Source organism: Eubalaena glacialis, chromosome 15 (assembly GCF_028564815.1).
Source record: "Eubalaena glacialis isolate mEubGla1 chromosome 15, mEubGla1.1.hap2.+ XY, whole genome shotgun sequence".
NCBI lineage: Eukaryota > Metazoa > Chordata > Mammalia > Artiodactyla > Balaenidae > Eubalaena > Eubalaena glacialis.
The window spans coordinates 92,369,583-92,439,671 of NC_083730.1; the positions used below are offsets into that span (position 1 = coordinate 92,369,583).

At 54.3% G+C, this 70,089-nt stretch overlaps 1 protein-coding gene across 1 annotated transcript; it reads left to right on the top strand.

The window, feature by feature from the left end:
* Positions 1 to 1,517: 1,517 nt before the first annotated feature.
* On the top strand, positions 1,518 to 53,058 carry LOC133075456 (adhesion G-protein coupled receptor D1). Its single transcript, XM_061169707.1, has 12 exons — positions 1,518 to 1,621; positions 5,494 to 5,617; positions 23,023 to 23,126; positions 24,592 to 24,703; positions 27,239 to 27,392; positions 32,738 to 32,804; positions 35,228 to 35,294; positions 45,064 to 45,155; positions 48,682 to 48,808; positions 50,062 to 50,103; positions 51,421 to 51,513; positions 52,867 to 53,058. Exons 1-12 carry the CDS (start codon positions 1,518 to 1,520, stop codon positions 52,960 to 52,962), a joined length of 1,182 nt encoding a protein of 393 aa, XP_061025690.1. The 3' UTR covers positions 52,963 to 53,058.
* Positions 53,059 to 70,089: the final 17,031 nt, after the last annotated feature.

Here is a 70,089-nt window from a genome sequence, read left to right on the forward strand (position 1 = left end):
AAAAGCAGCACATAGCAGTGTCCTGGAGGGTCTGGTCCTGCCCGGGGCCAAGGAAGCCTCGCTGAGACTGGGCGGGGGTCACCAGCAGGTTCTTATTTGTATTTTCGATTTTGTGGGGTTTGCACATTGCACACTGCAGTTCCCCTGCTAATGACCTTCTGTGGTTCTAAATGGCTGCAGCCACAGGGCTGTCTGGGACTGAGCATGAAGGTCACAGCAGGCTGAGACATGAGGAGGGGACAGAATAGGCAGCCTCTGTCTAGCTGTTAGTGGTTCTCAGGTTCATGTGCATCGCCTGAAGGACTTGTGAAAATCCAGAGGCCGTCCGCACCCCCAGAGTTTCTGATTCTGTGGTGGGGCCCTGGGATGGCCTGGGATGATGCCGAGGCTGCTGTGAGGACCACTCTTTGAAAGCCGTCCTCAGCATTGGACGTGGGATGGGGTGCCAGCCGGGGTGGCCCAGGTGGCATGTGGATGAGGTCAGGCATCTCGGACGCAGCCTGAAAAACAGGGTGAGAGAAAGGAAGGCTTAACCTTTTTAGGGTTTTTCCCGTGGACTTTCTTGAGCCTTTGGTTGTGTTGCCCCCTGAGTGTCCTTATAGGGTTTGAGGCTCAGGTAAGCTCATCTCCCTGAGGACCGGGCCCCTCTCTCCTGAACCAGTGTGTGCTCAGAGAGAGGATGCCCCTATCGGTTTCTGACCCACACGTTCTCCTGCAGCCCAAACTGGTGGTTGGGTGCCCGGGGACATCAAGTAAGAGGTTCTTGACCTATTGATTGGGAGTCAATTAGATACCATTGATCCCGCTTCTCTGTGCTGCTGCTGGCTTCCCAAGCTCCCTGGCAAGATTCCTGGACGAGTCTCTGCATCTCGTTGAGGGCAGAGCAGCTGCTGCCAGGTGCCCTGAGCTGGCATCCAGGAAAAGCCCAGGGACGAGACTTTCTCTCTTGGGAGAGCGAGAATCCTAGGAACAGAGTCATTGATGGAACTGTTCACTTATTCGTTCTTTTGTCCATGGGTTCAATAAATATTCAGTAAGCGCCTGCTGTGTGCCAGACACTAGGATGGGCGCCAGGGATACAGCAGGAAACGAGATAGCCCACTGTGTGCACGTTCTAGAGAGGAAGACAGCAGACAAATGAATAAGTAAATACATGATGTGCTGCGTGGACATCAGTGCTATGAAAAAACGCAGTAAGAGGAATGGGCAGGTTGGTATTGTTTTGAATGAGCCGGCAGGGTCTCCTGAGGAGAAGGCCGGGAGGGAGGGAGCCACGTCGTTGTCTTGGGGGAGAGCTTTCTAGAGGGAGGACACAGCAAGTGCAAGGGCCCTGAGGCGGGAGCCCTAGCAAAGGAGAGCCAGGAGAGAGATGGGGCCGGGTGACCCGCCCTCTCTGACCACAAGGGTTGCGATGGAAGGTCAAGGGCTTTGTGTATTGCCAACCTCATGGGGTCTTGTGGCCTGTGAGGGTGCGGCTCTCACATCAGTTTTGGCAGCTCGGCTTCTCCGGCTGGATCATGAGGCGTATCCATCCTCTGTCATTTCAGACTCAAAGGCAGTACCTCGAGGCTACCAATGAGAGCAACCGAATCTTCCTGTATTGCGCCTTCCTGGACTTCAGGTACTATCTGCGTGGGAGGGTCCCGGGGCGAGGAGGCAGCAGAGGAGGGGAGGGAGGGGGCCCAGGGTGTCCATGGTCGGTCACACGCCTGTCCAGGTTATGATCTACTTTTATTTTTTGGCTTCTTATATTCTTTTTCTTACTCCAGTTGGATTTTTGTGTGTATTTTTTTTTAACATCTTTATTGGAGTGTAATTGCTTTACAATGATGTGTTAGTTTCTGCTGTATAACAAAGTGAATCAGCTATACATATACATATATCCCCATATCTCCTCCCTCTTGCGTCTCCCTCCCACCCTCCCTATCCCACCCCCCTAGGTGGTCTTTTTGTGTGTATTTTTGATGCCACTTTATCTCTGTTATTGACTTCTGGTGTATACTTCCTTTTAATTTTTTTGTAGTGGTCGCCCTGGGGCTTAGAGTATATATATCTTTAATTCATCTGTGTCTCCCTTCCAATAATATTTTATACCACCACACATGTATTCTGAGACATTACAACAATCTTTTCACAATTCTTCTTGCCCATCCTTTGCACTATTCTTGTTGTACGTTTTACCTTTACAGATGCCAGAAATGCACAATACATCGCTAGGATTTTTGCTTTAGAAAGTTAGTTATCCTCTAAAGCAATTCAAATTAAGAAAATAATAATTGCATATTTCCCTTCATCTTTTTCCATCTCCAGCTATTTCATTTCTTTGTGTAGATTCACAGTTTCCGTCTGGTATATTCCTGTAACTTTTCTTGTAGTGTGAGTCTGCTGACAGTAAGTTTAGCAGACTTTTATTTTTGAAAGATATTCTCACTGAGCTTAGAATTCTGGGTCACGTTTTTTCCCCAGACTTACACTTTAACAAATGATAGAAGCAATATATCAAAACGTTATTCTTTTAAAAAAGAAAACATTATAAAAAAAGCACATGTCCCGTTGGACCTTTAGATCTTATCCTGATCTCTCCTCTTGCCTATAGTAGCCACAGTGGGGAGATTTTTTGGTGTATTTTTTGATAATTTATGCATGTTTTATATTTATGTTTCTGGGACATATATGGTGTTGTTTAGTTCCATGTTTCTTGCATCATTCCACCATCCTTATTTTGTGTTCTGCCCACATCTCTTTTCACCGACATGTAGTATTTTTTCATATTTATACACACACATTCCATTCATGCATGTGAAAGAGCAGTTTTCTGCTCAGATGCCAACTTCCTAGGTCACAGGGTAAGACACATATTTTCCTGTTATTTGATGTCTCTTGACCTGGCTGCCGTGGCAGATCTATTTATTCACAAGTCGGGGAACCAGGCTCCTTTTCTCCGCGGGTTCCCTGGGACGCGGACCTTCCCATGCACACAGAGGTGGTGCCACGCGGGGCTCAGCTCCCCTGGTTAGTGAAGACATCGTCATGGCTTCGTGGCTCCATTTGGGAAAATGTGACTTGCACGGTTTTTAATTCGCAGTCACTCTTGGCGCCAGCAGAGGGGACACGTTCCATCCTAGGACCACGCTCCCCGAATTCGTGCCCGCTAGTTCTCAGGTCACCCTCTAGTTCAAGTGTGGCGTTCATACATTCCATGGACAAAGGTCACATACAACCCAGCAGCCGGTGTCGCTGGTTCTCCTCAAGGACCAGGGACAGGTTAGCCCTAACAGGTGGCAGGGTGGGGCAGGACGTGCCCATCTTTAAGGCCCTTTTATCCTGACGTTATTGGGGGGTTGCTCCTGAAAACTGGTAGGTTCGAGTGATCCTGGCTGTGCTCTCTGGTCTCTGCTAAATGCTCCCCACCTCACTCATCACAAACACTGCCTCTGAAGCCGCTGTCCCCGAGCCTCGGCCATCAGGCTCAGTGCCACCCCTGAGCCACCTCCAGACGAGCCTTCCCACCTCACCCTCGGGTTCCACGCTGCCCAAGCTCACCGAGAGTTACAATCACACAGCATCCTCGCAGGGACACCCTCTGCCTCAGGGATGAAAATAAAGATGCCGCTAGTGTGTGCTTTGTTCACAGAACACCGCAGGAGCGGGGCAGGACTGTCTTTATCCATCACCCCTCTGGGACGGCCACATTTCTCATCCACGGCTGACATTGCCGTGAAAACTGAATGTGCAGCAAAGAGAAGCTAGAGCCTTTAAATTTCTTCAGCTTTATAAAACCTTTCCCCAGGGGCCCCTGCCTTTGGCCAAAGCAAAGATTTGTCTTTGCTGATCACTCATAGTTGCAATTTCTGGGAAGAACCATTTAAGCATCCTTTTTTTTGAATTTGAAAATATAGAGAGATACAGGGAAGGAAATTGTAGTCGCTCATATTCTCACCACAAGAATGAACCACAGTTAACATTTGTGCATTTTTGCTTCAAGTCATTTTTGTCTTGGTTTATACTTTAAGAAATAAAGCAAGTAATACGTCAAAACATTATCCTTTAAAAATTTATAAAAAAGCAAACATGTAAAAGACTTTTACATCTTATCCTGGTCTCTTGCCCTCTCTGTAGGGAGTGTTCTCAATAATTTATCTATAATTTATGGTTATGTTCATAGAAAATATATGATCTTCTTTCATGTCATGCCCTTGCATCATTATTACGCATTCAACATTGTATATTAAGTTTCTGTGTTTTATCCATATGGATACATGCTGCTTTTGACTGAGGTATATACCCTACCAAATTTTATCCAGGTCCCTGAGGTGGACATTAGGTAACTTTAAAATGTTCTCTAGTATCATGCATCATTCAGTAAGTACCCCAGACGCATCCCTGTGCACAGAGCTCAGAATTCTCTAGAAGTGGGATTGCTGGGTTGTAGGGCCCGCACACTTCACGTTTTCTAGATTTTATTGAAGTACAGTTGATTTACAATGTTGTGTTAATTTCTTCTGTACAGCAAAGTGATTCAGTTATACATATATATATTCTTTTTCATATTCTTTTCCGTTATATTTTGTCACAAGATATTGAATATAGTTCCCTGTGCTATACAGTAGGGCCTTGTTGTTTATCCATTCTATATATAATAGCTTGCATTTGCTAATCCCAAACTCCCACCCCATCCTTCCCCCAACCCCCTCCCCCTTGGCAACCACAAGTCTGTTCTCTATGTCCGTGAGTCTGTTTCTGTTTCATAGATAAGTTCATTTGTGTCATATTTTAGATTCTACATCTAAGTGATATATTGGTCTCTGTCTTTCTGACTTTACTTCGCTTAGTATGATACTCTCTAGTTGCATCCATGTTGCTGCAAATGGCATTATTTCATTCTTTTTTATGGCTGAGTAGTATTCCATTGTATATATGTGCCACATCTTCTTTATCCATTCCTCTGTCGATGGACATTTCGGTTACTTCCATGTCTTGGCTATTGTGAACGATGCTGCTGTGAACATTGGGATGCATGGATCTTTCTGAATTATAGTTTTGTCTGGGTATATGCCCAGCAAACGAAACCATAAACAAAATGAAAAGACAGCCTACGGAATGGGAGAGAATATTTGCAAATGATGCAACTGACGAGGGCTTAATTTCCAAAATATACAAAGGGCCCATACAACTCAATAACAACAACAACAAAACCAACCCAATCAAAAAATGGTCAGAAAATCTAAATAGACATTTCTCCAAAGAAGACATACAGATGGCCAGTAGACACTTCATATTTATTGGACGTTGGACCAGGTGTTTTGCAAAGTGATTGGGCCAAAGTGGTTATGCCGCTTTCCCCTCCCAGAAGGAAAGAGGTGCTTGTTTCGTGGGGCCTGATCAACACCAGAAACACCCTAGTCTCATCAGCCTGGTGGTGAGAACGCTTTCTCGGCCCACGGGCCAAGGGTGGGCTTTGCTTCCCACTGACGGTTCCTCCTGTGTCCTCAGCTCCGGAGAAGGCATCTGGTCGAACCAGGGCTGCGCTCTCACCGAAGGGACCCTCAGCTACTCTGTCTGCCGCTGCACGCACCTCACCAACTTCGCCATCCTGATGCAGGTGGTCCCGCTGGAGGTAAGCGCCAGGCGGGGAGGGGCTCTTGGACCGCGAGGAGGTGCCCTCTCTCCGTCAGCCTGCGGTGGGGGCCGGGTGGCAGGTCTTCGTCGTCAGCGCCGGGGGCTTCAGCCGCAGCGGGGCAGATGGGAGCCTGTGCAGGTAGGGAGGCCCGGTGCTTGGGGACATCCATGAGGCTCCGCTTCTTTCACAAAAGCTCCTGTGCTCCAGGTTTCCTCAGCCAGCACCTGTGCAGACCCTGGGTCCCTCTCGAGGATGCACGTGCCGCCTAGGAGGTAGTCATGGCCGCGCTTTCTGTCTTTGGTCAATGGGCTGTGAAACCCTCCCTGTGCCATGGGCGTGTCCAGCAGAGCGAGGTCCTCGGCTATAAGCAGTGTGCCTGGATGTCCAGAGAAAGTGTCACCAGGGGTGGCATACAGCTGCATCTATGTCCAGGCTGGCCACGCCGTGTCCTCGGAGCATTTCTGCTGTGAGACAGGAGACCCTGGGCTGCAGACGGGGCCCTGGACCTGTTTCTGAGGGACCTGACTTCCAGCCCCAGCGGGAGTGAGCCCTGAGGTGGGGGAGGGGATTTCCGACCGCCCCCTGCGTCCTCCTCTCCAAACGGGGCCAGGATGTCTATCCTCAGGTTAAGGATGGAAGAGGCCCCTCCTGGTTGGGTTTCTCTGCTTCAGAATATTTAATCTTTATTGCCTGCTAGGCTTGGTCAGCACTAAGAACTAGAGATTAACTTCTGTGGTTCGAGGGAGGTGTAGCTTGTAAGAGAAGACAGAGTGCTCTTTAAAAATGCAGATGTGGGGCTTCCCTGGTGGCGCAGTGGTTAGGCATCCACCTGCCAGTGCAGGAGACACGGGTTTGAGCCCTGGTCCGGGAAGATCCCACATGCCGCAGAGCAACTGAGCCTGTACGCCACAACTACTGAGCCCGCGAGCTACAACTACTGAGCCTGCGTGCCACAACTACTGAAGCCTGTGCGCCTAGAGCCCGTGCTCTGCAACAAGAGAAGCTACCGCAATGAGAAGCCCGCGCACCGCAACAAAGAGTAGCCCCCGCTCGCTGCAACTAGAAAAAGCCCGTGCGCAGCAACGCAGCCCCAACGCAGCATAAATAAATAAATAACTTAAAGAAAATGCAGATGCCCTATGGTGGGATCCTCCGAACTATGACCAGTCCCTGACACCTGGGCGCGATGACTTCCTTGGCTTCTTAGGCCCACAAAGAAAACTGACTTTTCCTGGTGGGGGTGGGAGAGCAGGGAGTCGATGGGGCTTCTCCTAGGATCTCCTAAGATGCAGCGCGGGTCGGGCACCTGGAGACAACTTTGGTTTCATCCCATTCTGGTTTTGGAGATTGAAGATGTTTTACGACTGAATTTCTGGCTGCTCCTGAAGATCCGTGGCGGCGCTGGGCCAGAGCTCTCACCTGGGGCAGTGGGGCTGGAACTGGGCAGGGGCTTTCTCCTCCTACATCAGTGGAGCTGAGTCCTCCAGCCACTCGGCACACCGGCCGCTTGTCAACAGGATGCTCTGACCTCCCCACCCCCATGTGCCTGAGGGAAGGGAGGTGGCGGCTGACGGGCAATGAGATGCCCCGGCCGCTGGGTCGCCGTTGCCGCATGACCTGCTCTGGCAAACCCACCTCCCGTCATGCGGGCCGCCCTCTCGGGGTACGTCCACTCGCAGGGTCTGTGTGTTTATGAACAGGCTCTGTTCTCCTGAGTGTTGTACTCCAGGCGCTGCACACGCTGGGCGTCAGGAGGTATCTGATGAGCCTGTGATTGCGTCCGTTTTGTTAGGGAAGGTGTGGTTCTTATAGCAACACCCAGACTGCAAGCGGCGTTTACTAAGGGTTGGCTCTTTATCCACCATCATTCGACAAATACCTATCGGGTATTGCCAGGCCCAGAGGTTCATTTGTAAACAAGAAAAACCATGCGTTTCTGCTTGGGAGTAGTTTATATTCTAGTGGGAAAGACAGAGCATAAACAAATTAGCGGGTAAATCAGTAAGCTCGAAGAGCAATAAGTGTAGGAAGAGCCTTGGAGGGAGCGATGGAGGAGACGGCAGGTGGGGAGGGAGCGATGGAGGAGACGGCAGGTGGGGAGGGAGGGCGCCTTCTGGGAGTGTGGTCTGGGCGGTTGTCTCCGAGGAAGTGACATTTGAATGGCCAGCAGAGTCTTGTCTCTAGGAGGCCTGGGAGAGGAATATTCCAGGCTGAGAAGGCGAGTGCAGAGGGCAGGAGGACTGATGGGGTTGGCGTATCGCGGGTGGAAGGTGGTGAGCAGGGCGGCCTTTCCATCGCAAAGCGTATCATGGATTTCACAAGCAGGCTGTGAATTACTTATGGAGACTCCGAGAGGAGTTCCTGGCGATCCCTAGGAGGACATGGGGGCTGCTCCGCCCCGCACCCCGCAAACTCCCCGCATGGACACACGCAACACTGTCGATCTGAACAGATGACCCCCTTTGCTCTGCTCGTGATGAAGCTTCAAGCGAGGGTGGGGCGAGCAGACTTCTCAGCGGCCCCATCAGACAGAGTCGCCAAGAGTTGCTAGGTTACGCCTGGGAAAACTGACGACGCGTGAAACGAAGCCCAGGCGTTGACGCATCAGCTTTTAGTTTCAGAGCGGGCAGTTCTGTCGTAGACTTGAGGGGTGCAAGCCCACCTGTCTGCCCAGCGCACCTGTTGTCCAGGCAGGTGTGACGCCCCCTCCAAACAGTCCCAGCGGGAGCGTCTTCTTGGAGGTGTGACCTTTAGGGGGCAGTTGAGTGACTGGCACCTCCTCCCTTTCCGTTTCCGTCCTTCCCACATGCTCGGTCAAACCCCTTTCTCGGGACTTCCCTGGCGGTCCAGTGGTAAAGAATCGCCTTCCAATGCGGGGGATGCGGGTTCCCTCCCCGGTCGGGGAGCTAAGATCCCACACGCCACGGAGCAACTAAGCCCGTGCACCACAACTACTGATCTTGCGCACCTCAATGAAAGAGACCGCGTGCTGCAAACTACGGAGCCCACGTGCTCTGGAGCCCGCGCGCCACAACTAGAGAGAGAAAACCCACACGCCACAACTAGAGAGAAGCCCGCGCGCCGCAATGAAAGATCCCGCATGCCTCAACGAAGATCCCGTGTGCCGAAACTAAGACCTGACGCAGCCAAAAAAACAAAAAAACAGAAAAAAAAAACACCTTTCTCTCGTTGACCTGCAGGTCTTTGATCCTAGGTCGGGGCGCACACTGGGTTGTGAACCATTGGTAGCCGGGGAGATCAGTGCGGTGGGCCGTTGCTAGTGATTTAAAGAAAAATGAAATAAGATGACAACACAGCCGAGTGCATTGGAGTCGGGAGAGTAAGTCCCTGTTCGCGAGACCCAAGCATCAGCCGCCCTGACTGCGCGAGGCTCCGGTTCTGCTGGTCCCTCCACCCAGTCGCTTCCTCTGCCGCCCTTGCTTACCCTAGTCCGCAGGTCCTGATGCCACTCGTATCTCCTGGCACATCAGGCCCTGGCAGATGAGAAGCACGGCCTCTGTGAGGCTCCCGCCTCCACCTCTGTCCTCCAGCCAGGCCCCCGGGTCCTCGCTCCTGCCAGGGCCTCGGCCCTCGTGGCTCCGTCTTCATCCTTCTGGTGTCACAGGGGAGAGTCCAGCCACTCACGTTGGCCCCCGGCAAAGGCACCGCCCTGCCGCCACGTGGCACCTGTGTCAGTAGTGCCCAGAGGGTCTGAGTGGTCCTGTGACCCAGCCCCCTCCTGGACAAGTGGAGAAAATGAAGCCCAGAGGGCGGGCTGGCCCAGCCTGTGGTCACTCATCCATTCACCAATGAATTGTTGAGCTCCAGGTGACCCCTAGGCTTTTTAGGCGTTATTCTGGAAAAATACAGCGCTCAAGATCTTGAGTGCGGACGGAGACACGGCCTGTGAGGGCAAACGTGGGAGGGTCAGGCGGGAAGACAGAGGTGGCCCCGCAGGGCCTCCTGAGTGGGAGGCGATGGGTAGAGACCCCAGGGGGGTGCGGGGGAGCCATGCAGACGCAGATGGAAGGGCGTCCAGGCAGGGGAGCCGTGGGTGTGAGGCCTGAGCATGAGCAGCAAGGAGGCTGGTGCAGCTCCCAGGAAAGGCGCCAGGGAGCTTCAGACCCAAATGTCCGGGGCGCCGAGAGGCCGCAGGAGTGACGGGAGTGGAGGCCATCACGGAGAGTGTGGGGAACTGAGAGCCCTTGCCCTGCTGACGGGGCAGCCGCTGTGCACGCGGGCTGGAGCTGCCGCCTCTTTGATTGAGAAAAGCTGGAGACGGGTTTTGTGCAAAATCTCCTGATTTTTAGATGTGTCATTAGTTATCCTTTCTAGGCCACGTGTGAGAGGTGTATCCGTGGCCTGGGCCAGTCCGATGTCTGCAAACCAGCAGCCTGAACCCCACGTGCTCAGGGACCATCGGGTCTTGTGAAAACGCTGATCTAGGTTCCTCAGGTCTGGGTGGTTCCCTGCTCACAGGGCCCAGGCGGTGCCCAGGCACTGCTGGCTCCAGACCGCTCTCTGAATAGACCCTAGAGTCAGGCACCTTGTCTGTCAAAGTCAGATCAAGCTTGTGTTCACGTCCCGTGAAAGTGGCTGGGCCGGTTGTTACAGATTTCAAGGGCGAGTTAGGGTTAGTCTGATTCTAAACGTGTGCTCTGTAGCAGGTGGAGATGGGACCTCGGTTGGGGGTCTGAAGGGAGGCAGTGGGACAGATGGCCCTCCAGGAAGTAAGATGCAGAGGAGACTGGTGAGACTGCCTCTTGGGAGAGCAGTTCCAGGGACGCAGGAAACAAGACTTGTTCTACAGTGAGCCGCAGGCAGACCGAGAGCCAGAAGAAGGGCAGGTGTTCTGTCTGCAGGCGTGGGAGCCCTGGGGTCACTGGAGGTGGGCTGTGGTCCTGGGGGTCACAGAGCAGAGTGCCTGCTGGTGACAGTGAACACAGGAAAGGCACTGTTTGGGGGTCTCTCCCCTCCTTCTGGCCTCGCCATGCGGGCCTCACAGATGAGGGTTTGGGGACTTCCCCAAGGTCACCAGAGTCTGGACTTGAGCTCTGCCCTCCTGTGCAAAGCTCAGGCTGGTGGTCACGCCCCTGGATGGACCTTTTACCCACCGAGGACTAAATCCAGTTTCCTCTGTGACATGGGTGGGTCTGTTGGGCAGTGGGAGTGGACAGAGGGGCAAACACTCAGCGGGAAGCTGTGTTTGTGCCTGTCAGTGGGAGGGGGAGAAGAGGCAGCTCGGTCTAGGAAGCTGGAAAACTGTGGTCACAGAGCATCTGTGATTACAGATCTGTCGCCACTCAGTGGCAACACCAGATTTAGACACAGTCAGTGGGTGTCTTCATGGAAGCAAATCATATCTACTCGTCTCCAGGAAAGGTCGATTTGAAAATGGTTTAAAATTAGCTGTGCTAAAAATGAACGTTTTCATGAACGTTAAAAAAAACAACAAGGCAGTTATCACAGGTAGATGCCAGATCCGTGGGGCTTTCGGAGAATTAATGAAAACAGCACAAACGCCTTTACTTCCCTGACGTTGAGCCCGTGCCTTCCTGGGCTCCTGGGCAGGCTGTCTCCTCTGAGCCCACGTTGCTTCTCCCTGCCCATCTCTCCTGGCTCCTCTCCCACCCAGCTTCCGCCTCGGGGGTCTGCCCTTGGACCCCCGCCTCCCCGAGCGAGTCAAACAAGGGTCGGGAGAGACTGGACCGAGCCCCCCGGCCTGTGTGATACGCCCCCGGTAATGCATTTGTGTGGAATGACCTCAGATGAGGGAAGAATACAATTCGCAGCTTGAGGAGGCCGTTGCTGAGGTCTGAGAGCGCATTGCTCGTGGCTCCTTCCCGGTGCCCAGCGGCTGGCATTCCGCAGGGGCCGGCTGAACAAGTGTGTGCATGAGGTAGTCAGTTCCACAGGGGAGAGCAGCTTGGAGGAACGCAGGAGCGCTCCCCCTGGATGCCGGAAAGCCCAGTGCATGCGGGTTTAGTCAGTACCCCTGACTCCCAGGCACAGGGACCAAAGGTGCACAAGAGGAGGCCGGCGGGCGCTGGAACCTCGCTTATCTCTAAGGACTGAGCAGCAGCGGCCTCCAGGGACCGAGGAACAGAGGCTCCCGCTGCCTGGATGCTCTGGTGGGCTGCCCCAGGCAGGATCCGGGGCAGGGGCCAGGCGGGCATCACCCCGGGTTGCTTGTTGAAGCAGCAGTAACCGCAGTGGCTGCCTCGTGAGTGGAATTTATAGGTAGGAAGGGAAGTCAGAACAGGCAGGATCAGGGGCTGCCCCCTGGCTCCCTCGTGGGCTCCTTGACAGCAGCCTGGGCCTGGACGTCTGTCCTGGGAGGGGGCAGGAGAACTGTGCCAGGACAGGTGCACCTGGGAAGGCTGGACCACAGGGGCCCCTTCGCCTTCCCATCAGTCAGGGAGCCTGGGGCCGGGGGCCTGGCAGCCACAGGGAAGGAGCGGTTCCCTGAGACAGAGTCACAGCCCGTGGTCTGCAGGCTGACTTTGGCCGGTGGACGTGTTTCAGTTAGCCCATTATTTTAAAATAATTTTTTAAAATTTATTTTATTGAACAAAATAACATTTTACAACGTTATGTTAATTTCTGCTATAGAGCAAAGTGATTCACATTCTTTTTCATATTCTTTTCCATTACGGTTTATCACGGGATATTAAATATAGTTCCCTGTGCTATACAGTAGGACCTTGTTGTTTATCCATTCTACATATAATAGTTTACATCTGCTAATCCCAATCTCCCACTCATGCCTCCCTCACCCCCTCCCCCTTGGCAACCACAAGTCTGTTCTCTAGGTCTCTGTTTCTGTTTCATAGATAAGTTCATTTGTATAATATTTTAGATTCCACATATGAGTGATATCACATGGTATTTGTCTTTCTCTGTCTGACTTGTCCTGGCCATTATAAATAGTGCTGCAATGAACACTGGGGTGCACGTATCTTTTCGAATTATAGTCTTCTCCAGATATATGCCCAGGAGTGGGATTGCTGGGTGGTATGGTAGTTCTATTTTTAGTTTTTTAAGGAACCTTCATACTGTTCTCCATAGTGACTATCAATTTACATTCCCACCAACAGTGTTCGAGGGTTCCTTTTTCTCCACACCCTCTCCAGCATTTGTTATTTGTAGACTTTTAAAAATGATGGCCATTTTGCCATTTGTCAACATTTCAAAACTCAGAGATATTATCTAAAATTTTGGATTTCTGGTTTTCTTAAAAAGAAGAAGAAGAAGAAGAAGATCTGGCCACACAGAGCTTCCACTCCTGACGGAGCAGCCCTGCTCCCTGCAGGCGGGGGTGTGCACTGCAGTTCTCCACAGTCCCCACCACTCCCTATCACCTCCCTCACACAGGGGCCATTCATCATCATGTTCTCATTATTCTGCTTTTAGGAAGACAGTAAAATGCTTCTTTTCTCCGGTGGGAAAGCGACATATGCACTAAGAGGAACTGTTGGAAAAGAAAGGAAGATAAAGATGTCTCTTTTTGGAAGAATAGTTTCACTTGTTTAGTATGTATACAAGCTCCCGGCTGGCCTCCTGAATTTATATAAGCTGCCTCTCTGGAGGCACTGGCGTTTGTGGTCTCTGACTCAGAGGAGTCCATGTCTTGAAGCAAACTCCAGGCTCTTCTGGGCATTTCTAAATCTAGCCGCTGGTGGGAAAGGAAGGGCACGGCTGGGGCACACCACGCCTTCCTGAGGCTGGAGCTGCAGTGTGGGGTAGGGAAGGCGGTGGTGTCCCGCCTTCATAGGAGCCCCTCCTCCATCTCTCAGGACCCATGTCCAGTCTGGGCTGATGGTTAGAGGACCCACCGGTGGCTGCCACACCCTCAGACTCTGGCTGCCAGGGAGGGGCGCCGGAGCCTAATTACAAGGCGGCCCTGTGGCTGGTGAAATGCCCCCTCTCTGAGCTGTATTTGTGGTCCTGGTGGGTGTATCGCAGACAGGCCGGGCCAGCATTTAGTCTGGTGCTGGCGGAGGGCTTGATTCACCATCGGGAAGCAGGTTCTTTCCTCCAGGGTCTCCAAGCGTGCAGGTCATGTAGGCAGCTTCTGATGAGCAGCTACTGTGTGTGGCTCTGTCCCCATCACTGGGGTGTGGCCAGCAGCGGCCCCACTCTGCTTCCTGGTCAGCTAGGCACTCGGTCCCTCCCCCAACACACCGCATGACCTTGAGCAAGGGCCCGCTCTGAGCTTTGGCTTCCTTGCCTGTGACGTGGGTGAGGACCCCCTCCTCATGGAGCTGTGGGTGGGGGGGTCAGACACCTCCCAGCCCAAGTACTGAGCTCTGAGCACCCAGCAGTGAGTACTGAGCTCTGAGCACCCAGCCCCAGGCACTCGGCCTGACCGAGGCCGCAGTAATGTCAGCACTAGCACCGGCCTGGGATGTCCTGGCAGCCGAGGAGCCGCATCAGAGAGGAGCAGGGAGGGGACTGGCACGGAGCAGGACTGAGCCTGGGCACCACACACCTCCCCGCAGGCAGCATCAGAGCTCCGGCCGGGTGTCTCTCCCGCTTCTTTCATTCTTCCGAAGGACGGCAGGGTCCTGAGCCTCTAGGTGCGGAGTCAGGACTACTGTCTTCTTGTTGACGGGGGTCCTGCGGGAGGAGGGAGCTGAAAAGTCTCTTGTTTTGTCCTTTATTCCCCCCCACCCAGGATGTAATGCCTCACCTGTGTATCTGCACACGGAGGGGCCGGTCCTAAATGCCTTCCTCTTGCAGACCCAGAAAGGCCCCCAGCGTCACTCCTCAGTTCCCTGGTCCCTGCAGTTATGTAGGAAAGGGTAGCAGACAGGCCCCCGCTGGGTCCTGGCTGGTCCTCTGGGCTCTGCCTTGCACACCTGCTCTCTCCCTTCTGCTGATTCACCAGCCAAGCCCATCCAGGCTGTGTTCGGACCAGGAGCTTCCTCTTCCGACCCCCCACCATCCATGCCCACGGGGTGAATCTCACCAGCCTCTCCGGAGAGCCTGGGACGGTGCTGAGCGGAGCACTGGAGAGATGCAGAGACTGCCTCCCTTCCCCCCTCCCCCCTCCCCTGCCCCTCCCACCTCTCTCTCTCCTCTCTCCCCCTCCCCTGCCCCTCCCATCTCTCTCCCTCCCCTGCCCCCTCCCATCTCTCTCCCTCCTGCCTCCCCCTCCTTGCCCCTCCCACCTCTCTCTCTCCTCTCTCCCCCTCCCCTGCCCCTCCCATCTCTCTCCTCCCCTGCCCCCTCCCATCTCTCTCCCTCCTACCTCCCCCTCCCCTGCCCCTCCCATCTCTCTCCCTCCTGCCTCCCTCTCCCCTGACCCTCCCATCTCTCTCCCTCCTGCCTCCCCCTCCCTTGCCCCTCCCACCTCTCTCTCTCCTCTCTCCCCCTCCCCTGCCCCTCCCATCTCTCTCCCTCCCCTGCCCCCTCCCATCTCTCTCCCTCCTACCTCCCCCTCCCCTGCCCCTCCCATCTCTCTCCCTCCTGCCTCCCTCTCCCCTGACCCTCCCATCTCTCTCCCTCCTGCCTCCCTCTCCCCTGACCCTCCCATCTCTCTCCCTCCTACCTCCCCCTCCCCTGCCCCTCCCATCTCTCTCCCTCCTGCCTCCCTCTCCCCTGACCCTCCCATCTCTCTCCCTCCTGCCTCCCCCTCCCCTGCCCCTCCCATCTCTCTCCCTCCTGCCTCCCCCTCCCCTGCCCCTCCCATCTCTCTCCCTCCTGCCTCCCCATCCCCTGCCCCTCCCATCTCTCTCCCTCCTGCCTCCCCCTCCCCTACCCCTCCCATCTCTCTCCCTCCTGCCTCCCCCTCCCCTGCCCTCCCATCTCTCTCCCTCCTGCCTCCCCCTCCCCTGCCCCTCCCATCTCTCTCCCTCCTGCCTCCCCCTCCCTGCCCCTCCCATCTCTCTCCCTCCTGCCTCCCCATCCCTTGCCCCTCCCAGCTCTCTCCCTCCTGTCTCCCTCCAGGGCTTCCTAGGGCCCTTTCCTTGAGTCCTTGCCTTGCTGCCTCTCTGGGGTGGGCATATTGGCTGAGCTCTGGGGCTGGGCCACTGCCTGCCATCCCCTCTCTCCCCGCTAGAACCCCAGGCGTGCAGGCACTGCGACCACCTGGGACTGGTGGAAACGGGCTGAGGTGGTAGGAGCAGACGTTAGGGCGCAGGAGACAGCAGCCTGGTGCCATGGGGCATCAGCTTATCCCTCGGCCCAGCCCTGCTGTCCTGGGAACAATGCCTCTCTGTGGGGTCAGGTCTCCCCCTCCCCGGCAAATTTCATTATCCCCCAGTCCTCCACCCAGACCCAGGCTGCTACTTCAGGGGAAAAGCAGCCACTGCTTCATTTATCCTAGAATCTCCTGAGAAGCATCTGCTCTGGAGCTGTGATGGGGCTTGAGCTGCAGGGGGAGCTGACAGCGGGGTCCCCGAGGGGTCCTCTCTCAGGGCTTCCCTCAGGATCGAGAGCGCCCTCCGTGGGGTTGGGGTGTGAGCATGGTGGCCAAGAGCGAGGATGCCGGGAATGAGCCAGGGTGGAGCTGGGGCGTCTCCATCCCGAGGATCCAAAGACTGATGTGCAGCCCCCCAGAGGGAGGGAGACAGGAGAGAGAGGGATAGAGGGTAGGGCAGGGAGGCCAAGGGCTCCACAGTGGTTCAGGGTGGTCAGCTCTGGGCTGGAGGACTGAGTTGGGGATTGAAGTGTGTTATGACCCAGATTGGGTAGATTCCACATTTTTTTGTCGTAAGCATTATGGATCTCTGCATGGTGGTGGAAAAAGGGGCAAAGGGGAACCATCTCTGATAAGCTGCCACCCCCTGTGTCAGGGGTGAGGAGCCCTACAGGAGCCCAAGGGCTCCTTGCCGGACTGAGGTGAAGCCAGGGCCAATTCCTTGGGGTGTGTTTGCTGTAAAGATGCTACACCACGTGGGAAAAGTGCATCAACACAGAAGGCAGGGTTGAGCACGCCGGCTCCCCCCTCCATCCCGGGTCTCCCAGGGCCCTGCCCGGAGCAGCGGCTGGCTCTGTCACCTCAGAGACAGTCTCCGTGTCACGCCCTGTTCCTTCAACACAGGGTTGCACGCTGTAAAGACTGTTGTGTGCTTCTGAAAGACGTATCCTGGTGACTGGTCCATCTCTGTGTGCGCGGATCCACCTCACTCATTTTCACCACTGCGTACCTCCCACCGCCCACCCCGTGATTCCTCTGTGGATCAACATCAGGTGACGACAGTCTTTGGCCGCTGCGAACAATACATATCTGTGTGCAGACTCCCTTCCCTTCACCGTGAGCGCGTCTGTAGGAGAACTCACCACAGTGGGCGTGCGGGGTCAAGCAGCGCGAGGCTTTAGCTTTTCATAGATGCTTGAAGCCACCATTTATGGGGGGGGGGTGTCTGCTCCAGCCCCCCTCCGTGCAGAGAGTGTTGGGGTGACGGGTGTCTTGGGCCCATGTCCTCCCGTTGTCCACACGCCTCCCCCAACAGAGGCTGTACGTGCTCTGCAGTCTCAGTGTCGAGTTACCCCTGTCCCACCCCCATGTATAAAGCTGGAGGTCACACAGCTTCCGGTTAGCGTCTTGGGGGCTGGCAGCCTCAGGGGCAGGGCCGGCGGCTCCGCGGACGCAGGAGAGATCCGTTCCCCAGGACCCCAGTCTTGTCCAGGTCCCGGGCCCTTGCTCTCAGACCCACCCCTTCCCCTGCTGGGCTCTGCATCGCAGGGCTGACCACTGCTGGCTGGCTTCCCAGGTCCTTGCCCCTTGGGGCTCTGGTAGGAGGTGGGAGGGGAAGGCGGTGAGGCCCCGTGCCCATCCTCTCTCGCGAGCCTCAGGCGGCTTTCCTGGCCTTGTCTTTGCAGCCTCCCGCTGGGCAGCTCCTCCAGCCCATGGCCCTGGCTTCCCCAGGTGACCATGGGCCAGAGCAGGTGGCTTCCTGCTGTGATTAATTAATGCCTGGGTCGTGCCATCATCCCCGTGGCATCCCTGTTCCCCTCTCCCCTTTGTGAACACTGCCCTGAATTAAGTTTCCAAATCTTTGAGAGGCTAAAGCGATTACTGTTTTCCTAGCCGGCCCTAGACCGGTACACAAGCTGTGTGGCTGGGGGGAGATGGTGAGGCATCCCCAGGAGCCTGGTCTGGGTAACAAGGGGGTGAAGGGGCTCCGTCCTCGCCCCCGCTGGCTCCTTTGATGAGGTAACTAGCCTGAGGAAGGCAAGTCACTGACATCTTTTGAAAGACATTGGAGCCAAGTCTTCATGCATCCCACAGGGAGAAATCCCACCCGATGCACCACTGCAGGGCTGTGGGTACCAGACCAGGCTCCAGCGGTCCGGTACAGATGACCTTTGGACAGAAGCTCATCTCTGCCTGTCCTTGGGGCTGTGGGCTTATTTCCACCCCTGGAATGTGAGATTCACCTGCAGCCTGGACTCAGCGCAGCGGGTGTGGCCGGCAGAGCCTGCAGCTTGTTAAGCCCAGGGACTGTCGCCACACCCCCGGCTGCCCAGGGCTGAAGGAAGGCGCGTGGCTCAGCCGCCCCGCGGAGGGCAAGCTCCACCTGGATCCCAGCAGGAGGGGAGACCAGAGGCAGGACGGAGCCGGCCTGGCGGAGAGCTGGGGGTTGGGTGGCAGAAGCAGAGGAAACGGAACACAGGGTCCAGGCGCAGCGAGGGGCTGAGAGCATCCGCACCCGGGCTGATCCAGCGAGCGGGCTGCATGCACTCAGACGTGTCCCCACTTGTCCTTCGCTCTGCTCGGCCGCAGGTTCCCTTGACAACTGGTTTCCTGCCAAGTCCAGCCAGTGAGAGCCAGGCACGAAGTGATACACCTCTGCTGTCGCTCAGAGGCTCCTGACGCTGCCTGTGTCACCTCCGTGGTCCCTGCTCCTGCTGTACCCCCCTCCGCCGCCGACCTCAGCTCATGGGACAGGCCTGTTGTGTTTCCAGCTCTGCCAGTGGCCCCAGCTCTGCTCACATCTCCCCTTCCCATTGTCCTTCCCACCCTACAAGGGCAGAGGCTCTTGCTGCGGCTGTCCTCTGGCACCCTCACCATCATCTCCTTTTTCAGGGTTTCCCACACTTTTACACCTACTTCCTATGTTCAGTCCCCTCTGCTGAATCTTTCCAGAGGTGTGGACCCTCCTGACAGAGTGACTGAGGTGGTGAGGCAGAGGTGCAGGCGGGGCTGATCACTCGGGGGCCTTGGAGACCCTGGGAAGGATGTGGATTTCATTCTAGGTGCAGGGGTGCCCAGGAGGCGGGTAAGCTGGGAGCCATGTGTGCTGAGTGGCGACTTGGCTGAAATGGGGAGCAGTGAGGGGGTCCAGGGGCTGGAGGAGGTTAAGGCAGAGGCTCGGAAACTGGGGAGAAAGAGGGATGCGTGGCTACGTGTCAGCTGAGGAACCAACAGGACTGGGTGAGGGTGGGCTCTGAGGGGAGAGGGAGGACCCAGGGTGACTCTCAGGTCTGGGCCCCCCACCCCGTCCCCAACCGATCACCTCCATCCCGGCCTCTGTGTCCATCACAGCCTGGTCAGTCTCAGAACTAGTACCCTTATTTCTTCACTCATGTATTTATCTGTTTATGCCTTTGTTCATTACCTGCTTTCCCCACTGCAGTGCAAGCCCCAGGCTTGGCACACAGTGGGTGCTTAATACATGCTTGATGCAGATGGGGGCCCAGGCCTTCTGGGGTCAGCACTGTCTTGCCAGCTGTGCAGTGCTGGGCAGTCACGTTTCCTCATCATGATGACCAGGATGCCCACAGGCTGCTCTGCGGGTTCAGTGCCTGCATGCAGCAGGTGCCCAATAAAGGCAGCTCCGTTCTTCCCCTCTTAACCATCCACTCTTCTGTGAATGCTCCACTACCCCAGACAGGCATTCTGATCTTTGGTTCATCTCTGGAGCATCTGGAGTTTGCCAGCCCTCTGTTAGATGCTGGGGGTCCCGACACGAGCAAGACAGACAACTCTCGTCTCCGCGGACCTCACCACTTAGAGTGCATGCTGCTTCCAGGCCGGGAGACCCTCTCCCGTCCTCTCCGTCCACTTCCTGCCGTGTGTCGGGGCCTGTGTGAAGCCCACACCCCCTCCCATCCAACTTCACAAGGCACAGGCTGTTTGCAGGTTACAGCGGAGCCGTGTTTAACACAGGATGCAAGTTCACTTAATACACTGACTAACCAGTGGGCTGAACGTGTGTTAAAGTTATAAAGCTCTTATATAAAAAGAGAGGGAAGTAAACCCTTCAGGCAATCAGGGTCTCTCAGATTGTCTCCCCACCAACACACACACCATTCTGCTCTGTAGATTTGACAGCTGTTTTAAACCAGAAAGGTCTGAAGACCCCGACTTCTGCAGGCAAGTTCCTCCTGGTCCCTCCTTTGGTCTGCCTCAGTGCTATTCAGACCGCTGTACAGAAGGATGATATATGAGGTTCCCTGCACAGACTGTGGGTACTCCAGTTTATGGGGGATCTTAGGGGCTTTCAAGGGTCCTTTGATCACCTCTCATTTTTACCTTATGGCCTCACTTTATAATTCAAGTGCCATGGAAAATACGACCTTCCAATCTAGCTTGCCTTATGTTCTGTATAACCATTTTAAGACGGGCTGGCCAGGATGTTATCAAGGAGGGGCCCATATCTCATTTTTTAAGTGTTCCCTATCGTGCCTGGCTTGAGGCTGGCTTTGGTTGGGTTTGGTAAAAGTTGTGATGAAGAGTTGGTTGATTGGTGGGGTTGGTTGATGGTGAGATCGGTTGATGGTTGAATTGGTTGATAATAGGGTTGGTTGATGGTTGAATTGGTTGAGAATAGGGTTGGTTGATGGTGGGGTTGACTGATGGTGGGGTTGGAAGGCATATGGTACAGGGTTGGGTAGGTGTGGGTCTGAGGCTAGGGCTGGACTCCCATTTATCAGAAGCTCTAGGCCGAGTGTGTGTGCAGAAAACAGGGAAAGATTTCAGCTAGTGTGGCTGGCCAGGTACAGCCCTCACGCCTGGAAGCTTCTACATTGTGCAGTGAACTCTCACGTGAGCCTACTGGAAGCTCCCTACAGCTCTGTGAGTGGAGGAGGTAAAGTTTTATTACCTCTCTAAGAGGTATGCAAACAGTGATGTAGATTAAATACATCTTTTATGGTGAATCAATGGGGGAGTCAGGGGAGTAGACTTGAGGGCTGTTTCTACCCTAAAACCTTCAGCAAATACCTGTGGAAAACCATCATTCTCAGTAGTACCCTGCTGTTCTCAGAGCTGTGGTTGATGAGACAGTGGAAGTTTCAGGAACGTGATCTCTGTCCTTGAAGAGCTCACCATCTCTCTGGGAGTAAGAAGACTCTCCCGTGAAACGTGACAGTAGTATCAGAGTGGGACGCATCCCACTTGGGGGATGTGAGATGTTTGGGCAGTACAGCGATGAAGAGGGATGGCAAGAGCCGCGACTTCGGGGTGCGAGGACTCATGCGGAGAACTTGGACTCAGGGCCAGACTAGGAACGGGACGTCCCAGTGGCAATGGGGTGAAGGTGTCACGGGGGCCAGGCTAGCTCTTGGATGCTGACATGTTGCTATCCTTCATTTGCTGTCATTTCCATTGGTAATTTAAGTTAATTTCAATTAGGTGAGTGCTGCAGAGGTGGACCTTAGTTTCCAAGAACAGTTGATGGTCTGTGATGCCCATATATTCTGGTAACTGATACTTCCCTACACCTCCAGGCAGAGACCATTGTAATGGTGGGACAGGACTTTTCAACTGTCTTATGAGACAGCAAAGAAAGGTGACAGAGTTGGTATAATGCTAGTGATTCCTCACCTGGCTTTAGTTCTCCGTTTCTGAAAAGTATCGCTTGAAGTAACGGCACTTCCAAAGAGGTACTCTCTTCCCCTCCCCAAAAGAGTTTGAGAAATGCCAAGTTTAACATAGCTCTCTCTATCTATATATTTACCCGAAGGAGTCTCAGAAGCCTTAAGTTGCTTGTATTCACCAAAAGTCTTTAAAGGCAGATAGAGAGTGCAGCTTTTCCGAAACTTATCTAAAACCAGAAACATCATTTCACAGAAGACCAGTGACAGCATCGCTCAGGAATTAGTGTTAAGCAATACAGTGCAGGAAAGTGGCTCTAGGAATGTATTTCCATTTGCCTTCCTCAGATATGTGATGGCTCAGAACACCGCTAGGCCTTTCTATCTTCAGATGGAGAACTTTAGGGTCCAGATCTTGGGATGTTGCTGAGAAGGCCGCTGCAGGAACGCACTGGTGGCCCCTCCTGTCTAGGAAGCTTGTTTTCCTGCATAGACAGGGGTTACTCACGAGGGCCCTCCCGCCCCCATGTCCAGGGCTGCTGGGTCCAGGCTTCTGCCTCCCCTGCCAGGGATTCAGCCAGGGACTGAAAGTGTTTCTTGACCCCTCATTAAGTTATCAGTTCTCGGAAACCGACCGGTTGGCTCCCAAATTGTTCCCTGTGACCCACTTACGTTTCCTGGTGGGGCCTCCTGGGCCCCTCGTCCTGGACAACAGCCCTTTTCCATACCTCAGAGTTGCCTCCTGTTGTTCCCAATTACGTCCCGGTGAACAGGGAAGAAGGCAGTTTAGCTGGAGGCCAAGGTCCCCAGGTGTCCTGGCCAAGGCTGGAGGGACCTTGACGTCTGGCGCTGGACGCAAATGCAGAGCAAGCTCCAGGCTGGGTCTTTGATGCTGACGGAGGAGCGGGAAGCTCCCGGGATGCTGGTCTCCTAGGCGTGTGGCTTAGGGAGCACGGAGATTCTTGGATCCCAGGGTCAAATGTATGTGACCTCGAGAGGCCAGCTCCTGGAGTTTTGGGTTGTGTTGTTAGGTGAGCTGTGGTTTCTGTCACCGTCCTTGGTGGCTTTGCATCCACTTGACTTACCGCCTATGTTTATGCTCTACTGGGCATCAGGGATACCAGCCAACTCTTACATTGCTCCGAGCACGCCACATATGAAAATTCATTCCAAGGTCGTCAGCTGGGACTTGCACCGGGGCCTACGGGTCAGGCTCTTACGAGAACCCTACATGCCGGGCGCAGAGGCAGGGGGCAGGCGGGCCGCCTGCGCGGGGAGCAGTGGGGGAAGGGAGGGGATGCAGTAGCAGCGCAGGGGCGGGGCGGGTGGAGGGATCTGAGTGATGGGTGGAGCCATTTGGAGCGTCTGAAATGCGCAGAACCAAGGGCCAACACCAAAGGACTGGCCCTCTGTGTGGCAACACCAGGGCATCAGGGGGAGAGGCAGGCACTGGCGGTCACCACCAACCCCGGACGGTCCAGTGGCTGCCTCGTGCTCAGCTGTGCATTAGCCCTGGGACCCTTTCCAGCCTGAAGCCCCCCGATCAGGCTCGGGCCACATTAACCACAGGGCCAGTCCCCCTCTAGGGCCTGGACCGGCGGCGGCTGACTGCCTCCGCTCTGCTTCCCGCACAGCTCACGCGCGGACACCAGGTGGCGCTCTCGTCCGTCAGCTACATCGGCTGCTCGCTGTCCGTGCTCTGCCTGACCATCACGCTCGTCACCTTCGCCGTGCTATCGTGAGTCACCTTCTGCTCTCCCCCGGGTCCCAAGAGGTTGGGCGGCTTTGTGCAAATGTCAGTGCCACCCCTGCCCACTTCGATTTCCCTTCTGGCACTTGCGCTCGGGAGGCGGCAAATGCCGGGCCCTATTTAGAGTCTGCACACGGTGTGTGACAGCTGGACGGCTGTTCCTCGATTACCTTTTGTTTTGAAATCTGGGGCGCAGGGAGGGGGCTCTGGGCGCTGGGAAAGAGAGAGGGGAGAGGAGGTGCCGTGGAGGGCACCCGGCTTCAGCTAACCTGGAAGGCTCTGGAAAGGTCCTCAGCCCACAAGGCTTTCTGTCCTCTGGCCAGGGGAGAGCCAGAACTGAGGACCCCCCAAATGATATCAAAACAGCCAGAGCTTTGTGGGGCTGGGCTGCAGGAGGCCCCGGGGGTGGGAACACTGGGGGGCCCCTGCCTCCCTGCTGGCTGAAGCCACATCTGGTCAGAGATTGAGGGCACCCCTGCAGCCCCCCAAGAGGAGGCCGGCAGCTCAGTCCCTCCGTGGCCCTTTCTGAACCGGGACAGAAAAATAAGACGAGAGCCGTGAGTCTGGGTGGACAGCTGACTGAGGGCTGCTTGCACACTCCCCTCCGAGCTGCTGGGCCTCAGAGAAGGGCGTTTTCCCCACACCTGGCCAGGCCCGCTCTCCGGGGATGCTCGGGAGTTTATCTGCCCCTCTTCCTCCACTCCTGGGGTTCCTCCTGGGGGTTCCCAGGTTTGGCTTGTCGGGGGGCTGCGGCAGCATCAGCAGGGGAGGCTGTCAGCTTCCCCGGCTCCCCCCGTCCCCACTCCCCGGCTCCCCCCGTCCCCACTGCTGCCCACTGGGGACCCGGCGCCCTGGGGGATCGGGGGCAGGGGTACACCCTGGACACGGGAGCTTCTGGAGGGATCCGAGCCCGGTGAGAGGAGACCGGCGCAGGTTTGGAGGGACCCCAGCGTTACGCTCAGGACGTTACTCTTTCCTCAGCTATTTGTTCAGCAAGCCCACCCCACCCAGGTGTAGTCAGCTCTGGGGACGCAGCTGCGCCCAAGACAGATAAAAACACACCTGGCTGGGGTGGGGGGGCAGACAACGAGTGAGGATGCAAAGGCTGAAGACACATCTTCACAGCCGTCCAAGCCCTGAGAGCAGTTCAGAGAGGAAGTGGGGCTCCTTCAGGCTCGGGAAGTTCTCTCTAAGGGGAGACCTGGGAAGGGACTTCACTGCAGAGGAACGGCTGGTGCAAAGGCACCGAGGCTGGAGCGGGCTGGGGGTCTGTGAGCAGGGAAAGGGAAGAGCTGAGTCAGGCAAGGCTCAGGCCCTGCAGGGCCTGTGGAAGGAGCTGGGTCGTTTCCGAGAGTGATAGGGAGCCATCGAGGGTTCACAGTCGCGAGTGGCAGCATCTGGGCGGGCTTTCAGGCCCTCTTCGGTGGCCTCACCCCTGCCTCTCTGCCCCCAGCTCGGTCAGCACGATCCGGAACCAGCGCTACCACATCCACGCCAACTTGTCCTGTGCCATCCTGGTGGCCCAGGTCCTGTTGCTCGTTAGCTTCCGATTCGAGCCGGGCACGGTGAGTGCGCCCCCTCGGCCCTGCGGGGTCCACAGCGGGCCTCCCGCCCATCCCCTCCTCCCCCGAACGTCACCAGGGCTGGCACCTTCTCCTGCTGGCTCCGTTCAGAATTCAGACCACCGGATAGCCAGGCTATGTTTCCTCTGGGAGAGACAGGGAAGATGACAGGTATGAGTGGCTTCCCCGCTCAGCATCAGTCTCGGTAATGACGACACTTACGGCCCTGACTGCGTGCTGGGCACCGTGCTGAGAGCTTACGTAGACCCACTCAGTTAATCCTCATAACAAGCCCACGAGGTGGTGCCGTCGTAACCCGCCTGCTACAGATGCCAGGTGGAGGCACGAGGGAGTTACAGCCACTTACCCAGGGTGGCCTGGTAAGCACTGACCAGGTCCTGACCTCCTGCAGTCTTGCCATAGACACTGCCCTCTATCGCTGCTCTGACCACACACACAGCCGCATCCCCTCTGCCTGCCAAGGGCCAGCGCTCTCTGCAAAGGGACCGTGAAGACCCAGACCCACCTTTTCTCTGCCCTTTGTATCAAGCGGGGGGTTCTCCGGGGACCTAGGAAGTCTTAGATCTCACAGAAAGTGAAATGCTGAGACCAGGCTGACCCAGGCTTGGGTGATGTGGGTCATAAACCTGGTTGAGGGAAGAAGCAGCACAGATATGCTTGCTCTGCACCAGGAAGGAAGGGGGACCAAGCAGTTTAAGTCAGTGGTCCTGGGGCATGATCACGAGTGGCTAATGGAAGATGAACTCTTTATCCCACGAAGTGAGGGTCAGCAGAGCGTCTTGTCCTCACTGCCCAGCAGGGTCCTCAGCCCACCTGCCTGTCCTGGGGCTGCTGCCTAAGGAGAGATCCGCCCTCCTCTGCTCACAGGTTTAGGGGTTCAGCCAAGCATCTAAGAAGTTCCTGGCTGTGCCGTGGACAGATGAGGCCTGCACCAGCCTCATTCTCTCCTACTGGGTGCTTTTCAAGCTCCACTGTGGATCATCACATGGGGTTTTCTTAAAATACAGATTTGGGTTCAGCAGGACCTGGAATTCCTGTTTCCATCAGGTTTTCAGGTGATGCTGAGGCTGCCTGTCTCAGCCACACTGTGAGGGGTGAGCTTCCACTGTGGGATGGCAGCAGGAGGGGAAGCGGTCCAGGCGTCCATCACCCAGATGGTGACCCCAGGGACCGGGAGAATCTCCTGTGTGTCTAAAATCCCAGGCAGGGCTCTGAGTGATCCGTCCATTGGATCACCTCTGTGGCAGACAGGACAGGTGACTGTGGTGGCCAGTCTCTGTGTGGGGAGGGGCCGCTCCCCACATGAAAGGGGCAGCTGGTCCTAGAAGACGCAGGGCCACTGGTGCTGGGACTACAAAAATAACAGATGTGTCCCATATTTGTATCTAACTTTAACAGATCCTGATGATCAGAAGCACAGCATTTCAGTAACTTGTTCCTTTTATTTTTTCCCTGAGAATCAACTGATCAGGGGGCCTTGGGAGGACAGGACATGGAGCCCCCATAGAGATGGTTGTTCTTGGTTTCCATATTTGTTTTCTTCCCCAGGCTCCTGGTTCCCTGGCCCTTGTATCCGAGCTTAGGGATGGGTGGCGGTGGATTCACAGAGAGCATGGGTGGGGGGATCTCTGATTGAGGCTCCGGGGTGAATCTGAGCCCACATGGCTGAGCTTGGAGTCGTGGCCAAGACGCTAGGAGCAAGAGGGCCCAGCAGACCGTTGCCGCCTTGAACAGGGGAGAGGCGCACGCAGTGCTGAGCAGGCCGCTGCCCTTGCCTGCTTGTCACAGAGAAGGCAGGTGGGCCTTCTGGATATCAGTGCCCCGGGCAGCCCGAAGGCACAGACATTACAGGTAGTTTGTGCACCTCTGTTCATTACACCTGCTGAGAGTAAAGTCCCGTGAAGCGGCCGTGTCACTCAGGCCTTTCGGCTGCAGGTAGGTAACCAACACCTTGAAATGGAGAACTGAAAATTCCTGAGTCTGGAGGTCTCAGCCACGTCACAGGCTGCTCTCTCTCTGCCCCTCAACTCCCTTCCCCTCATGCGCTCCACTCTGCAGGCCTCCCCTCCGGGCCGGGGTGGCTTCCACAGCTCCGGGCTCCTGTCCTTGGGTCCCAAGGGTCCGAAGGAAGGAGGGAAAGCTGCTCACCGGCGCCTCCGCCCACCCCGGAGCCCACGCCCGGCACCCCGGCCAGTCACGTGCCCACCCCTGAGCCAATCCTGCTGCAGGGATGGGGATGTTTACGCTGATTGGCCGGACTGAGTCCCTGCCCTCTCATGAACCAATCACTGTACCTGGGAGGGGGTGTGGTGCAGTGATTGGCTACTGCCTGAGTCGCGTGCCCCACTCAGATCACTCAGCTGGGAAAGGCGAGACGTGACTCCCCAGGAAGAAAGTGAGGCCACGTGTTTAGAAGGCTCCCCCAGAAAATGGGTGCAGGGACGTTGAGACAACAGCAAACACCCACTGCTCACACGCCGAGAGAGCTTCTCCTCTGTGCCATTGCTTTGATCCTAGACCCCGTGCCAGGTGCTGGCCATGCTCCTGCACTACTTCTTCCTGAGCGCCTTTGCGTGGATGCTGGTGGAAGGGCTGCATCTCTACAGCATGGTGATCAAGGTCTTTGGATCAGAGGACAGCAAGCACCGCTACTACTATGGGATCGGATGGGGTAGGTGGGGATGGGATGGGGCGGGTGGGGCAGAGGTGGGTTGTGATTTCATCTTCATGTGAAACACCTCTAAGAGGCCAGGTGCTCTTAGGGTTGAACTTCCCTACACTCTTTTTCAAAAAAGTCAGTTTCCATGGGGAGTGCTTTGGATTTCTCTGTTCTAATGGTCGGCTTCCCTCCTCCCTGGGAAAAATTCCAGAGGCACTGCTCTGGAGCCGGTGCGGGGACAGTGGCCTGCTTCTCTTGGATTGACACCCCGGCTTTAATGCAGGGCACCAGGCAGGGGAGGTGGCCTCTAATCTCACAGTGTATGGGTGCCCTGGGGCGAGGGCAGTCGGGGCCCTGTATTCTCAGCCAGTCACGCCTGGGATGGACCCTGTACCCTATGGGTTGTGGTTGGAGGGAGGAAAGGAATTCTGATCTCTCGGTGGCTCTTACCTGGAATAGAGTTTCTGCCCCGTGGTGCTGGGGAGAATGAGAAATGCAGGCAGCCTGCCCCAGGGAGATATTGTGGCTCTGGACTGGGTCCCGGGGGAGGGAGCCTGTCTTGTTGGCCACAGCTGCCTGGAGCAGGTTGTAGCCCAGGTGTCCCAGCGTGTCAGTTTTACCCAGACTTAGTAGGTTTTCTTGAATAAATTTTTCTTAATTTGCTGCATGCCCTTAAGAAAATTTATAGAGACTTTAAGTGGTTGTGTTTTTTTAAAGCTAACTTTCACTCGTTATGGTGGTCCTTCATCCTGGGAGTCACCTCCCCGTTGACTTGACTTTGTTTAACTTCCTTCTTGCCCATCCTGAGGAGGAGCCCCGGAGCACAGGAGACCCTGCTTCCTGCCAGAGTAATTGACACCTGGCATTCTTGCATCTGCTGTAAAGCATTAATCCAGCATAAGGGACCTGCTACTTGTGTCTAGTTTTCTTGTGATAGATTTAATTTTCACAGTCCCCATGGTGCAGGGAGCAGACAAACATTTTATTTTGTGCTTTGAGCTGGCTAACATAGTTTATTTGGGGGATGTAGTGGAGGTAAATTATGTGCCCCTCCTGGCTTTCCTGAGGAGCCCACAGAGGCTCACCGGGGCAACGTGGAGAGAGGAGGCACAGCAGCCGCCTCCCAACTGGTGTGGCCTCGCAGGGAACTCCCGGTGGTCGCCAACGATGTCCTGTGTCCCACCTGCGGGCAGGCTCGCTGTTCATGCCGCGCTCCTCCTCACCTGGATGCCTTTGCTCTGGCTGGGCTCTCAGCAGGAATGTCCTCTCCTCTCCATTTTCTTCTTGGTGAGCCCAACTCAAGCATGACCTCCTCCTTCCATCCTGCCATGACTCCCTGACAGAGGAGGGTTGCTTCTGCCTCTGACTTCTGACTTCATTTAGTAAAAGGGTTTACAGGACAAGTGACCAACCACCTGTAATGGCTAGTTTCTTTATGGAAACGGTCAAATAGTTTAGAGATATGTGCACGCACAGACACGCACACACCCCGTAGCCACAGCAAGGACAGTTGAAATGAATTAAAAGTGTGGAGTTTGTCTCTGCAGTAACAGGAGTCAGGTGTGTTGGTTCAAGATGGAGGTGGGGGTCATAATCCAATCCAGCCCTGAAGGATCTCTTCTTTGGTCTGCACAGTGTTGGAGAAAAAAAATGAATGATTTGCCAATACTTAAAAATGGAGAGATTTTGCATAAAATTATAGAGTTCTTTTGAAAGGTGAGGTGATCTGGGAACCCTGAGCTTCCGTTCCTACTTGACAGCATTGGCTGCGACTGTACGGTTTCTGATGCCAGCATCTTCCCTGCGAGTGTCTGAGTGTACAGCCTCTGTCAGACGCTCCCTGCAAATGGAGCGCTGGGCTGGGTTCCAGCAGGGCTCTGTCTCCACGTCAGCGTCCCCTTAACTGATTTCCTCAGGGCTCTGAACTGCGTCCTTCCTTCTGATTGGGTTCGACTTGGCTGTGGGCCTAAGTACAGACAGTCTGCAGGCAGCTGGCCTCTCTGTACCTGCAGTTATGAATTAAGAGGGAACTGGAGGCTGACCCAGGGCCCCAGGGGGTCACCCTGCAGGGAGGGTCCCCCAGAAAGAGGCCACTTCCCTGGAGATGTTCACCGTGCTCTTACCCTGACCTTCAAATGGTATCATTTTTTGAAACTCAAGGCCTGTGTTTTTGGCCGAGTTGGGATTGGAGGTGTCAAATTAACAACATACCTGAAGTTTAGCTGCATGTCACGTCCTGTGCTTGAACTTGAAAGGTGAGTGTAATGTAATCTTTGTCCTCAAGGAGCCCATGTGGGAACTGGGAGAGCAGGTGAGTGATAAAACAGTTGAGCCTTTACACGTCGGTGCAGCAGACATGAATCTCTGACCACAAACAGCAGACGTGAATCTCTGACCACAAACTCAGAAGTGAAAGAAATAATCATAAACTCAGAAGTGAAAAAAATGCAACTTGCTTTATTTTCCTCTGTTACGACTTCATTTCCTTTGTGAGTGCCCACTCATCGGAGGGTGAAAACGTCATCAGAGTTCATTCTGGACCCCGCCTTTCTCTGAAGTTGCGCTGGTGTCCCAGGGAGGTGACACAGTGCCAAGACCCTGGGACGTGCATCAGTCAGGGCAGGCTAGGTTATGCTGCCATAACAAGCAGCCTCCAACTCACATGGGTTGAAAACAGTCGCATTTATCTCCTGCTTACACTGCGTGTCGTCAGCGGCCGGTGGCAGTGGGAGGGGCTCTGCTCGGGGCAGTCCCTCAGGGGCCCGGGGTGATGGAGAAGTTGCTGCCTGGAGCCACTGCTGGATGCTGTGAGAGAGAAGACGACCCGGGGGGATGTCACCCGGGAGATCAAATACTTAGCCGAAAGAGGCATGGGTCAATTCTGTTCGCAACTCACTGCCCAGAAAGAGCCGACAGCTCAACAGCCCCAGGGTGCAGAAGTGCAAGCCTCCATGTGCCCAGAACGAGGCATCCAGAGTGTGGCACAGTGACTTGTACCGGAGGGCGGGCCACTTGTCTCCCAGCATTGTCATCTCTCTGTCCCTCCTCTGTCGAGACACCCCCACCCCTGTATTGGGTTTCATATTATCCATGCTCTCGGGGCTTTGCTCTGCGGGTCTGGGTTAACATTTCATAGCAATGCTCCTTATGGTCGCTTCTCACATCACCCCTCCCTCCTTCCCTGGATCTTAGGGGCCAGCAGCCAGGGAAGCACCAGCGTGGTCCCTCTGAAAGGTCACCACATTCCAAAGAGAGCACTTCTTGAGCTCCACAAAGTCAACGTCCATAGGACAGGACCAGAGGAACCCCAAACTGCGGAAGCAGGTCACGTGTCTGCATGGGTTATGGGGGTGTGAATTTCAGACGCTAGCAGCAGCGGAAAAGGCATCGGAGTTGGTTCATAAGAGTGGAGATTATCATACAGAGATGGGCTTCATACGTCAGCGCATCCTTAATCACATCCATGGCCGCAGCGCGTGTGATCCTCACCACAGCCTGATGGCACGTGCTGTCATCTCCATTTCCAGAGTGAGAACGTGGCAGCCCAGAGAGGTTCAGCCGGGTCCCTGAGGCTGCACAGCTGGTCCAGGGGCCGTGGGAATAGAGCCAGGTGTCGTGTGGCTCCGAAGCCCAGGCTTTTCCCACTCGCAGACTTCTCCATCCTGTTCCCAAGCTTCTCATCCTGCCGCTGTGAACTTATCCTTCTTAACAGCACCCTCACGCAGTGCCTGTGGCTCCTGCAGCGTGCTTCAGAGAAAGCAGAGGGTAGGGCCCACCTTCTTCTCAGACCCTTGCAGTCACTGCCCTGTGGCCTGTCCTCTGAGTGTCAGTGTTGCTTTGGGGATCGTGGGAGAAACGTGTCAGTTGTGAAGGCAGAAAAAGAATCTTCAATTCCTCCGTTTAACTTTGGGCGGCAAAGAGATGCCAGCCCCTGACTTGGGCCCCCACCGTGGCCACGATCCGGGGAGGGAAATGTGGTGCTGACTCAAAGTGAAGCCAACCTCAACCACTGAGTTTGAAAATCCGTCCTCCCAGGCACCTCGGGTTCTTACTGCACCTTCCAGAACACCCCCGGACGGGGCCCTGGGGACGCTGCAGGGTCCTGTGTGCAGCTGCTGGGCTGTCCTGTGGACCCAGATCTCCCGCAGTGCCCACTCCTCCCACACCCCAAGGCTTGAGCTTCCTCGGGAAGATGGGGTGGGTGGAATCTTGGTACTCGATGTCCCCAGGGCCCCTCACCATCTCAGGGCCCATGTGATCCTCCCAAGAGAGCCAGGCAGCGGGGTTCCCTGCAACGTCTGAGGAAACCGAGGCCCTAAGTGAGTGGGCGGCAGGGTGCGGGCCAGATCCTTGGCGTCCCCCTTGTCTCCTGTGACTCTGGGTCCATCAGGGCAGGAGGGCCGCAGCCAGAGGCTCCAACACCAAGAAGAAGGCTCTGGCTTCTATGAGGTCGTGCACGCGGGTAGAAAACCCGAGTGTGACAGCGGGTCAGCAGTGAGAGGTGCGTCCCCTCCTGACCCCTGGCCTGTCCACCTCTCCCCAGAGGCTGCTTGCTGGTCTCCTTTGAGGGCCCGGCGACTGTCTTGTCCAGATGTCCTGTGATGTAGTCAGACTATTTTGACCTCCAGACAAAGTGTTTCAGAGACAGGACCACTCTCCAGAGACTCCTTTTCAAGGAGATCATTTAACACTGCTCCTCAGAAGGGCCGGTGTGGAGCTGACCAAGCCACCAGAGGTCGCAGGAGGGCTGAGGCCTTGAGGCGCCCAGGCCTGGAGCCGGGAGCAGGCTTCCCCCTGGGTCCTGGAGCAGATCTCCCATGGGCGGGGCAGGCTCGGCCAGAGGGGCGCAAGGAGCCGCCTGTCCTAATGTATCTTCCCCCGCCCCCTTTTATCCTAGCAATCTGCAACGTGCAGTGTCCTGGTCGGGAGCCTTTCTCCTGACCACCCTCTGGAGGGGAGGGTCAGGGGGTGGAAAGGGACCCTTTGCTGTCTCTTCTTGCCCCTCCCATCCCTGCAGGGGAGCAGAGGCAGGTGCTGTGCTCAGGGCGCCGATCAGACAGAGCCTGGGCATGCCGCTTCCCCAGCAGCCGGAAGGGCGTTGTTTTCAGATACAGAATCAGATTCATAACAGATCTGCCCTAAAATGCATGTGTGTGTGTGTGTGTGTGTGTGTGTGTGTGTGTGTTACTTATCTCTTTGTTTAGACTCTAAATTCTTGGAGCCTAGGGGCTGTTCTGTGTCCTCAACACTTAGCACACATTTCTTTGTACACATCAGGTATAAAATGAATAAATGAATGAACGAGTCAGAGGAGACTGGAGCAAGCTAATAAAATATTCTGCTCTCATTTTCTGCAGGTTTTCCTCTTCTGATCTGTATCATTTCAATAGTCTTTGCCATGGACAGTTACGGAACAAGTAAGAAGTAAGTGAAGGGGTGATCCCTGTGTGGGCAGGACTCCCGTGGGGAGGGGCACGGTGAGGGTCCCCATGGCTCGTTGTCTTGCTGTGTTCTTCTCGGTGGGGGGGGGGCGTCTGTCCAAGGTGGGTATCCTCCAGCCCTGGCAGTAAAAAAAGGCCTGATAGAGTGAGAAACACCCCCAGCGGTGCTCTGGGCTTCCTCCCACCTTGGAACTAGCATCGAGGGGGTCAGAGTGCCTCCTGCACTGAGTGGCCGGGACAAGTTTCTGATGGGAGCTCTTCATCCATGTGGTTGTCCTGGACGCACAGTCTGGTCACCTGTGGAGCCCCGTTTTGTGCTGACCCTTTCTTGGGGTGGTCAGCAAGTGCCTAGGACATAAGAAGTCCCGTTAAGTTACAGCCGAGTGAATACGTGACTGTGTGAATAAGTGTGGTCTGATGTGCACCCGCAGGGGGCGTTCTCATCGCTGGGGCAGCAGCAGAGGTGACTGTGTATGTGCCAGACCTCGTGTGCCATTTTGAAACTGCAGCTGGTGGGTCCCTAGTTGGATCAGGAAGAGGCTGGGTTGGGACAGTGCGACCAGGTCAGGTGTTCACCTCCCAGAAATTAGAATTCCTTTCCTCCCAAAGAGAAAAAGGCTTTAGCTCACCTGTCTTTAGGGAGCTGCCCCTCTCCTCAGCCAAGCTGAAGAACCACTGAGTGACAATGCCATGGAGAGATTTTAAGAGGAGAGAGAGAGAGTTAAACACTGTTCCAGTGTCAGCCTGAGATAATTTCTCAGCTGAGTTGCTAAAGTGGGAGGAATCTGGCTTTTTCTACTTTAGGGCGACAATTTCCTGAAGATGAAGCACTTAAAGGAAGCGCTATCTGAGTCCATATTGAAATAAGAATGATTAAACAACCATTGTTCTGGCCCATTCCTTGCAAGGCTGCGTGGTATCCGAAGTCAAGGCACTAATTAAAAGAAGAAACTTCTTCTCAGACACATCTCATTGGCATTTGTTCCGTGTCTTTCCATCTGGGAGCGTGCAGATGCCGGGCCGCCCACGGTGCGTCTCAGCTCCGGGGTCTGTTTCTGATGTAAGCCTCTCACCCACTCATGTGCCCGAGAGCGAGGCAGCCCCAGCACAGGTCCGGAAGCTCACTGAGTGTCTGGGGAGGACGGGGGTCTGAAGATCTTCATGCACTTAACATTCTGCGCGCAAAGGGTGGAAAGCACGAGCTTCCTCTTGCAGAACCCTCGCCCTCCCAGGGAACCTGGGTTGGAGCCGCCCCTTTGCAGAGGGACCACCTGACTCGCCGTGAGTTTCCACGTTAAGTGCCACGTCCTCGGACGGGAGGCTCTTTTCTCCACGCTCTGGGTTCCAGACGGGAACGAGCCTCTTACAGGTGCTGTCACCTGTCTGGGGCATTTCGTGTCTCCTGGTCCAGGAGGTCTCGGGGGAGGACGCGGGCAGAAAGGCAGGGCGCAGGTGTGGACTTGGGTCCCCTAACATCCCTGGGCCTCAGCCTCCTCCGCTGCAGGGTGGGGTCATCACTGCGCCTGCCTCAGGGGCGCCGTGGGGTTATGGGGGGCGATGCTGTGCTGTCAGGGGGCTGCGCTGGGTGAGCAGGTGTGAGTGAGTGACCAGGCGGCCCCGCAGGGACGTCCACGTCTGCGCTGTGCGCCTCACCAGATCCTGGCGGGTGTGCCAGGCCCCCGGGGCTGCCCCCAGATCCAGGCAGGTGACGTGTCTCAGGGACCCTGGACTCTTGGCGGCTCTGATGCTCTGGAGAGAAATGAGGTAGTAAAGGGGCTGGCGGTCCTGCCTGAGTTCCTGGAATCATGTCTCGTAAGCCAGGAGCAATTTCACATCCTCAGACTGGACCCTACTTCCCAGATGAGGCTTCTCTGGAAATCAGAGCCGTGGCTGGGATCCACTGGGACCTTTCTTGTCGGTTGTGGAGCGGGGTCGGGGGATGGCACTGCCGGGAGGTGGAACTGACCGACAGCTGATGAGAAGACGAAGATGGTCCATGCTGTCACGTGATGCCTCCTCACTCCTTGAACCCCTGCAGAAGACACTAGTTAAGTCAGTATTTGAAATGCTCTGGAAGGAAGCCGGCCCCTGGCAAAAGCCTATTTATTTATTTCTCGTATAAAATTAAGACCTCCTTTGGATTTTGGCTAGACTCTTCAGAGATTGCGAGTTTTTCCACTAACCAGGTGACCTGTAAAAGCCTTCTTTTCCCTGAGCCAGTCTACAGACCTGGAACATTCTTCCCAAGAGCGGGAGGTGTGAGGTCATGGACAGGATACAGACACGTTTGTAGGGATTAACAATGTCATTGTGACTGTGCCCCACGGTGTCCCTGTACTGTCCTGGACGCAGGGCCCCTGGGACGTGGGATGATGCACTGAAGTAACCTTCTGCCCCCTTCCACAGTTGCTGGCTGTCGCTCGGGAATGGTGCCATCTGGGCCTTCGTAGCTCCTGCCCTGTTCATCATCGTGGTACGTCCTCTGCCGTGCGGGCGCGGAGCTGGGCTGGGGAGGGGCCGGAGTGGAGGAAGCCCTGGGCTTTGTGGAGGTGCAGCTGGGCCCCCTGAGAGCACGTCCTAAGCTGGGGCAGCATAGGTCCTGTTACAGCCCCTCATGGGGGTGTGACCCAGAGCCTCCTTTCCCCGAATGGTACTCAGGAAGGTTGGGCAGGTTTTCAGGTTTAATGCAGGTCTGTTTAAGGCCCTCGGTGCTTTTCATGCTGAAGCAACAGGTGTGGGTGTGTGTCCAGGAGGGGCAGTGCAGACCCAACTGGTTCTTTTCTTTCCCGATGCTCTTCCATGATTTCCTCACGTGCACATCTCCGTGGTCAAGGAGATGCAGGATCCAAGGCTATGTTAGGGAGTTTTCGTCAGAGCCTCCTGGGAACCACACAAAACAGGATTCCTGTGATAATGAGGGACCTATTCAGAGAGAGTGACAGAAATGGGGATTTCTAAGCTCACAGTCAGGAACGTTTGCCGTGGCTGTGCGTCTGGGGTTCAGACGAGGCCGTCTCCACGTGGTTCTGGCTCCCCACCTCTCAGCTCTGTTTTCCTATAAGTTGGCTCCATTCTTAGCTAGGTTGCCCCAGATGCTAGTAAGAAACTCTAGGACCACACAAAATTATAATAACTGCCATGGGAAAAAAAACCTTCCTTTGTTGTTCTTGCTATTGTTTTACCGACATGTCCCACAAAATCCTGGGATCGATTTTCATCATTTCTGATGGGCCTGGCTTGGAACTCTGCCCACCATGGGCCCCTCGCTGAGGCCAGAGGAGCAGCATGCTCTGATTGGCCAGAGGAACGGAATGTTCTGATTGGCCAGCCTTCACTGAAGCCAGTGGAAGCAGAATGTTCTGATTGGCAGCCCTTACTGTGGCCAGAAAAATGAAATGCTCTGATTGGCCAAAGGACTGGAACGCCTTGATTGGCCAGGCCTGGGTCACAGCTCTAACCGTGGGTCCTTACACTTGGTTTCCCATGAAGTTATTTAACGTTAATAATAAAGCTCAAATTTATAGAGCATCTTTTTTTTTTTTTTAAGATCTGAATGTGTTTTTACATTAAATTTCTCTCTTACTTGCCCCTAAATTAGCTGCTTGGAGAGATGGTAATTTCTTTTATTACAGAGGGGCAAATTAAGGTGCAGGGAATAAGTAGAATGATAAAATCCTGGCCCGTGATTGTAGCTGTATTAGTTTAGGTGTCCCCTTCCTCTCCTCCCCCCCATCCTTCCACTCGCCCTCTTCCTTTTATTCTCTCTCCTCCCCCTTCTCCCCAGGTGCTAGTAAACCAGCTTGAGTGCCCTTGAGTAGAAAAGGCTCAGTCCTGGGAAACAGGGGAATCAGGCATGGCTGGTTCCAGGCACTCAGTGATATCCACAGGTATCTCCTACTCAGCCCATGGTCCCATTGCCTCCTTGCTGGCTCCATCTCAGGCAGGCTTTCCTGGGGGGACATGATGCAGCTGGTACCCTGACACATCCTCCAGCTCTGCAGTTCAGGGTAAGGAGGGAGGCACTGTTCCCAGCAGTCCCAGCAGAAGTCCCAGGGCAGATTCTGATTGGCTCCCATGGGTCAGAGGTCTGTTCCAGAGCCAATCACTGAGGCTGGGGTGGAGGCAGATGATTGGTCAGGCCCGAATCACATGACTACCCAGGGGCAGGGTTTATTATTTTATCCCCCTGAACTCTCGGGGCTAGAGGTGGGGATCCCCAAGAAGCCCTAGGGAAAGGGCCTGGGAGAGGGGGGTGCCAGACCTGGGTGCTGAGCCTGGCTGGGGTCTGGTCAGAGGTGAGGCATCGCCATGCTGTCCCAGTCTGGGCCTCTCTCCCACAGGTGTTGGGGGCTGACAGCAGGGCACCCCCCATCCCTCCTGCCCGCCTTGTGCAAATCCACAAAGCACAGTCTTCACACCCTTGGCTGGGGCCCCAGAACATGCTCTCCACGCACCCCCAGGGTGGGAGCCAGGCCAGGCTCACTGCCTCTGAGGGTGCTGCCTTTGAAGGGTGTTGAGCCCCCAGGTGGGCCCGGTACTGGAGGTGACAGAAGGGACTCCAGCCAGAGACACTTGAGACTTTGGTGTCCTCATCCATCGCCTCCCCCATCGGGTGTCCCGGCTGTGGTGGCACATGAACTGTCCTCCCAGTCCTAAGGACGGATCCAACGTTCTGTGTCACCAAGGATGGCTGCCGGAGGATGGACTTATTTGGAGAGGGTCTGTGGATGGCACTGAAGCCCACCGCTCCTGCCTCCCCTCCATGTGGATCTTTCCTAAATATTGTGAAGCCAGCCCTCCTTTCACTCACCCCCCTGCTCCCTTCCCCAACGGCTGATTCGAAAGCTTCTTTTGACTTTGTTCCAAATTCGGTGGCACTGACTGAGGCCGTGGGCCCTGGTGGTTAATTAGAAACGTATCCAAGGGAAGACGCCTAAAGATGTGGCTTCTTCCTCCTTAATTTAAATTCCACTCAGACATCCTCAGGCCACACAGAGGTGCAGCAGCATCTTCTTGGTAAAGGGTTTCCAGAAGGGCAGAGTGGGGGGCATCATCGTGGTGTCATCGTCTGTTCGGGACATGAGGGAGGGTGGTGGTGCCAGCCCCACACACGCTCCCCCCGTTCAGGCTACGTTGACTCTGCTCCCCTCCACGCCGGTCTCCTGCCAGGTGACGTGTGCTCAGGGGCGTCCACGGGGACAACAGGAGATGGGGGCATTCCCTTCCTGACATGTTGGCTCTGTGAGCCTCCTGGGTCCCCCGTGGCCCCAGCCCCCGGGCCTCTGTGCCAGAGGAGAGGCGGGGCTGTGCTCCCAGCTCTGCAGGGCTCGTGGGCCCACCGGGCTCTCTGTAGGGTCCGCGCAGGGCCCTGGTGGGAGGGGTGGGTGACGGGGAGATGGGGGCCTTGCGGGCATCAGCTGGGTGCCCCTCCCATGCCACTCCCCTCCTGCTCTCAGTGTCCCCGGGGGGCCGGTCTGGATGGAAGTGGACCAGGCTCAGAGGGAGGGAGGAGCCGGGGGCCGGGAGTGCACCTCCCGATCCCTCGTGCAGGGCAGTGGGTGCACGTCTGCTCCGTCCCCCTCAGGCCACACTCCTGTCGACAGCGCCGGCCCAGCCCTGGCCGCAGGGTCCCTGACGCGGTCCCTCTGCCCTCAGCCCTTCTGTCTCACAGGAGCTGGTGTCCCCGGCGCCCCGTGAGCCCTAGCCGTCTCTCCGGTTGCTGGCTCCCTTGTGGTGCTTGGGACGTTTTCCTTCTTTGTCCATCACAGATGGTTAGAATCACACTGCTGTGTCACCTCTGTGAGGGAAGGGGGACTGCAGTCTTTGCCAGGCCAGGGCGATGGCACACCTGTTCTGTGAAGGAGACCTCCTTCCAGGAAGGGCTGCCGGGTCGGGAAAGGGACGGGACTGTGGTCTCAGGGCGTCCGTCCTTGGCGTTAACTCCGAGCTCTGTGTACAGGCCCGGGTCCCTCCATCAAGTGCTTTCAGCTGCGGGAGGTGGTGCGTTGTCGTGGTGACACGTCCCTGAGCTTTCACTCCAGGCTGTCCCCTGTCCCAGGGCTGCGTGAGGACCATCTGCAGTCACTTTACCACCCGGCCTTTCACAGGCTGACAGAGGCTCCCGTGAGCGCCCCCGCGGGTGCCTTCCCTTCCTGCTCCTGGGGTCAGGGAGGACCACTCGCCTTGTCCCCCAGATGGAGACACAGGCTCAGACCAGACTCCAGTCCCCCCGACAGTTAAACCCTCCTGGTCAGAGCACGGACAGTGGGAGAGGTGGGAGGGGAGTAAGTGAGTGTGTCAGTCCTCCGCCCTGTTCTCTCTGTGCGCTGACTTAACCCCCCAGGTCTGCAGGGCCCGGCAGCATGGCCCCCTCCCAGACTCCCCGGGTGATCTGGCTCCTTCTTCTGACTTTGGTCAGTGACGGTGGGGGATCCGAGGCGGACCTGCCTGGACCCTTCCCTACCACCCACCACAGCGAGGGGTCCAGCAGCAGGGTCCCCGCATCCCACGTCCTGCAGGCTCGCTGGAGCCCTGCTGTCCTTCCAGAGGGGGCGTTACCTCCGCCCCGCCCCACCTGCTCCCAAGGGGTTAACATCCGTCACCCGGGACAACAGCCCTGGGGTCCTCTGCAGAGGGGGCGTTACCTCCGCCCCGCACCAGCCCCTCTCCTTGACATCAGCCACGCGCCTGCGAGGACTGCAGTTCTCACACTTGTTAGTAATGGAATCCCTGGGGAGCTTGGGTACGTTTCCTGCCTGAGCCCCACCTGGGAGGTTCTGGGTTTACTGGACCTTTCAGAGCTCCCGGCGATTCCGGTGTGGAGCTGGCTTGCAGTCCGAAGTGGGCTGTGGGAAGTCCGAGAGCCCTGGGCTGGGGGGAGGGGGTGTTCGCTGAAAACGGTCAAGTGCAGGGTCAGCTGGCTGCGGCCCACGTGGTAGATCCCGCGCAGGTGCCGGGCACTTATTTACAAACTGCGGCGCCAGTCATGCTGCAGCCGTTGAGTTTAGCTGTTACAGTAGGGACTGGGAGGCCTGAAAAGCCAAAAATGTTTGCTCCCTGGACCTTGAGAGAAAAAGCATGCAGACCCCAGGCCAGGGGATGCGGCGGAGGGGTCCTGAGACCCAGCCTCTCCGACTGTCAGGGCTCAGGCTGGCCGGGGGCGGGAGTGTCCCGTGTTTCTCATTTCCTCTGAGGACCCTCGGTTGTGCCAGGCTGAGTCGTGCCCCGTTGTTCCCAGAGGCGCTCTGAAGACAGCAGGTTTCAGCATCACAAGTAGGGCCTGGCCCCATTGGGTAACGTGTGCAAAGCTCTGTTCGGGCGCATGTTCACGTGAGCACGTCCGTGGGAAAGAAATGTCTGGATGGATGCACACGGGATGGTGTTCCCCAGAGAGGGGTTTGTGTCCGGGGGGTACTTGCTTGCACATCCCATCCATTTAAAAACACCCACATGTCACGTGCATCATTTTAAACTAAAACACTTTGGAAAGGTGCATGTTCGTGTTGGGGTGTGTGGTTTCGCTGTGTCCCGGTGAGGTTGGTCCCGGAGGGGCAGGAACCTGTGGGACGGGATTATCACTGTGGCGCCTGGTGGGCCCAGTGCTGGGGGGGAAGGGCAGAACCGAGCCCCTTCCGGTTCACAGCTCACCTGTCACCCCGCTGCCAAATATGCACCCACCAACTGTCCCTTCACAAACTGTTCTCCCCGATTATGAAGGGACATGGATGTCATTCCCTGGGCAACTCCAGTGAGGCTGAGTGCAAAAGTGCCCACGGGGCAGGCAGGTCTTATAGAAGCAGGGACGCCATGGGCCACAGGGGCCACCTTAGCCTGAGCCCCCCCAGGGGGGCTTGTTCCGTGCTGGCGCCACCTGGGAAAAAGGCCTCCAAGTGAAGGAAGAGAAAGAGTCTAGAGTTTTAAAATCCTCCTCTCACCTTGGGAGAAGCCAAGCTAGTTGTGTGACTCTGCAAATACAGGTACATGAATAAAGATACATAGATACAGATCCAGTTACCAATTCCTAAGAACAGATATGGACATGGGTACAATTACAATGATAGTTACAGACATAAGGATGCAGAACCATAAATACCTATATGGACATAGAAACAGGTATAGATACACATGAAGCGTTTACTATGTCTTTATGTGTGTCTGCACGTATAACCTTTCACTGTGAAATCGTGGTACACATCCCAATGAATTTTCACAAATACCTGAGTGGCCCTGAGTCCGGTAAAGAAACAGAGCGTGGTCCCAACCCCAGAGCCCTGCCCAGCCATTCCCTCTCCCCAGCAAAGATCCCCATGGTCTTGAGTGTATGTACTCCCTCCACCCCTCCCTTCCTTTCTTTTTTTTTTTTTTTTTGCTGAAATGAAGCCTGTGAATTATTGGTTTGACATCTGTCATAAGTAGCTTGTTGGCTGTTCTAATGCGGAGATACTTAGTTGATGAAATACCCCATATTCACGTTACAAATGCCTCACCCCAGGGCCTTTCCCAATTTGCAGCCAGGCACAAGCCAGGGAGAGTGAAATGGAGTGAGGGGGCCAGGCCCGCTTCTGTTTTGTATTTTCCTGAAACGCCAGATTTGTTTCACCCTCAGCTGCTGTCTCCCACTTAATTGTGCATTAATGTTGGCTCGGAGGTTAGCCTGCACCTTCTCTCATGCTGCCGTGGCCAACGTGATTGTCTTACAAACGCGGGGGGGAAGTGTGCATGCCAAATGAAATCAGACAGGCCCCCCGCTGAAAGAGGGAGAGGGGAAATAAATAAACCCCAGCAAAAGCTTTGGAGACATGGGCATGATGATGAATTGTAACAGCCAATCACGTGGGCAGCTTAAACATTATTGAAACGCTTCCTTCCGGGTCTTCAATACAGAGGCCAAGAAATAACAAAAGACCTGAAATCGAATTAATCACTTGGAGCATTTCTGTGTCTGTGGAACAATTTGCCATAATCTGATCATCCATTCAGCGGTCACATCACAGAGCCTGTGAACAGCAGTCTGAATCGCCTGGCGTCACACCTGAGAGGTCTAGGGCAGAATCCCGGGTCAGCCTCCAGCCGGCAAAGGGAGAGATGGTTGTGATGAGACCTCTGGGGTCACGTGGGGTGTTCAGGCTCCTCCCCAGAGGCTGCCTGGCGTCCGTTTCCCGGGTCCCAGGCTCTGTGGCTTCTCCATCCCCTTCCCTGAATTATTGGGACACTTCACAGTTAAGCCTCTTTTCCTCCTGAGCCCAAGGTCATAACTGAGACATTCACAGGAAAAGGGATTGATGTTATTTCCCTTTTATAGTTTAATTAAACAATTTGATTTTTGAACATTAACACACATGGTTAAAAATTTGAAAGCAAAGCTTAATAATGTATATATCTGAGCAGTCTCTGCCCACGTCTCTCTCTTAACTCCCTGGTTTCCACCCGCCCCCCAAACAGACAACCCCTGATGCTAACTTCTTGTGTATCCTAGGGGTGCTATGAAGATATAGGCGAATATAAATATATATTCACCTCATTCTGTGCCTTTTCCACACACACAGTGTGTGCTGGACCTCTGGCTTTATCAGCACAGGGAGAGCTGCCTCGGTCCGTGATGCATCCGCAGAGTAAGCTGCCCACAGCTGCCCCCAAACCTGCCCCCTGTTGGAAACAATTCAAGTGTTTCCAGTCTTTTCTGGTTATAGACAAGCCTTCAGTTTTGGCCAGTGGGTGAGGAACCCAGGATATAAATTCCCAAAGTGAAAGAGGCAGGACTTACAGGATGGCACACGGAGGACCTCAGTAAATGTTCTCCCCCTAGAATACAAAGAAGCTACTGGAAGAATTATACCTGGGAAAAACCCCAAACATTTCAGAACTCCAGAAATCAGCCAAAGGCTGAAAAGCATTTAATCACGAACAATTGCTGAATCTTGGTGAGAGCAGCAGGGTCTGTGGCTTTTGATTGGCCACTCGGGCCCCACGTCCCAGCTCCGTGACGCAGCTGTTGTCACTGGAGGTGAGGACGAGCTTCCTTCCGGGCGCGCGCGGGTGCGGCGCCTGTCTGACCTCAGAACAAGCTGTTCGCAGACCTCACTGAACCTCAGTGTCTGGAATAGACATCCCCATTCTTAAAGCGGCGACCGGTTCGTTCCCTGGCTTTGGTCACTGACCCGGTTGAATGGAAAAGTCCCTGCGTTTTCACACCAATAGCCCGGCATCCGTGCTGGCCCGCCTCTTTCTTGTCTGCTGAGTGTGGCCTTCCTGTGGTGCTAACCCGGTCAGCCAGCGTGGGGCGGGGAGGCGTGGAGGGCACGGTGTTGATGACTGTTCCCATCTGCCAGCGTCTCCCGTGTGCCGGGACCTCGGGAGACTTCCATCGTTATCCCCACTTTACAGGCGAGAAAACGAGGGCGAATGAGGCGGCCTGTCGGGAGCCAAGCTGCTGGGTGTGGAGATGGTCAATTAAGACGAGGGCCCCACTGACAGCACCTGTTCTTTGTTTGCTCTAAAGACTAATGATTAAAGCTTTACTCGCTTAGAGTGATGGTGTAAGCAAGGGGCTAAGCGGGCAGAGGTGCCAGCTTCCCAGGGCTCCGTCCCACGGAGCAGCGCGGGCAGGGATGCCTCACTGCTGAGCGGGTTCTGCAGGAGCCGCCGCTGCTGAGTCCTGGACCCGCGAGCTGGGAGGGGGAAGCGGGAGCTGGGCCGGGAGTGGGGAAAGCGCTGGGAACTGAGGCAGAGCGCGGAGAAGTGTCTGCAAGGCCCCTGAGATAAGGGGTATCAGCAGAGATGCTTTGGAAAGGCCTCAGGCTGGGCCCCCAGAAGGAGGCCTCTAATGAGGGCGTTCAGGCCAGGCACGCAGATGTGTGTGTGGGTGGCGTGGCCGGCCAGGGCAGGAGGGGCCTGAGTCCCCTTCAGAGCCCGGGATGCTCTGCTGGGCCCCAGGTCTTGTGTGGGGAGGGCCACTTTCCCTGTGTGGCCTGCCAGGAAAGCCTTTGTCCTTGCCTGTGGTCAGGCCTGAACGTTCACACATGGCCGGGAGCGGGACTCCTCACCGACTCTGTAAATGACCTCAGAAGTTTTCAGATACAAGGGAGAGGTCCCGTCACAGCACAGCCCCGAATCCAGCTGTGGACCCTGTAGTGGAAGGAAATGGTGGGGCCTCACTTCCCCTGCTGTCACCTGCCTGGTCCGGCTCCTGTTCAGGACCCTGGGGAGCTGCCCACGGGAGGGGACACTGTGCTAGAGCCTCTGCCAGAGACCCTCACAGCCCCCGCCCAGCTCCCAGCCCCCAAGGGGAGCCTCCCAGCCCCCGGCCCCCAAGGGGAGTCTCCCAGCCCCTGGCCCCCAAGGGGAGCCTCCCAGCCCCCAGCCCCCAAGGGGAGCCTCCCAGCCCTCAGACCCCCCAAGGGGAGTCTCCCAGCCCCCAGACCCCCAAGGGGAGCCTCCCAGCCCCCAGACCCCCAAGGGGAGCCTCCCAGCCCCCAGCCCCCCAAGGGGAGTCTCCCAGCCCCCAGCCCCCCAAGGGGAGCCTCCCAGCCCCCAGCCCCCCAAGGGGAGTCTCCCAGCCCCCAGACCCCCAAGGGGAACCTCCCAGCCCCCAGACCCCCAAGGGGAGCCTCCCAGCCCCCAGCCCCCCAAGGGGAGCCTCCCAGCCCCCAGCCCCCCAAGGGGAGCTTTCCTAGCAAGGAGGAAGCATTGGGAAGAAGATGAAGAATCCTGTGCTGCGGCCTCCGGGGAGCCCATGCTGTGGCCTCTGTGGACGCACAGCCGTGGGCCTGGGCTGCGGGGCAGGAGCGGAGAGCCAGGCTGGGCCCCAGTGCTCAGACTGCGCTGCCGGCGTCCTGCTCCTTCTCATTAAGTGGAAAACTGAGGCTGGGAGGACTTCAGTACGTTACCCAGGGCCACACCCGGGCAGCACATGGCGAAAGGAGGCTGGAAGCAGCTCTGTCTGATTCTGAGGTTCACAGCCTCCTTGCCCTGGCGGTGCGCAGACGGGTGCTTTCCTCGGCGTGCTCCTGGGGACTCGACCTGGGGTGTTTGGCCGTCTTTTCTCAGGAGCACAGATGTGGGCTCCCAGAAGGCAGTCTTGCGGGTGACCTGTGCAGGTAAAAGTTCAAGGACACGGCTTCGATTTCTCCCGGAGACGCCCCCTGTTTGCCTGGGAAGGCTGGCTGGGGAGTGGGCCAGGTGGGCTCGGAGGTCCTGGAGGTGCGGCTGCAGCCCTCACCTTGTCTCCCGTGCTCCTCATGCAGGTCAACATGGGCATCCTCGTTGCGGTGACCAGGGTCATTTCACAGATCAGCGCCGACAACTACAAGATACATGGAGATCCCGGCGCCTTCAAGTAAGCGGGACCCTGGGCTGTCAGCCATGCCCCTGCCCACAGAGGCTGCTCGGGGGTAGCAGGAGGCGGGTCACACTCTTGGGCTTGCTTGGTGTCCTCATGACGTCACGGGGAGCACGGAGCGTGCGTCCTCATGGGTCTCTGTGACCAGCACCAGCTTGCTGCCCCCGTTTGTGAAAGAAGGGGGTTTATGAGATGCTCTCCCGGAGACTGCTTCACCCCTAGGGTGAGAGGAGCTGGCGGTGGGGTCCAGAGGAGGGTTCTGGAGCCCGACCGCCCTGCCCGGGTCGGTCCTGCCTCAGCCCTACCATCTGCGGGGACCTTGTGAGCTATTCAACCCCTCAACGCCCTGATTTCCTCGTCTGTGCGGTGAGGGTGGTGGCGGCCGTCTTACAGGTTGTCCTGAGGAGGGTGGAACTTCCTGACCTGCTCTGGGGCTGGTTCATCCTCAGAAGGTTCAGGTGTCTCTGAATGGGGGGGGGGGTTCCACCCACACACTCGCTGCCTTCTGGGGTTTCTTCGCCCCATTGTCGGGGCTCTGCCAATTGCAAGTGACAGAAAACCCAACACAAGCTGACTAAAGCACAAGGCGTACCTATCGACACAGGCAACCATAAGTCCAGGAATGAGTCTAGAATGGCTTGGTCCAGCGGATCAGATAATATCACCAGGACCCAGCTCCTCCTGCACTTCTCAGCTCCACGCCCTCTGTCAGCTTCACTCTGAGACGGACTCTGCCTCCTGGTGACAAAATGGCTGCACAGGAGGTTCAAGTCCATGGGAAAGTGTGTCTCTTTCCCCAGTGATCAGAAGTCCTGAGCCTGGAGACCGAGACTCAGACCAGACCACATGCCCATCCACAAATCAGTCCCAGTGGATGGAAATCACCAGTTAACTCTGGCCTGAGTCACATGGTCCATCCTGGCTCTGGGGTGCAGTCAGCACCCCTGAACCACCGGGCCAGGAAGTTGGGGCAGTGGCCCCTCAAAGGGAATTTAGGGGCTGTTATAGAAACAGGGTACAGTTACTAGGCAGCTGACATTCTGTAAGTTACTTTATCTACACTATATCTCTTCCGATCTGAAAGGGAAAACAGTAGACATAGCAGCAGCAAATCGATAAGACAATTATTCTGTAATGAATTCCAGACACTGTAAATTAACCTGACAAGTGGCTCCGGCCCCCTCGGGCTTTTTTAGCCCCTGGAAACCTTCGGGATGCTCCTGGGTCAGGGTCACTCCCCTTCCTCTTGCATCAGCGAGAACAGGCAGCGCTGCCCTGTGAGGCCGTCAGTCCCCCGGCCCCGGGGGCCTGGCTGGGGAGGAGCCTGACCCTCCCTCACCCCAACCTCAGCCCCCAGGCCCTCCCCTCGGTGCGCAGGGCCCCGTCTGACCTGGCACCCGCAGGACCACTGGCCTCGCTGCGCCCAGAGCAGCCCGGATCTCACCCCATGCCCGCGCCCCCGTCTCTGCCCCCGCCCCCTCTTCACGCACCGCGGCCCCGAAAGGCAGCTGAGCCCACGACCCATCTGCCCTCCGTGGGGACCTGGTCCCCAAGTGGAGGCTGACACGGGGGAGGTCGGGGCCGTGCATCGCGAGGGCGTTTCCGCGTCTCTGCGGAACCAGGGCCGGGGCGCAGCCGCTGTGCCCTCCCGTGTCCTGTGTCCTGCACGTGACATGGCGCCCAGGACCGACCTCCTGGAGAGAGTCCGGCCCGTCCCTCTGGACAGACCCCCGACTCTCCCCGCCCAGCACGCTCCCTGCCCCGCCTCCTCTTCTTCACGTGGCCGAGCGGGACCCTGGGTCACTGCCTCACTCCCTTCTTAGTGTCCCCTCCCTGGGCTGGTGAAGCAGGAGTCCCGGGAGCCGGGCGGAAGACGCAACACAGCCTCCTCGGAGCACTTCTGGCTTCTTGTCTCCTGGTTTCAATCTAGTCCTTTTCTTCCTGCCCAGCGGCTCAACGCCCAGTGACTTAACGCAATGAGATGCTTCCTCAGGAGCCCTAACAGGGCTGCCTTCCACCTGCTTTCTCACCTCTATTTATTGGTCATGATTCCAGACTCCCCAGAAAGCAGCAGAGAACATTCAGTTTTCCCAAGTGAGATCCGGGTCCTGGGGGCGGGAGGGAGGTGGATGCCGGCTGCCGGGGAGCAGGGGGGCAGGCATCGGGGAGACTCACGCGTCCGGACCGCGTCCCCCACCTGCCCAGGCCTCCTCTCCTGCAGGGACCCCGGTCCTTCTGCCTTTGACAAGGGACCTGGCTGCTCTGGCCGTGTTAACAAGTCCTCAGAGAGCCTCAACTAGAGGAGTTTCCTCCAAGATTTTATCATTTATTGCTTTATTTTTGAAGTAAAAATGAACCATCCCTTTAAAAGTAACACATTGATACCGACTTTTCAGCAGCTGCTCCTTTCAATTATGGATTTTCCAGGATATAAAGATCGAATCTAAATCATTCATGATAGTTTGTTCCCCAGATTCAGGTCTTATTTTAACTGTATTGACTTTATGAAAACACGCAGCTGCAGCTTCCCTGAGAGATGACGTGTGGGAACACATCTTTGGTTTTCTAGGGATTTGCTGCTAGGAGCTATCCATGCCGGGACCTCGGGCTTCTGACCAGGAAGCTCCTTAGGGCCATCGCACCTCCTCCTGGGAGGGGCTGGATCCCTGAGCGGCACTTCTGCATGTTCATCCATTTGCTCGTCCTTCATCAATTCTGTGGCCACTTCCTCATCTTGCCCGCTGGTCCTGGTGCTGTGCTGGCTTTGGGGCTGCAGAGATGCAGAGCCCAGCCTTTAGAGGACTCACCGTCTAGTGAGGGAGACCGTGTGGGTCGCAGCGCCAAGGGACGAGGGCCTTGGAGGTTGCTTAGCTGGGCAGCATGGCACCCATCAGTCTCTGGACTTCTCTCTCATGCTTACGTGCAGAAACCACCCTGTGGAGAGATGAGCTGTCTGAGGAGTCAGGGTAGGCTGGGCCCCAGTTAGCGTACGATGATTTGCAGGGCGTATCAGAGGCAGCCAGGACTCAGACAGCCCCTGGGGCATTGCCTCCACACCAGCTCTGTTCTGGGCTCTGCAGACACTGGGGGACCCAGGTCCTTCTCCTCACGGAACTCGCTTTCCAAGGGAGAGCCTCAAGGCTGACGCTGCAGGTGCCGCGGTGCTGGGTGTGTCTCCTGCCCCCTGGGCTCCTCGGCTGTGCTCCGCTCTGTGGGCACCTGGCATCAGCATTTCTCTCAGCATCACCACCTGTTGGATTGGGGCGGTCAGCCTGAATGCCCAGAGGATGCGCTGGCTCCCGGAAGCCCAGTGCCAGCTGCAGTCCAACAGAGCTGTCTGCTTGGCCCAGAGCTGGCCTTGCAGGGACCCTGTCTTACTCGTCCGGGGTAGTCAGCTCCTGACCCAAGGTCTCTTGCAGGGAGGAATCAGGTCTCACTCCCAGCAGGGCCCGTGTCTGCTCCCAACTGGAAGCCTCGCATCTGGACCCACCCTGCCTGCCCACCCTCCCTGTTTCTCTTGCAGGTTGACAGCAAAAGCTGTGGCCGTGCTGCTGCCCATCCTGGGAACCTCGTGGGTCTTTGGCGTGCTTGCTGTCAACAACCAGGCTGTGGTCTTTCAGTACATGTTTGCCGTACTCAACTCCTTACAGGTAAGGGCCCGATGGGACTATCAGCTTTGTGAGTGGACGTGCGGAGCAGGTTCCCTCTGAGGCAGGAGGGAGACCCTGTGCTCTGTCCCCTCCACACACACGCACCTCGTGGACCCCGAGTGTGGAGGGTCCCCAAGGCCTGAGGACACGGGCATGGGTGGGGCGTGCACCAGGGTCTCTGAGCAAATGGGCTATGCAGGACCCCATTCACAGCAGGGCTGCCTCGTCCTCCTGGACAGTATCTGTGGAGGCGCATCCAGGCCTGAAAGGAAGACGGTCAGCACGTGGGCAGCTCCTGAAAGGGAGCCAGGCGTGGAGAGGTGGTGATGGGGGTACCTTGCGTTCTGAGTTCTCATCTGCCCTCTGCATGGAAGGATGGCAAGGGTAACAGCCTGGAAACCAGAGACTTGGGATGCCCAGAGTCTTGAGTCCCCAGAGCCACAAGCCCCCAAAGGAAGGGTGGAGGTGGGTGCCCATGGCCATACACAGCCTACGCAACCGAGCCCAAGGCTTAATCCACCCCGGCCCCCACCATGATGTCCTTGCTGCATCTGGGTCTTCACAACCAGTGACTGTGTCAGGCTTCTAATTTGTAATAAGCGCCCATGCATAGTTTCCTTCTGGCTGTTTATAATGAAAGGGGATAGGTTGTCCTGGCTGCAGCCCTACATACCCCAGGTCCGGGGCTCCTCATTTATCCTCTGTGTCCCATAAAGTTTCCTCTTCCGTAAAGTGGGAACAATAACAGGACCCACTTTGCGGGGGGCTGCTTTTCAGCACTAAATGAGATGACGCACGCGAAGTGTTTGTCTAGTGAGGACCCAGAGGGGCCTCTGGTGTTTGGTGTTTGGGGAGATCCTCACCTTGTGCCTGTTTTCACTGTCATCGTCCTCCTCAGTTTGCAGGTGAGGACGCCAGGGCTCGGTTTAGGTGATGCGCTCGTGCCCTCCCATTTGTCCGCGCCAGCATGTTTGCTCCTCTCCGAGGTTAAGCCTGTCTGGGCGTCCACCTGTCTTTGTATCTTGGTCATGGCGGCTGCCTGCGTTTAGGTTAGATTATAGGATGCCCTTCCACCCTTATGGACTCCAGACCGTAGGGTCCAGCATCACAGCTCACTCCCATGCTCCCCAACACCAAGCCATGCCAATGCCACTCTCAGAGCCCATGGGTGGCATTGGAAAGCACCCTCAGAAAGTGTTTGTAACAAAACGCAAGTGGCTCTAATTCTGTGTTTTCCTCCCCTTCCTTCCCAGGGATTTTTCATCTTCCTTTTTCACTGTCTCCTGAATTCAGAGGTATGTCTGCTCCACTTCGTGACAATGTGAAGCTGGTTTTTCATTTCTGAAAGGGCACAGAGCGCAGGAACCATGTTGCCGCATCAGGCTGGTGTCCGGAAATGTAACCCTGAATAAGCCTTGGTATTGCTGACAGGTTGTGTGTGGGGGGGCTGCTTTCCGTCAGCTCTCTCTCCCTCATCCCGGTTGCTAAGCAACACACACACATCCTCCTTCACTGCTGTCACACGGGCACGGCTGGCTGTGTGGAGGACCAGGGGAGATGGTGACAGTGTGAAATAGCTGAGCTGGAGATTCAGGACCTTGCTTGGCATCTGGCATATTAGGGAGAGTAAGATGCAGATGTGCTCCCAGCAGATCCTCCCCAAAGGCATTCAGGAAGCTGGCCTGGGGTGTAAGGAGGACTCCTGACTGCAGGGCTTAGAGAGGGGACTTTTATGATGTGGCCTCCAAGGGCATTGGGGTACCTGGAGTGGGCTCATTCCTCTTGGTGCAGTCTGGGGCATTGCACCTGCTGTGTACTTGGCCGTGGGGATGATGGAAGCTGCTCTAGATCCTGTCCCTCGGGACCCATAGTCCGTGGGAGAAGTTTTACCTGTAAATTGTGGGAGTGGCATTGTGTTCCTTGGCATCTGAGTCCCTTCCAGGCTGTGGTCCTGGGGAAATGCCTCTGGAGCGGTGACTGAGAACAGGGCAGAAGCGCCACCCGCCTCTGTGCTTTTCCAGGAGAGTCCATCCATTTGCACAAGGATAGGTCAGGCGGGGAGGGAGGAGATGGGGGGAGGGGCAGGCAGGATGAGTGGCCCAGGACGATGGCGGCCAGTGGAGGAGAGGTCACGTGTTTGCAAAGACCAGGTAGCAGCCCAAGCAGGGCCTGAGACTGATCCACGTGGCAGAGGGGGCAGGAGGGAGAGGCAGCCTCGGAACCACACACGGCCCGCCCCACGCGTGCCTTTCTTCATTTACTTCTTTGTGTGGTTTCTGTGCCGGCCACACGCTCGGCCCCCAGGCTGTTCACCGTCAAGTGTGTCCCGTCTCCCCACCCAGCACTGTGAGGGCGGCAAAGGGCAGGCCAGGTCCAGCTTTCTCCCCGTGCGGGGCTGGGAATGGCGGGGGGACACAGCCTGTATCTGTCACACGAATCAGTGACACGTCCGTAGCGCAGCTCCGGAACCACTGGCTCTGTTTGGATCTGATGCCTCCGAGTCCTGTCCTCACCCTGCAGCACAAATTCCTCGGGACCTTTTAGAATGACCTCTTGTTGCTTTTTCAACTTCTGAAATTGCTTCTAATGAGCCTTCCATTCTGCCTTTGAAGGTGAGAGCTGCTTTCAAGCATAAAACCAAGGTCTGGTCCCTCACGAGCAGCTCCACCCGCCAGGCCAACGCGAAGCCCTTCAACTCGGACATCGTGAGTGCATGTGGTGTCTCGTGTACGCCCCTCCTGCGCTGGCCGATCCTGCTCTGAGTGCCTTCCATCCCCAGCCCACACTGACCCAGGCCTCTTGTTCTCTGTCCTCATCAGCCGGAACTTGCTTTCCAGCTTCACTGAGCTGCACGCAGCCTCTGCCTTACAGAGGACCGCGTGGTCCTGAGGCTGCGTCTCTTAAAGCCCGAGCCCCAGGCCCTCCGCTCACTCCTTCCCCGAGCTCTATCGTCTGCACCATCAGTGTCGGGCAGACGGCTGCCCAGGTCGGGGTGATGGAGGCTCGGCTCGGGTGCTGGTCCTTTCACACCTGACATAGGCCTGCAGGCGGCACGAGCTGATGTCACACCCACAACAGGGGCCCCCTCCTCACGAAATCACCTGGCCCTCTCTCCTGCCCCATTTCCCAGGGCCAGTACTTCTTATGTTGACTTAGGGGGATGGAAGGATCAATTGACCAGGAGGCAGACACTGGCCATGCTGATGATGTCCTATAAGAGGCACAAAAGTCACTGGACACAGCCCGGCCTCTGCATCAGGTCTCCTCCTCCTACAGATGCCTGAGAAATTGGGTGTGGATGGTCGGGGTTCTGAACAAGCCGCTCACCTTCCAGCACTGGGCTTGGTTCACCTTTCTCCTGCGGGAAGTGGTCCCTCATCCCTCCGCCCCGCAGACCCCCAGGCAGGGCCCCCGGGCAGCCTGGAGCAGGCGATATCCTGGGTTCTCACTGCACCGCAGCCTCCCACCCGTCAGTTAGGCCCTCGCTCAGGGGTCCCATCCTCAGGAAGTCCCTCCTGGACAGCACTGAACAAAGGTGCTCCCACCCCGTTCCAGCGTCCTGTGCCTGCTACTCTTGGCAGTTGTTTGGTTTATTCATTTGCTTGCTGGCCATTGTCTGCCTCCCCCATTGGAACGCGAGCTCCCCGGGGGCAAGGGTCTGGTTGGCTTTGTTCACTGGCGTGACCCCATAGCCTAGATCAGGCCCCGGTGCCCAGCCTGCTTGATAAATCAGTGTCGAAGGAATAAGTGAATACGCGGATGGAAGAATAGAGGCGTGAATGAGTGAATGAATGAATGAGTGAACGATAGATTGAAGAATGAATGACTGCCTGGGTGAGTGCACCCCAGAACCTGGTAGCCACGAGGCAGGGGAACCTGTGCAGAGAAGGTGGAGAGAACTGCGCCCTCCGGGTCCTCATTTTTCTGGGGAGCGGTGGGGCCGCCCCCAGGAGGATCCCCAGGCAACTTTCTGGCACAAGGCTTTGCTCTCAGCACTCCTGTGGGACTTGGGTTTCTCATCGCAGAGTCTCCATTTCTCGATCCTCTGTGGTCTGCAGATGAATGGGACCCGGCCTGGTACAGGCTCCACCAAGCTCACCCCTTGGGACAAGAGCAGCCACTCCGGGCACCGCGTGGACCTGTCTGCCGTGTGAGCAGAGCGGCCGCGGACCCGGCAGCCTGCCGCTCAGAACCCCCCGACCCGCCGCAGACAGCACGCAAGCATCGCTCTGCCTTCGCCACTGGGACCCTTTCCTCGTCGCTCTCTGGACCTGGGGGTCACGGCCCTCCCCCCCCACCCCCCCCGTGACAGCATCCTCTCCTGCGACCCGCTCCTGTGACAGAGCCCACCGCCCAGCCCGCAGCATGATACATGGTGAGGGACGGGCCCCCCGGAGCACACAGCGGTCCCTGCCCTTTATCACCGCAAGTGCACAGACCCTCCACACTGCGTGCGCACAGGACCCAGGGGCCATGGCACCAGGAGGGAAGTTTAGTCTCAGCGGGCGCCGCGATGGGGACTTGGGACCAGAGAGGTGGGGTCCCGCAGGGGAGGCTGGGCGGAGGCCCCTGGGGGCGCGTGGGGAAGTGCTCGAGGGTGTTTTCCACCTGCTGACTCCACCCAACGCAGGGTCCCCGATGCCTGGCACCTGCTGACGCCCAGGGCGTCGGGCTGGAGGCACCGGCCGCCCAGCCCGTCTGTGCGCGGGGGTCTCGTGTAGGCGCAGAGCCCGTGGGGTCTTCTGCTCCGGCAGCTCCTCCGTCCCTTCCTCGTGAGTGCTGGCTCTTCCGACTCCAAGTCAGCCTTCAGGTCGCCCCCTTTCCTGGCACCTGAGCCTCCTCTGTGTTCGCGGGGTCCCATCAGAGCCGCCGTTTCCCAAGGCATAACGTCCCCCAGAGAGTTTCTTCCTCATCACCTATAAATGCTTTTCCGTGTTTCTAGCGAGCGGATCACGGCGGAGGGGAGCGCAGTAGGTGATTTCATGTCGCCACAGGGGCAGACCTTGACGCCCAGAGCCACTTGGCAGGCTGCTCCGGGGGGGAACCCTGGTCCTGACCGACCCGGGGAGGGAAGGGTGGCAATAGCTGTGTCTTCTGAGTTGATGTTAATTTATGGACCCGGACTCAGCCCCCTAGGAAATGGGATGATCGTTAGGACTCCATGTGTGGGCGAGACCCCGTGGAACGCTAGGGTTCGGTCATAGAGGTGAACCGAAACGCCATCGAAAAGCTGGGAAACAGGCTGTGAAAGGTCACCCTGTGATGACGGCACCAAGGGTGCCTGTGAAATGTGTGGGTACGAAATTCCAACTTGTTTTCGATACTGGAAAATCTTCCTTGAAAACTGTGACGGCGACAGCATTAAAGGCCTCCCCACCGCGTCGCCCCGCCTCTCCCAACACGTCTGCTTTGTTTCCGAGTGAGATTTTACATCGTCTTGCAGACCTTTTCCATCTTCCTCTGGCACCTTCGTGAAGTAACTCACGCCCTGATGATGATGAGTGTGACAGCCATCTTCAGGCATCTCCCACGGTGGGGGGGGGGGGTGGCGGGGGACCGGGATGGGGGGTGGGGCATAGAGCAACGTGTTGACGCAGGGGTTAACCTCTGTCCTTCCGTCCGGGTGGGTCCCAGATGCACCAGCCCACCCTGCACGTTGTGACAATGCCATGGGCATTCCCCAAGGGTGTGCCGTAGGGGCGAACCTGGCTGATGCCGGCAGAGACCCCGTGTCTGGCGAAAGGTGCGTCCAGCCCCTGCTCCAGGCTCTCCTCATGATTCCAGAAACCAGATCACCTGTAACTTGGCATTAGATCCTTGTCATGCCCAAGAGCACCTAGAAGTGAGAACACTATATTCCTAAGACTTACACTTGGATTCTTTTTTCTTATTTAGTTTCTGGTGAAGCAAATCAAGTAAGGAACTGTTTTTATTTTAGATGGAATTCTTTGTTTTGTTTTTTTTAACTCTCCGCATATTCACCCTACATAGCTAATCTATCAGGAGAAGTAATGAGCAAACTCTTTATTTCTAAAGAATAAGAGTAGTGCACTTTATTTATAGGCTATATATTTTGGCTTCTGCAGTATTTTATTATCTACACATAATTTGGCCAAAGATAAGCAGTTGGAGAGAAGCGTGTGTTTAAAGTAGTTTATAGCACAGGAGAGACGACGAATGCCACTACTAGTGAAAATAGGTTGTGATTTTTATGAAATAAAATCTTAATGTCCTTAAAATAAAGTGTGGTCTTTAGCGTCTTTTGCTAGTGGAAGGTGAACAGGACTGTGGGTCTCTCGACAAAAATCTGAAGAGAAACACGTGGGTAAAATCCAACCCTGGGATTCACTCAGCGGACATTTATTCAGCGCTTTCTATGTGCCCAGCACATTCTAGCTCTTGGGACACTGTGATGGGCGATGCCCGGCCCTCTCAGGAGCCTCCCTGGGTGGGGCAGGTAGTGGGATTCGTGCAGCCCTGTGTCTCCCCAGGTTAATGTACTGGACAGAATACTGGTGCTTCTTTTTTTAAAAAACTTAACAATATATTTTATTTAAGCTAATGTGTCAAAAATATTTCAACATGTAACATTAAAAATTATTGAGCTATTTTACATTCTTTTTTTCTATACTAAGTCTTTAAATCTGGTTTATTATTTTTTAAAGTCTTTAAAAAATGTTTACATCTGTGACTCTATTTCTGTTTTGTAAATAAGTTCATTTGTATCATTATCTTAGATTCCATGAGAAATAGAGTCACAGATGTAGAAAACACACGGTTACCAAAGGGGAAAAGTTGGGGAGGGGGGGAGGATAAATTGGTAGATTGGGGTTGACATATACACACTATTATACATAAAATAGATAAGGACCTACTGTAGAGCACAGGGAACCCTACTCAATACTCTGTAATGACCTATATGGGAAAAGAATCTTAAAAAGAGTGGATAGATGTATATGTATAAGTGATTCACTTTGCTGTACAGCAGAAACTAACACAACGTTGTAAATCAACCCTACTCCAATAAAAAGAAAAAGAAAAGAAATGCTTACTAAACTAAAAAAAAAATTTTTTTTAAAGTTTATACTCCATATACAGTTATTACAAAATATTGGCTCTATTCCCCATGTTGTACAGCACATCCTTGAGTCTATCCTACACCCAATAGTTTGTACCTCCCCCTCCCCCTCCCCTATATTGCTCCCCCCTCCACTGGTAACCACTAGTGTGTTCTCTGTATCTGTGAGTCTGCTTCCCTACTTTGTTGTATGTTTTAGATTATATATATGTATATATACTGGTGCTTCTTCCCAGGAGGTACAGAGATCCTCCCAGCTATATTTGTTCATTTGCTTTACCACGTTGCTCTTGGTTCCTTGCACACAGCAGACATAATCTACTTGGTCCTACATCATATCTGCTATGCAAACATCTGCTTTTAAACTTGCTGTACTCTCTTAAACCATTTTCCATATTACTAGATATTGTTCATAATTATAATGTATATACATAAAACATTCAATTACATACTATATTTTACCAAAACCTTGTACTATTTTACAATGAGGTGATTTCTATGCCTCTATATTATCTACAGCATATGTAATGAGTATTTATTTTCATATTATATATGTATTGTAATATATTTTATATCTACTTATTCTAGATAGATAGAGCGATAGATATGTATTGATGTCTTTCTGCTTATGGCTTTTTTTCTTCTATTGATTATTTTCCAGGTTAAAATTTCAAAATTGGGTTTCTGCATCAAAAAGAGTCAATCATCCCGTCACTCTTGAAACGTTCTGCCAAAATGGTTACTGAGTCAGTTCTCGCTGCCAATGATGACTTATTAATATTCTCATTTTCCAAATACTTTACCAGGAAAGAGCGTTATCAGTATTTTTATTCCCAACTTAATCTGTGTGAAATGTCGTGATGTGCATTGCTTTGCTCACTCCTGAGACTGAAAGGTTTTCCACACGTGTCTTTACTTTTCCTCCTCTTTCTCTTAGAAGGAGGGGATGAACGTTCTGCATATACAGGGGAAATAGTTCCCGTATTTGTGGTATTTCCTCGCTGCTCCTGTGGCTGACGTGAAGCAGCCTTGGTGAGAGTCAGGGCCGGGACGATGTCCCACACGAGCCGCGCTCGCACACTGCAGCCCCCTGCTCTCGGACCGATGGCACAGCCTGCTGCGTGCGTCCTGTGAAAATGCCCTGGCGGGTTCCCAGGTGTTTAGATCCGTCTCCGGAGACCCGGTCAGCCCCTGGGGCGCGGGCCTGGCTCGCTCCTGGGAGGTTGGAGGAGGTGGGTGCAGGCCGGGTGGGGTGCCGTGGAGGCCTGCGCGCGGTGGGTGGCGCAGGGGCGCCCCGGAAAGGATGCTGTAAGGTGGATCCCCGCCGCTGCCCTGGAGCCTGATGCCCTCCTGGTCCCCGCCTCCTTCCACCAGAGCCCACCGCCGCCTTTCACAGCAATCTTCTCATGCCATCTTTCCTGCAGAGGTTCCTCAGAACTTGTAGTACACACATGGAGGACATTATCTTTCTGGGCTCCAATTGGTCTTTAAACTATTTTTTCACCACGTTTAGGGAGTTTGGGTGTGAGTGCTGGGGCGGAGATGGGGGTTAGAGGCGGTCCTCCATTCCCATCATTGGCAAATTCCCTACTTCCTTTCTTTTTCTAATTTTATTATTATTTTTTATTGAGGTATAATTGACATACAACATTATAGTATTTTTAGGTGTACAACATAATGACTTGATACTTGTATACACTGCAAAACAATCACCACAATAAGTCTAGTTAACCTCCATCACCATACATGATGGTGATGGATGTCATAGCTACAGAAGTTTTTTCTTCTTGTGCTGAGAACTTCTAAGATCTTCTCTCTTCGCAACTTTCAAATATGCAAGACAGTGTTATTAACTGTAGTTGCCATGTTGTACATGATAGCCCCAGGACTTATTTATTTTATAACTAGAAGTTTGTACCTTTTGATCCCCTTTAACCCACTTCGCCTACCACCCAACCCCCCACCTCTGTCACCACCAACCTACTCCCTGTTTCAATGACTTCAGCTTTTTTAGATTCTTCACATTAGTAAGATCATACAGTTTTTATATCTTTCTCTGCCTGACTTAATTTCACCTAGCATGATGCCCTCAAGGTACATTCCTGTTGTCTCAAATGGCAGGATTTCCTTCTTTTGGCAGGTGAATAATATTCATTGTGAGTATGTGTGTGTGTGTGTGTGTGTGTATTTTTTACATATATATAGTACATATAAATATATATTATGCATATATGCCACATTTCTTTACCCATCCATTCATTGATGTTGATTCTGTATCCTGCAACTTTACTGAATTCCTTTGTTAGTTCTAACAGTTTTGGGGGGAATCTTTAGGGTTGTCTAAAAATCCGAATTTCACTTTTTCCTTTATGATGTGGGTGATTTTTATCTCTTTCTCTTGCCTTATTGTTCTGGCTAGGACTTCCAGTACTCTTCAACTCCGGTGTTGAATAGGAGGGGTGGGAGTGGGCACCCTTGTCTTGTTTCTGACCTTAGAGGAAAAGCTTTCAACCTTTCATGGTTGAGTATGTTACCTGTGGGCTTGTCATGTATGGCCTTTAATATGTTGAGTTTTTAATCATGAATGGATATTGTATTTTGCCAAATGAGTTTTCTGCGTCTATTGAGATGATAATATGATTTTATCTTTTATTCTATTAATGTAGTGTACCACATGTATTGATTTGCATATGTTGAACCATCCTCGCATCTTAGGGATAAATCATGGTGTATGATTTTTTAAAATATGCTGTTGAATTCAGTTTGCTAGTATTCTGTTGAAAATTTTTGCCTCTATATTTATCAGAGATATTGGCCTGCAGTTTTCTTTTCTTGTAGTGTCCTTGTCTGGCTTTGATATCAGGGTAATGCTGGCCTCGTAAAATGAGTTTGGAAGAGTTCCCTCCTTTTCCATTTGTTGGAAGAGTTTGAGAAGGATTGGTGTTCATTTTTCTTTATATGTTTGGTAGCATTCACCAGTGAACCATCTGGTCTTGGGCTTTTCTTTTTTTGGAAGCTTTTCGATTATTGACTCAATCTCATTACTTAATATTGGTTTGGATTTTCTATACTTTCATGATTCAGTCTTGGTAGGCTGTATCTTTCTAAGAATGTATCCATTCTTCCAGGTTTTCCAATTTGTTGGCATAAAATTGTTCATAGTACACTCTTAAAACTAGCATTTCTGTGGTGTCAGTTGTAATGTCCCCTCTTTCATTTCTGATTTTGTTGGTTTGAGTCTTCTATCTTTTTTTGTGATCCTTCTCTCAGCTTTAAGTATTCTGAGGCTTTCTCAGGCCTTTTCTATGGAAAAGGCCATCATCTACTCCATACTTTTTGTTCCCTCTTGTGGCGGAATTGTTAAGCTCATACAACTTCTCTCCATCGTGCAGAGCGCCAGGCTGAGTCCTGGGCCTCCCGTTCGCTGTCCCTAGAGCAGAGCTGAGTGTTCAGATTTGTGAAGCTCCTCCCAGGCTCAGACAGTCGGACTGATTTCGTGCCCGTGCTCACAGCCATCATTCAAAGGCCCACTCTTGGGGCCCCTGGGAGTGTGCACGGGGAGCCTGCGGGCAGTGGTTTTGTGTGTGGGTGGAAGTCATGGCGCACTGGGGGATCAAGGTCCAGCCTCCTGATGGAGCCTGTAATGTGGTCGGTGGGGTCTTTCTCCTTTTCATTCCCTGTGAGAGCCCCGTATGCCATTCTGCCAGCCGCTCCCCATGCCCTAGTAAGGCAGCACACCCCAGCATTCTGGATGGGATGAGAAAGATGTGGGTCTCTGGCAGTATCCACACAGCTGGGGGGGCTGGGTGCTCACTCACACGCTCTCATCTTAGCCCGAGGGAGAAATCAGAGTCTGAGAAGGTCTCTCTTGGCCCCAAGTTGAGCCGGGAATGTGTGATGAGGGTAAAGTGAAACTGCGCCTCTACCTTTTCAGTCCAATTTCACATTGTTTGCTCCAATGGTGTCTGGAACTTCTCCACTGGACTCCTGGACTTCCACTAGGCTCTCTCGTCCGTGGGTGATTATCTAAATTGGTGATCTTTGGAAGGAAGATGGTAGAAAACTCTTAGCCTGCTATGATGATGATGTCACTCCAGAGCAAATGTTTTATTTTGATGAAGTGCCATGTATTAGTTTTATCTTTTGTCAGTCATACTTTTGGTGTCATGTCTAAGAAATCTTTAACAAATCTTAGATTGAAAAGACTTCCCCCTATCTTTTCTTCTAAACATGTTATAGTTTTAGCTTTAAATTTAAATATATGATCCTTCTAAAATTAAATTTTGTATAAGGTTTGAGGTTTAAGTCAAGACTCATTCTTTTGCCCATCGATATTCTTGTGGACGTCCAATTGCACCAGCCTCCTTTGTTTGAAACTCTGTCCTTTCACTATTGAATTTTCTTTGCTTCTTTGTCAAAGATCAGTTGACTGCGTATGCATGCTTCTCATTCAGGGGTCTCTAGTCTGTCCCATTGGTCCATGTGTCTGTTTTTCCCTTGCAATACCACACTGCCTGATTACTATAGCTTTATAGGAAGTCTTGAAATCAGGAAATGTGAGTTCAATAAGTCAGGCAGAGAAAGATATAAAAACTGTATGATCTTACTAATATGAAGAATCTAAAAAAAACTGAAGTCATTGAAACAGGGAGTGGGTTGGCGGTGACAGAGGTGGGGGGTTGGGTGGTAGGCGAAGTGGGTTAAAGGGGATCAAAAGGTACAAACTTCTAGTTATAAAATAAATAAGTCCTGGGGCTATCATGTACAACATGGCAACTACAGTTAATAACACTGTCTTGCATATTTGAAAGTTGCGAAGAGAGAAGATCTTAGAAGTTCTCAGCACAAGAAGAAAAAACTTCTGTAGCTATGACATCCATCACCATCATGTATGGTGATGGAGGTTAACTAGACTTATTGTGGTGATTGTTTTGCAGTGTATACAAGTATCAAGTTGTTATGTTGTACACCTAAAAATACTGATGCTTGTTTTCTGTTTTGTTTTCTTTGCCTTTTGGTATGCCTTACAATTTTTTTTCTTGTTATTAAAAGCTAAACAGGGCTTCCCTGGTGGCGCAGTGGTTGAGGGTCTGCCTGCCAATGCAGGGGACCCGGATTCGAGCCCTGGTCTGGGAAGATCCCACATGCCGCGGAGCAGCTCTGCCCGTGAGCCACAATTGCTGAGCCTGCGCGTCTGGAGCCTGTGCTCGGCAACGAGAGGCCGCGATAGTGAGAGGCCCGCGCGCCGCGATGAAGAGTGGCCCCCGCTTGCCACAACTAGAGAAAGCCCTCGCACAGAAACGAAGACCCAACACAGCCATACATACATACATACATTAAAAAAAAAAAAAAAGAATGTAAGCAGACAAGAATAGCATTAAAAAAAAAAAAAAAAAAAAAAAAAAAAAAAAAAGCTAAACATATCTGTATTGGGTGTTAGAAACTGAGGTAAATAGGACTTTAGTGTGAGGATTTATGTTAATCTGACCAGGAGTTGGGCTGTGTAGACTGTTCACTGCAGCTGTAGGTGCCTGAGGCTTCAAATTCCTGTTTTTCCTTCTTTACTCTTGACTTTGGACTTTCCCTATGGACCGTACTCCTCATAGAGTCTGCATCTTGCAGCTTTTTCAGCCTAATCTGTTAATATACCAGCTCTTTTTTTGCTGTGGTGTTAACATGTGTGGTAGCAGAAGTGTTCTGTAATATTATGATAAATCTGCATCTTTTAGTGGGTCTGTGTCTAGGGTGGTGACCCTCAGAAGTGTTTCTCTAGTGATAAAGCATTTTCCCCCTCTTTGGGGAGACAGGAAGCCCAGAGGGGGCTGGGAAGTCAGGAATGCCCTTCCCCCAGATGGAATAAGGTTTTGATAAAGCACATCCCGTGCAAAGCAGGGTAGTTGTTGATGATATGATGGGAGTGAGCTATGGCTGCCGGCTCTCTCCTGTCACTTCACCAAGGTGCACTGTGGCTGCAATGAAAGCGCTTTCTCCCCTCCAGTCCCTTGACCTCTTTGGACTCAGAAGACCGAGGAGGGAGAAGCCAGTAGGCAGGTTCTCAGGTGCAGTTCCCAGGGCTCTGATCCGCCCTCCTGGATACTTTGGGGCTACATATACCCCCTGGACATGGACTCATCTCTGGAGAAAAGGTGGAAAGGGGATGCGGGATCCCCAAATCATCCAAGGTTAAGTTGCCGCCCTGGCAGGATGGAATCTGAAACAGAAGGAGTTGGTTTCTTCATGTCAGTGTGAATTTTGAGTCCCTTCCACTTCTGTTGGAGGTTTTATTCTGTAAAACGAGTAAAACCTGCAGTTGCAGTGGCTCTAATTCCGTTCTCCGAACAGCAGAGGGGAGCAGGTGCAGTAGACAGGGGGTCTCCGTCCAAGACCCCACCTTGTTCCTTGTTGAGAGAACATTGAATCTCCTGGATGACTCAGGGAAGGGTGACCCAACACCAGTGCAGCGGCAAACCCTGATTGGTCTAAAATGGCCTTCATGGTCCCATTCTCCTTCCCAGGGAGGCATCTCAGCCATGATGTGTGAGGGAACACTGGTGTCTGCTCAGGAAGTGTGGCACCACGGTGTGACATGGGGGAGCTGGCCAGACCACAGCTACCCCACAAGGATAGCTGTGGGAGGATGGAGAGAGCTGGGGCCCCTGGTTGTGGACAGAGCAGCTTTATGGACGGCCCTGGAGGTGCAGCTGGGAGAGAAGCCAGCAGAGTTCCCTGTTGTTCACAGCTGGGCCCCCGGATGTCCCCGAGCAGCAGGAAGGGCCTTGTGTGCTTCTTGCTGGGGCCTGAGGGAGGTTGCAGTCCGGGGGGACACCGCCCAGATGCTGCCCTGGCATCTCCCCAAGCCCATGTGGGACTATTCCTTCACCTCTGACAGGCATCCTTGGAGGAGATTTAATGAAGAAGAGTAATGGACCTAATGGAGTCTGTCCAGATAAATGAGCTAATGGCCTGACTGCTGCATCCTGTGTAGCTTGTTCACGTAACTGGATATTCTGGAACCTCCTCTGCTTCAAGCTGTGTTTGTCAGTTAAACAGCAAACAGTCCTGGCCCCAGGTTCTATCTCTGGTTTTACAGAGTTCCCGAGTTTTGAGAGATTTTTCTTCACTAAGTGTATTGACTTTCTCCCTTCTCTCCCTGCTGGGTCCTATAGGTGGACACTGCACAGACTCTTTCCACGTGGGGTGGGGAGCATTGGGGAACACAGAATGCTCACACCTGGCCCTGGTGGGAGAATCACTCTGACTGGCCCAGCACTCATCCCAGGACACAGGCTGTGGCTGCCATGACTCTGTGTGAAGCTTGTCCCCAAACTTGGAGGTGACCAGAAAAGTTCGAGAGAGTAGAGTCAGATAAGGACGGTGGCCTGCCTGTCTCAGGCAGCTGGAAGGTAGATGTGGGGGCTGGCGCTCAAGCAGCCATTTTGGAACATGAGGAAGAATCAGATATAGAGGAGTTCCTAGAAGCAAGAGAGAGGAGCCACCTTCCCTTATGACTGTGAATGATGATGTCAGCCCTGGACCACACTTCTCCACACTTGGGTTTTGTGAGAGAGAGTAGCTTGTCTCATGTGAGCTCCTGTGGACTGAGGTCTGCAGTTGCTCACAGCAGACTTGCCCCACCCGATGCAGCCACAATGGATGCATTTCTGCCCCCTGTGCTGTGCTGACTGGACAGAGCAGCTGCCCGCTGGCTCCTCAGAGAACAGCGTGCTCACGAGTCCCCTGGGGCTGCTTACACTGCAGATGCTGATTCCTGGGCTGGGGCTGGGGCCTGGGATTCTGCATTTCCCACATCTCAGGGGATGCCAGGCTGCAGCTCCCTGACCACCCCTGGGGCCTAGAACTTATCTGCCTCATGGGTCTCGGCCTGGGTGTTCTCACCTGCCCCATGCAGGGCAGCTCCTGCCCAGCTCTGCCCACAAGAGCAGCTGCTGGAGAAGAGCGATCAGCAGAGAGGATTTTCATGTGATGGGCCCGGCGGGGAGCAGGGCCTCTGCAGTGATGTGGGTCCTAGAGGAAACACATCCCCTCCCCTGCAACACTCCTTCCACAGCAGGAAGCTGGGGCATCGTTGTGATATCAGAGGCCCAGGAAGGGTCCAGAGGACGAGTTAATAGTTTCATGCTTTTCTTAATCCTCGAAGTAGGTTTTCTGAGCCATTTGCTGGGTTTCCAGAGTGGTTTCCCTTCTGTCTTTCGAAGGTTGGTTAGAAATCAGGGGCTGCAGCCCAGGAGCCCTGATTACGTCACTCACACGTGAGGATGCTCAGCGCCCTTCCCGACCGCGGGTCTGCCTGGACTCACAGGGTCACTCTCCCTCCAGCCCCGCCCATCCTCCCTGGGGTTCCTGCACAGACTCGCTGAAAACACTGCTGGGGAAGGGGCGGGGCCTGGACGGGGGGGCGGGGCCTGGACGGGAGGGCGGGGCCTGGACAGGAGGGCGGGGCCGCGGGGACTGTGACCGCGACCTTGTGCTGGGGGCCCACCGTCCTCAGCACCATCTCTCGCTATCCCACTGCCCCTCGCGGACCCAGCCTGGGCTTCACTGGCTCCTGTGATGTATCCTCAGACCTCCCACGCATACTTGTGCAGTCTTCCGGGCCGGCTGAAAGATTTCTGCTGCTTTGTGCGTGAAGCATCGCCACACCATTTTTTTGGGAACAATGAACCAAGCTTTAGGGAGCTCATCTATTTATTTAAGGGATTATGGGGAGAAAGTAGCCAGTGAATATTAGACTCCAGGTACACAAACGTATTTAAATTAATTTCCAATTCACATCAATTTCCATCGCTGTAAGCAGTGCTAAAATTGTTCTTTCAGGTTCCGTGGTATCATCATCTTGTATATCCATCCCCAAGCATCCAAGTGCTAACAATTCTGTTTGGATGATAAGGAGCATTTTAAAAATGTTATCCTTTTTTTATTGCAAAAATGCATAATTATTGTAGAAAATGTGTTAATTATTGATGAGCAAAAGGCAGGAAAAGAATCACCAGTGAGAGAACAGTGATAAATATTCTATGGCTTTTCAGGTTGTGTGTATGTGAGTTTGAGTGTGTACACACACACCTGAGTGCGTATCTATCTTCATGAAATTGGGTTCTGATTGCACACACTTCATTGTAACTGTTTCTTTCTTAACAATTAAATGTATGAATAGAGTGTAATTATTTTTAGTGACATCAATCATTCTTCTCCAGCAGGAATTGTCTTCTGGCTAATGGAGTCCCCTGAGGAGACTTTAAAAGTACCTCGACCCCCAGGCTCTCCCAGGAGGCTCTGGTGGCGGTGGTGCTTGCTGTCTTATCTGATGGATGCCCATGTTCTTATATTTAATCAATTCCAGGTTGTTGGATTCTTGGGATATTTTTGCCATTATAAGTCTGTATGGGGTATAATTGCCATCATGAAATATCTGTAGGTATACCTTTGCATACATCAGCTATCGTAGATAAATCCTGGAAATTGGATTACTGGGTCAAAGGTGTCCACCCTCTATCGGGTACTGATCTGTCAGTCTCACTTTGAAGAGACGAGACCAGGGAACACTGCACAGCAGGAAGGGTTGTGCCATCTGCCCACGGCTTAGCCATCGCCGGGAAAGATGAGAGATTCTGGTGGGAACGGCTCCTAGAAGGAAGGTCTAAGATGGGGCTACAACAGCCCCTGTGTCCAGATGAGGTGAGCACACTCCCGTGGTGGCAGGCCTGTCCTTAGGTGGAGAAAGTGCCCAGACTGGCTGCTCTGCGGTCCGCTCTCGGTGCTGCTGGGGAGAATCCACATCAGCGGTTAAGGAGCAGGAACCCAAAGAGGCAAAGGCTGAGACCCACACAGCACTCAGACCTCCACCCACCTTCAGAAACGTCTGAGGCTCAGCCTTTCATGCCCTCTTCTTCATGGGCGAGGCTGCCTCTCCTGAGGCCCCTGGGAAGCCCTCCCAGACCCCAGTCTGCCCCTGATGCCCCCTCCTCTGAGCCTCCACAGCAGAGGGCGGAGCCCCATCAGAGAGCCCATCTCATTCCTGTGTCTTGGAGTTAGTCTCACCCACCTGGAGTAATGGGATTGCTGGCTGGAGGTCATGACTCACTTCTATCCCAGGGCGTCTGACGTCCTTGTGGAGCTCCTCCTGCCTCTGACATGGTGACTGGCGGCAGCAGCCTGGGTCCTGGGGCAGCTGTGGTGAGCAGAGCGCCCCTGTCAGTCCCTGATTGACACCAGGCATGGGTGAAAACTGGATTGTTATTTTTAGTCACTGAGATGTGGGGTTTGTCTGTGACTGCTGCAAACCTTTGTGTGCATCAGTAAAAGCAGCTTTTTTTTTAGGCCACACGAGGCAGCATTCAGGATCTTAGTTCCCCAATCAGGGATCGAACCCGGGCCCCCTGCATTGGGAGCGCGGAGTCTTAAGCACTGGACCACCAGGGAAGTCCAAAAGCAGTTTTTATAATAGACAACACGTGTTGGGCACCAGACAAATTTCCCTCACAACCGCTTTTAGCTAATCTATTGCACAGGCTTACCTACTGTCTTGTTATCTCGCATTCCAGGACTCGGAGCCGAAACCCACATTTCCTAGAACATCCTATCCTGTAAGGATTAGGATTTATTTATTATTTGCTTCTGGTACATCTATTTTATTAGTTCTAATGTGCTTAATCTTATTTAAAGTTTTATTTATATTTTATTTTTGCTTCAATGTTTCCTCCTCATGTCATAGAATTAGAATCTCGTTGTAGCTTTAATCTCACCTCTGGGCTCACAAATGGTTTTTCAAAGCTAAAAAACATGGTTTAGAGAGTTTTTTACTGTGTTCTCACTTCTGGATGGAGCGTTCACCATTTATAAACAAGGGACCTGAGCCTCAGAGAGTGTTTTCTGAATCACCATTACGCTTGCAACTAGGTCAGTAAGACTGGAGGGAGGGATACACAAATATCTGATTAAGTTAAACGCTCAAAAAATAAGTATTAAAACATTTGCTGGCACTGTGTAAACCTAAGAGAGGGCTCGCATGTTTAAAGACATACACGGTAGTGATAAATTCAGGAGAGATTAAATAAAACGAACATTCAGAATCACCTTCGGATTTACACAGAGCCTCTCCATGCCTACCACTGGCTGGTCAGCGTCCAGGTTTATAAATTAGCACAAGTGGTTTCCACTGGTCACGGGGATGGTGCACAGTCCGTGCCTGGAGCAATCACATGAAAACCGCCCTGCAGAGCCTGGGAACAGTCTGGAGGTGGATGTGTGGGAATAACCACCACTGGTGAGAGCCAGCTGGGCGTCAGGAGACCAGGTCCTGACCCTCGCATATGAGACAAGTATGACTTCATCCCTCACCTGTGTGAGGAAGCTGAGTCCAGGCTGACTTGATGTCATGGGAGAGATAGGACAGGTCTGTGCTAACACGTCACAAGGGCACTGTGATAAGTGTGGTACGTGCAGAATTGGAGGACAGGGGGACAGGCAGGCTGGTGTTCAGTGGGTGGGATGCAGCCCCTGCCTAGGGATGTGGGCTCTGCTACAGCCTCAGGACCTTGTTGAAGACGAAGCCTTATTCATCATCCAACCCACGTCCACATGGTAGGGAAAGTTCTAGAAATTGTGGAGGAGACACTGAACAGGTCAGACAAGGCTCCTGTCCTCCTGGAGATGATGTCCTAGTGGATGAGGCCAATGGTGATCAAGTAACTCAACCATGGACACGGTGACTCCAGATGGCGACGTGCATTCTGAGGACCATGATGCAGGGCAACGCGATAGACTATGTGTGCGTGTGTGTGTGTGTGTGTGTGTGTGTATGTGCAAACATGTAGAGTTTGTGTGGATTTGTAAGTGGGTAGGTGTATGTGTGGTTGTGAGTGGGTATGTTTGTGTGAGTGTGTAGGGGTGCGTATGTATCTGTATGTGTGAAGGTGTGCATATATGCATAAGTGTGTAGGCATAGTACATAGTAGGGGTATGTGTTTATATGTGTGAGTGTGTGTATGCACACTAATTCTAATTTAGAGCAGGGGTCAGGGAAAGCCTCTCTGAGGGTTGACGGTTAAGCTGAAGTCTTGGGGAAAATAATGGAAGAAGGAACAGCAAGATGAAAGGAGCTGAGCAGGGTGGGTGCGGTGCAGAGAGAGCAGAGAAGTCTCATGGGACAAGACGTGGGCTACGAGGGGGATGGGGCCAGGCCACATACGGAGCTGGGGGAACATCAACTAAGACATGTACTTGAGGTCGACCCTCTAGGACTTATAAGATGCTAGATGTGGGATGTGAGGCAAAGGGGGAAATCATGGACGGTGCCCACACCTTTGCCCTGAACACGAAGGCAGCTTTGCTATAGAGATGTGGATTGTACGAAAGAGAAACATTCCCGGACTGGGGACGTCAGTGAAATCTTGCTGGTCACACCGTCTGCATGCTTCCTCAGCAGCTCCAGGAAAAAGGCCTGTGAATATTTCTAGAATTTCAACAGCCCCAAACTCCAGATCCCCAGTGGGTCTTTTCGAGGCTGCCTTAGACCTTTAGAGCAGGGGTCCCCAAACCCCAGTACCGGTCCGTGGCCAGTTAGGAACCGGGCTGCCCAGCAGGAAGTGAGTGGCGAGCGAGCAAGGCTTCATCTGCCGCCCCCCATCGCCCCCCATCGCCCCCCATCGCTCCGCATCGCCCCACATTGCCCCCCATCGCCCCCCATCGCTCCCCATCGTTCGCATTACCACCTGAACCATCAATCCCCCACCCTCCCCCTCTGGTCCGTGCAAAAATTGTCTTCCACAAAACTGGTTCCTGGTGCCAGAAAGGTTGGGGGCCGCTGCTGTAGAGCATTACTTGTTTTGTCATCTACCAGCAATGGATTATTCAAACAGCTTCCAAGAAGCACTGTTAATTTCTGTGTAAAATGTCCAGACACTCCCAGCAGTTGTTTCACTAGTGGCCTCACTTTCAGCCACACATGACATTATCAAGGTTCCTCTTAAGAATTAAATTCCCACGCTTGGTCTCCACGGGATGGTGACTTCATCACAGCGTTTAGTTAACTTTGTTGCAATGCTTTATGAGGTAGCAGATTGTGTGCATCTAACCAGCAGACAGGTTTTCACACCTGGGAATTGTCGAAGGCATTTCCCTGGGCACGTGAACCTTTTCTCTCCAAGTGCACACCGCAGGAAACAGGGACCGGGGAGGGGACGTTCCACTGCTGGGAAATACTGGGGCTGAGGGTGTGAACACAGTAGGGGCTGAGGACTGGTCTGGGGCAGCAGGTGAGGCTGAGAGGAGGTGGAGAGAGCCTCTGAGGGGTGTGACGTGAGTGGGAGACACCAGATCTGCTCTTAGAGGTGTCCCTCTGAAGGCCCGGAGGGAGGCGCTGGGCGGGTTTGTCACATAAGAAATGTCCCAGGGCGGAGATTGTAAACTGCAGGACACAGGCCGGGCGACCCCCAGGTGCTCAACCTGGTCAGTCCCGAAACAATGTCAATAAGTGGCCGGTGCTTAAAGATTGGGATGTTTTGCCTAAAATTCTGATTTCCTGACATTCTTGAGCAGTCAGGGCTCAGGCAGCTCTGAGACCCGTGCCACGTGGCAGCCGTGGCTGGTGCCGAGCAGCGGACACCCCCTCGTGGGGCACACTCTCACCAGCACCCCAGCCCTTCCTGGTCCATAGTTTCCTGTCACCACCTGCCGCGGGTGTCCTGAGGCTTCAGCTTTGCATCAATTCATATTCACTGAATGGACCTTTGGAAATCTGAGACCCTTCTTGAACTTGAGGAGGTTTGACCCTCAAGTCAGTGGATGGGGACAGACAAGCAGTTCATCAAATCACAGCACAGCATCCCATCAGGGAAACGGAGGGGGAGAACCTTGATTCAAGTCCATGATGGTGTGGCTGGGAGAATAAAGGCACCAAAGGTGTCCACACCCTGATCCCCAGGACCTGTGACTGTGTTACCTTACATGGGAGAGGGGGCCTTGAGGGTGCAATTAGGTGAGGGGACGGCATCCTGGATTACCCAGGTGAGCCCAATCTAATTACATGAGTCCTTAAAATAGGGTAATCCTTCCCATCCTGTCAGAGTGAGAAATAAAATGCTGCTAGCCATATCAGTAAGCAAAGATGTCTCAGCCATCAGCGATTGCAGCCCCCTGACCCCCCCCCCCCCGACAGTGAGCCCTGAGGGAACTCAGGAAGGAA

Excerpts from the sequence above, each read along its gene's own strand:
- LOC133075456 (XM_061169707.1), top strand. The coding sequence starts at position 1,518 with ATGAGGCGTATCCATCCTCTGTCATTTCAGACTCAAAGGCAGTACCTC. Across the intron at positions 24,704-27,238 it reads TCCGATTCGAGCCGGGCACG|ACCCCGTGCCAGGTGCTGGC; the intron begins GTGAGTGCGCCC and ends CTTTGATCCTAG. Across the intron at positions 50,104-51,420 it reads ACTGTCTCCTGAATTCAGAG|GTGAGAGCTGCTTTCAAGCA; the intron begins GTATGTCTGCTC and ends CTGCCTTTGAAG.